The 72,089-nt window shown below is 43.0% G+C and overlaps 1 long non-coding RNA gene across 1 annotated transcript; it reads right to left on the bottom strand.

The window, feature by feature from the left end:
* Window positions 1-37,976: 37,976 nt before the first annotated feature.
* On the bottom strand, window positions 37,977-38,493 carry LOC123064605 (uncharacterized). Its single transcript, XR_006430742.1, has 2 exons — window positions 38,396-38,493; window positions 37,977-38,296 (listed from the first exon to the last, which is right to left on the bottom strand). It is a non-coding gene; the product is annotated as an uncharacterized lncRNA (long non-coding RNA).
* Between the last annotated feature and the right edge of the window lie 33,596 nt (window positions 38,494-72,089).

Consider the following 72,089-nt stretch of genomic DNA (forward strand, 5'->3'; position numbering starts at 1 on the left):
GCCTTGTCTTCTATTATGTCTCACAGGTCTGACGCGTTTCCCCGTGCCTTGGTATTTTTTGAGCGGCGCCGGGGTGCGGCTTGAATGGATGGCCGAGAGGCCTCTCTGTCACGACCACGAGGTGGTCGATCGGCTGCATCATACGCTGGTGATGTAGGTTTAGTTGCTTCCTCCTCTAGTTGTTGTAGCAGCCTGTGCTTTGGGTAGCTGTTGGAGGGGCGTTCGAGTTTGTACTCTTCGGACGCCAGGACTTCAGTCCATCTGTCGGCTAGAAAATCTTGGTCAGCTCTAAGTTGCTGCTGTTTTTTCTTGAGGCTGCTTGCCTTGGCCATAAGCCTGCGTTTGAAACGCTCTTGTTCGACGGGATCCTCAGGCACGACAAATTCGTCGTCGTCGAGGCTTGCCTCGTCTTCAGAGGGAGGCATATAATTTCCGTCCTCGACCTCTCTGTCTGCCGCTCTCTCATGAGGGCTGGCTTCTCCATCCTCCTGCGTTGAATCCTGCTGGAGGGGGTTGTCTTTGGCACTGTCCAGGGTGTTATTGTCTCCGGTGCCGGACTCGCCATTTTTGCTTTGGCGGGATTTAGAGCGGTGCCGCTGACGCCGGCGCTTAGGCTGTTTCTTGGAGGGGTCATCCTCATTGTTCCATCGCCATTCCCTTCCTTTGGGGTGTCCACCATGTATATGTCATATGACGAGGTGGCTTTCCAGTGCCCTATAGGCGCTGGTTCTTGGTCGTCTGCTTCATCGGCGTCCATACTGTCGATGTCTTCGGAGTCGAAGTCGAGCATGTCGGTTAAATCATCGACAGTGGCTACGAAGTGGGTGGTGGGTGGGTTTCGAATTTCTTCGTCGTCCGCATACCAACCTTGCTGACCATAGTCCGGCCAGGGCTCTCCTGATAAAGAGAGAGACTTTAGTGAATTCAGTATGTCGCCAAAGGGAGAGTGCTGAAAGATATCCGCGGCGGTGAACTCCATGATCGGAGCCCAACTGGGTTCAATCGGAAGGGGTGCGGAAGATTCGGAGTCCGGAAAGGAGTCCGACACCTTGGAGTCACGAGCTTCACGAAGGACAAGGCAGGTATTCGGCTCGACCGTCATAGAGATTGCAGCCCCCGAGGCGGTGTCCAACCATCCATCCCCGATTGGCGCAGTCGGCTCCAAGCTAAGGGTCGGAGCGGACACCTGAGCGGCCTTCTGGGCACTGTCCGGCGGTAGAGCTATATCATGCCCATCGTGATAGTGCGGCATGCTCGGCTGTGGCTCGAATCCGTCGAAGATCAAGTCTCCGCGGATGTCAGCCGTGTAGTTCAAACTTCCAAATCTGACCTGATGGCCAGGGGCGTAGCTTTCGATCTGCTCCAGATGGCCAAGCGAATTGGCCCGCAGTGCAAAGCCGCCGAATACGAAGATATGTCCAGGGAGAAAGGTCTCACCCTAGACCGCATCGTTGTTGATGATCGTAGAAGCCATCGGGCCTAAAGGTGTCGACACAGAGGAACTCTCAATGAAAGCACCAATGTCGGTTTCAAAACTGGTGGATCTCGGGTAGGGGGTCCCGAATAGTGCGTCTAGGCGGATGGTAACAGGGGACAAGGGACACGATGTTTTTACCCAGGTTCGGGCCCTCTCGATGGAGGTAAAACCCTACTCCTGCTTGATTAATATTAATGATATGGGTAGTACAAGAGTTGATCTACCACGAGATCAGAGAGGCTAAACCCTAGAAGCTAGCCTATGGTATGATTGTTGTTCGTCCTACCGACTAAACCTCTCCGGTTTATATAGACACCGAAGAGGGCTAGGGTTACACAGAGTCGGTTACAATGGCAGGAGATCTACATATCGTATTGCCAACCTTGCCTTCCACACCAAGGAAAGTCCTATCCGGACACGGGACGAAGTCTTCAATCTTGTATCTTCATAGTCCTGGAGTTCGGCCAAAGGTCATAGTCCGTCCATCCGGACACCCCCTAATCCGGGACTCCCTCAGTCATGATAATACACCCCATGATATGTCATTGTTATTATTTTTAGCAAACCTGCACTGATATTTGCTTAGCTAGTTAACATCACAGTCTCCTTTATTGGAGCCCTGGAGTAGTCTATGCACATTGTACACCTGCACAATTTGCCAACAATATGAGCCTCCAAATTGCATTCCTTGTTCTCAGGGCACGTAAGGATTCAGTGGCAATCTTCCTGACAACCACCAAACTTCTTTAGGTATTTAAACGTACACCTTTGGTTTGTATCCGCATGTGCAAAATATTACCAACAAGAAGAAATCCAAATCATGAAAAGAACAGTTTTGTTGATTGGGTTGATGCAACACACTTGGTGGAACCGATTAAACGTACTTGATGCTAGCACGAGAAAGGCGAGTGTCAGGAGTAGCGCCAAAGCTGCAATCTTCATCCTAACTTGTATGTGGCGTTGGTAGGAAAGTGACTGCTTGTGAGCCTTGAGGAAGAGAAAATGATATGGCAACCATTTTGATAGTAGGTTTTATATTAATGCTCATTATTGTAATACAAAAATAGCATTAAAAGAAAGATTGGATAAGGTATGTCGTATTAAAAGCAATTAACTGGACTTCAGGATAAGATATGTACAGACGCTTTGTAGCAGAGCAAGGAAGCGAAATTAAGAGATTGCACATTTGAGCGGACGTTTTCACATGAAAAAGATAGACAAAAGAAAAACATCTATCTATACAATTACTAAGCTCCCTTGAAATAAGGTCTCCTAGTGAATCCAGGGTGTGAAAAGTGCATGGGCCATGGGTGAGAGTGGGTGAGGCGTGTTGGTGGGCAGCTTGGTCCTTTGCGTGTCCAGTTTTCTTGTGTACATGCGCAGTTCGCTTGCTGGTCCCTTGCATGTTGGTTCATCTAGCAAAGAAAGAAAAAAGCCGTTACCACACCTAGCTAATAAAAGAATCTCAATGAGCAAAACTTATTAAACAAAGAAAATGTTAGGAATAAATTAGGATGTGTCTATTAATATTAATAACTAAAATATATTAATTAACGAATCATCATTCTTGTGACCAATCCAAAGTAGTGATGTCCCTTTTTCTTTTAACATTTATAACTGCCATCTTTTGGAGGCAGATTCTCCCGATGTATAGATACCTTTTCTATCAATGGAATTAGAGAGGGTAGCTCTCTCTCTCTCCCTCCCCTCACTATCTTACTTGCATTTTTCAGATATATGTTCTTTTACTTTTATTCAAATTTACCTCCATGGTCAAACTTCCTGAAAGGTCACCCATCCTCACACTACTCCAGCCCAAGCACGCTTAACTTCAGAGTTCAATCCAACCCCAGCACCAGCTCACATCACAGGCACTTGTTGATATATCTAGCATATCAGTCGTATTAAACCTTGTTGATGTTTAGGACTTTGTTCATGTTCATGAGTGTGAGGAAATTTTGAAAATTTATTTCAAACTTCCGCTCATATTACGTATCATATTTTGAAAAAATAATTCCCGAAAAAAATTCAAAACTAATATTTTTCTCTGTTACTAGTGGCGCACCTAGCAAACGGTGCACCACTAGTAAGTTTGAAATTTTTTGAATTTATTTGCCTCTAGATCTTGAAAGCCCTGTAACTTTTTTCGGTTAGGTTTTTGAGGATTTTGAAAAAAATTAACGGGGTTCCCCCCATTAAGAACGGATGTATTTTTAACGGGGTTCCCCCCGTTAAGATCGGATTGGTAATATATTCAAAAAGGAAGATGGTATTTTTAACGCCTCATATATATATCACTTAATAACACCATGTACAAAACTCAAGGTGTAACGTTGAATTATGTTCTATAAAGATTTATTGTGAATAGTCATGTTAATACACCCCACGATATGGCATTGTTATTATTTTTAGCAAACCTGCATTGATATTTGCTTAGCTAGTTAACATCACAGTTACTTTTATTGGAGCCTTGGAGTAGTCTATGCACATTGTACACCTGCACAATTTGCCAACAATATGAGTCTCCAAATTGCATTCCTTGTTCTCAGGGCACGTAAGGATTCAGTGGCAATCTTCCTGACAACCACCAAACTTCTTCATGTATTTAAACGTACACCTTCAGTTTGTATTCACATCTGCAAAATATTACCAACAAGAAGAAATCCAAATCATGAAAATAACAGTTTTGTTGATTGGGTTGATGCAACACTCTTGGAGGAACCGATTAAACGTACTTGATGCTAGCACGAGAAAGGTGAGTGTCAGGAGTAGCGTCAAAGCTGCAATCTTCATCCAAACTTGTATGTGGCGTTGGTAGGAAAGTGACTGCTTGTGAGCCTTGAGGATGAGAAAATGATATGGCATCCATTTTTTAGTAGGTTTGATATTAATGCTCATTATTGTAATACAAAAATAGCATGAAAATAAAGATTGGATAAGTTATGTCGTATTAAAAGCAATTAAGTGGACTTCAGGATAAGATATGTACAGACGCTTTGTAGCAGAGCAAGGAAACGAAATTAAGAGATTGCACATTTGAGCAGAAATTTTCACATGAAAAAGATAGATAAAAGAAAAACTTCTATCTATATAGTTACTAAGCTCCCTTGAAATAAGGTCTGCTAGTGAATCTAGGGTGTGAAAAGTGCATGGGCCCTGGGTGACAGTGGGTGAGGCGTGTTGGTGGGAAGCTCGGTCCCTTGCGTGTCCAGTTTTCTTGTGTACATGCGAAGTTCGCTTGCTGGTCCCTTGCATGTTGGTTCTTCTAGCAAAGAAAGAAAAAGGCCGTTACCACACCCAGCCAATAAAAGAATCTCAATGAGCAAAACTGATTGAACAAAGAAAATGTTAGGAACAAATTAGGATGTGTCAATTATATTAAGAACTAAAATGTATTAATTAACGAATCATCATTCTTGTGACCAATCCAAATTAGTGATGCCCCTTTTCTTTTAACATTTGTAACTGCCATCTCTTGGAGGCTACTTCTCCCTATGTATAGATACCTTTTCTATCAATGGAATTAGAGAGGGTAGCTCTCTCTCTCCCTCCCCTTGCTATTTTACTTGCGTTTTTCAGATATATGTTGTTTTACTTTTATTCAAATTTACCTCCGTGGTCAAACTTCCCGAAAGGTCACCCATCCTCACACTACTCCAGCCCAAGCACGCTTAACTTCAGAGTTCTATCCAACCCCAGCACCAGCTCACTTCACAGGCACTTGTTGATATATCTAGCATATCAATCCTATTAAACCTTGTTGATGTTTAGGACTTTGTTCATGTTCATGAGTGTGAGGAAATTTTGAAAATTTATTTCAAACTTCCGCTCATATTACGTATCATATTCTGAAAAAATAATTCCCGAAAAAATTCAAAACTAATATTTTTCTCTGTTACTAGTGGCGCACCTAGCAAACGGTGCACCACTAGTAAGTTTGAAATTTTTTGAATTTATTTGCCTCTAGATCTTGAAAGCCCTGTAACTTTTTTTCGGTTAGGTTTTTGAGGATTTTGAAAAAAATTAACGGGGTTCCCCCCATTAAGATCGGATGTATTTTTAACGGGGTTCCCCCCGTTAAGATCGGATTGGTAATATATTCAAAAAGGAAGATGGTATTTTTAACGCCTCATATATATATCACTTAATAACACCATGTACAAAACTCAAGGTGTAACGTTGAATTATGTTCTATAAAGATTTATTGTGAATAGTCATGTTAATACACCCCACGATATGGCATTGTTATTATTTTTAGCAAACCTGCACTGGTATTTGCTTAGCTAGTTAACATCACAGTTCCTTTTATTGGAGCCTTGGAGTAGTCTATGCACATTGTACACCTGCACAATTTGCCAACAATATGAGTCTCCAAATTGCATTCCTTGTTCTCAGGGCACGTAAGGATTCAGTGGCAATCTTCCTGACAACCACCAAACTTCTTCATGTATTTAAACGTACACCTTCAGTTTGTATTCGCATCTGCAAAATATTACCAACAAGAAGAAATCCAAATCATGAAAATAACAGTTTTGTTGATTGGGCTGATGCAACACTCTTGGAGGAACCGATTAAACGTACTTGATGCTAGCACGAGAAAGGTGAGTGTCAGGAGTAGCGTCAAAGCTGCAATCTTCATCCAAACTTGTATGTGGCGTTGGTAGGAAAGTGACTGCTTGTGAGCCTTGAGGAAGAGAAAATGATATGGCATCCATTTTTATAGTAGGTTTGATATTAATGCTCCTTATTGTAATACAAAAATAGCATGAAAATAAAGATTGGATAAGTTATGTCGTATTAAAAGCAATTAAGTGGACTTCAGGATAAGATATGTACAGACGCTTTGTAGCAGAGCAAGGAAACGAAATTAAGAGATTGCACATTTGAGCAGAAATTTTCACATGAAAAAGATAGATAAAAGAAAAACTTCTATCTATATAGTTACTAAGCTCCCTTGAAATAAGGTCTGCTAGTGAATCTAGGGTGTGAAAAGTGCATGGGCCCTGGGTGACAGTGGGTGAGGCGTGTTGGTGGGAAGCTCGGTCCCTTGCGTGTCCAGTTTTCTTGTGTACATGCGAAGTTCGCTTGCTGGTCCCTTGCATGTTGGTTCTTCTAGCAAAGAAAGAAAAAGGCCGTTACCACACCCAGCCAATAAAAGAATCTCAATGAGCAAAACTGATTGAACAAAGAAAATGTTAGGAACAAATTAGGATGTGTCAATTATATTAAGAACTAAAATGTATTAATTAACGAATCATCATTCTTGTGACCAATCCAAATTAGTGATGCCCCTTTTCTTTTAACATTTGTAACTGCCATCTCTTGGAGGCTACTTCTCCCTATGTATAGATACCTTTTCTATCAATGGAATTAGAGAGGGTAGCTCTCTCTCTCCCTCCCCTCACTATTTTACTTGCGTTTTTCAGATATATGTTGTTTTACTTTTATTCAAATTTACCTCCGTGTCAATTATATTAAGAACTAAAATGTATTAATTACGAATCATCATTCTTGTGACCAATCCAAATTAGTGATGCCCCTTTTCTTTTAACATTTGTAACTGCCATCTCTTGGAGGCTACTTCTCCCTATGTATAGATACCTTTTCTATCAATGGAATTAGAGATGGTAGCTCTCTCTCTCCCTCCCCTCACTATTTTACTTGCGTTTTTCAGATATATGTTGTTTTACTTTTATTCAAATTTACCTCCGTGGTCAAACTTCCCAAAAGGTCACCCATCCTCACACTACTCCAGCCCAAGCACGCTTAACTTCAGAGTTCTATCCAACCCCAGCACCAGCTCACTTCACAGGCACTTGTTGATATATCTAGCATATCAATCCTATTAAACCTTGTTGATGTTTAGGACTTTGTTCATGTTCATGAGTGTGAGGAAATTTTGAAAATTTATTTCAAACTTCCGCTCATATTACGTATCATATTTTGAAAAAATAATTCCCGAAAAAAATTCAAAACTAATATTTTTCTCTGTTACTAGTGGCGCACCTAGCAAACGGTGCACCACTAGTAAGTTTGAATTTTTTTGAATTTATTTTCCTCTAGATCTTGAAAGCCCTGTAACTTTTTTTCGGTTAGGTTTTTGAGGATTTTGAAAAAAATTAACGGGGTTCCCCCCATTAAGATCGGATGTATTTTTAACGGGGTTCCCCCCGTTAAGATCGGATTGGTAATATATTCAAAAAGGAAGATGGTATTTTTAACGCCTCATATATATATCACTTAATAACACCATGTACAAAACTCAAGGTGTAACGTTGAATTATGTTCTATAAAGATTTATTGTGAATAGTCATGTTAATACACCCCACGATATGGCATTGTTATTATTTTTAGCAAACCTGCACTGATATTTTCTTAGCTAGTTAACATCACAGTTCCTTTTATTGGAGCCTTGGAGTAGTCTATGCACATTGTACACCTGCACAATTTGCCAACAATATGAGTCTCCAAATTGCATTCCTTGTTCTCAGGGCACGTAAGGATTCAGTGGCAATCTTCCTGACAACCACCAAACTTCTTCATGTATTTAAACGTACACCTTCAGTTTGTATTCGCATATGCAAAATATTACCAACAAGAACAAATCCAAATCATGAAAATAACAGTTTTGTTGATTGGGTTGATGCAACACTCTTGGAGGAACCGATTAAACGTACTTGATGCTAGCACGAGAAAGGTGAGTGTCAGGAGTAGCGTCAAAGCTGCAATCTTCATCCAAACTTGTATGTGGCGTTGGTTGGAAAGTGACTGCTTGTGAGCCTTGAGGAAGAGAAAATGATATGGCATCCATTTTTATAGTAGGTTTGATATTAATGCTCATTATTGTAATACAAAAATAGCATGAAAATAAAGATTCGATAAGTTATGTCGTATTAAAAGCAATTAAGTGGACTTCAGGATAAGATATGTACAGACGCTTTGTAGCAGAGCAAGGAAACGAAATTAAGAGATTGCACATTTGAGCAGAAATTTTCACATGAAAAAGATAGATAAAAGAAAAACTTCTATCTATATAGTTACTAAGCTCCCTTGAAATAAGGTCTGCTAGTGAATCTAGGGTGTGAAAAGTGCATGGGCCCTGGGTGACAGTGGGTGAGGCGTGTTGGTGGGAAGCTCAGTCCCTTGCGTGTCCAGTTTTCTTGTGTACATACGAAGTTCGCTTGCTGGTCCCTTGCATGTTGGTTCTTCTAGCAAAGAAAGAAAAAGGCCGTTACCACACCCAGCTAATAAAAGAATCTCAATGAGCAAAACTGATTGAACAAAGAAAATGTTAGGAACAAATTAGGATGTGTCAATTATATTAAGAACTAAAATGTATTAATTAACGAATCATCATTCTTGTGACCAATCCAAATTAGTGATGCCCCTTTTCCTTTAACATTTGTAACTGCCATCTCTTGGAGGCTACTTCTCCCTATGTATAGATACCTTTTCTATCAATGGAATTAGAGAGGGTAGCTCTCTCTCTCCCTCCCCTCACTATTTTACTTGCGTTTTTCAGATATATGTTGTTTTACTTTTATTCAAATTTACCTCCGTGGTCAAACTTCCTGAAAGGTCACCCATCCTCACACTACTCCAGCCCAAGCACGCTTAACTTCAGAGTTCTATCCAACCCCAGCACCAGCTCACTTCACAGGCACTTGTTAATATATCTAGCATATCAATCCTATTAAACCTTGTTGATGTTTAGGACTTTGTTCATGTTCATGAGTGTGACGAAATTTTGAACAATTATTTCAAACTTCCGTTCATATTACGTATCATATTTAAAAAAAATCCCGAAAAAAATTCGAAACAATTTTTTTTCTGTTACTAGTGGCGCACCTAGCAAACGGTGCGCCACTAGTAAGTTTGAATTTTTTTGAATTTTTTTGCCTCTAGATCTTGAAAGCCCGGTAACATTTTTTTGTCACGACCAGTTTTCCGGGTATTAATTTCCCAGAAAATGGCCTTTGTGCTCACTAGCCCCAGGATTACTGTTAGCTGATGAGGCACCAACTTGTTACAGAAACTCCAAGCAAAAATACATAATATGTAGTACAAGACCATTCTGGCCTATGAGTACAACATAAGGTTGCTAGTGGTTGATGGCGGAAGCGGTTTGTGGATCATCAGCGTTATGGGACTCCATTTCACACAGGAACAGCTGACCAGGTTAACTCCTATCTTCGCGAGGCTGCTATCATCGTTGCTTAGGTTCCGGGGCTGTCATCGCAAAGCTCCTCTCTATGCAAGAAATCTGGCCAAGACAATAGCCAGGGCCAAGCTAGTGAGTACTTCGAATGTACTCGCAAACATTATGAACACTGGTATAATATAACAAATCATGCTCTAAAATATCCTATGATCACAACATCAGTCATAAAATGGAATCCCCGATGCATGCAAGCAGGTTATTTATATGAAACATTAATATGTAATAGCAAAGTAGTAATAAAATGCACCGGTCGGGTGTCTGAAGCGACGCCTCGAAAGGATAGTAAATAACGAGCGTGCCTCAGTCGGGCGTCTGAGCGACACCACATAAAGGGCTTATAAAGTAAATAAATAACATCATGCCACAGTCGGGCGTCTGAGCGACACCACATAAAGGGCTTATAAAGTAAATAAATAACAGCATGCCACAGTCGTGCGTCTGAGTGACACCACATAAAGGGCTTATAAAGTAAATAAATAACAGCATGCCACAGTCGGGCGTCTGAGCGACACCACATAAAGGGCTTATAAGAAAACAATCATAGTGAATATCCAGGAGGTAAAACCGTCCCAGGGATACTCAATACTGCAAATAATATAAAGGGGTTAGTCCATAATAATAATAATCATAATCATCATAAGTCACAAGTCACGATCCATGTTCTGGTTTAGCAGTTTTCTCCTCCGAAGCCCGACACTATGCCCGACACTTGACCCAACCCAGACTGTAGTTCTTAACCATGGACACGGCTATTCGAATAGATGTTAAATCTCTGCAGAGGGTTTACTCTTTACCCACGAGTAACGGATTCCTTTAGTCCATCGGGACTAATTCCATCTACGGTCTTTTAATTGAAAACACACCTGACTTGCACACACCAGCTTAACTTACAGGTGTCTGGAATCACCCACGACACCTGTCAAGAAAAACTCTAAGTGGGGAGGCTACAACCTCGCGTAGCATGGGATCAAATTTATATAGCGCGCTCTAAGTGGTGGCCTCCCCTCTCGGTCCCAACCGGAAACACCCATGCCCCCTGACCGGATGACTGGCTTTAATCCATGGCCATGGTACCTTCATCCCGGCCCCTCTGTACGGTGTGTGCTAGAAAGGGGTTGACAACTTACTGAACCGTACCCTGCCTGTGGCAGGGAAAAGTGGTAGTACGAAACAAGTGTGGGGGTTACCGGAACAAGACTTGATCTATGGTCGACTCAGGAGGTTTAAGTATTCCCTGCATGATTAGCATAACGAATATATTTCACCCAACAGACAGAATCACCACTCATTATACCCCATCATGCCATACCGAACACACTCGTCTCAACGAGGAACTAGGGACAAGCTCAGGTCTACCCAAGATAGAGACTTTCCCGGCTTCCTTCCGGCAGGCACGAAAAGCATACGAGGATGATTACTGTCACAAGCATGACCATTTCCAACAGCAAGGAAATCTCCAATATGCATGAGATCATTAATATGCACTCATGAGTTTGAACATATCATCACATAAAATAACGGACACTCCGTGTCGAGGTGGTATTGTAACCGCGTCAGACAACACACACAAAAATATGCCCGAGTTCAGAATGTCTGCCTTCAAGGGTATGCAAGAGGGGTGCATATATGAAAATTGCCTTCTTCTTAAAAGACCTTATTTTGAAATTATTCAAATTAACACATCGATTCAAAACAGTGCAAAAAAGTTGTCTGAATTTTTTTCAAATAAATCTTAAAATAAACTAGATTAAATTTGAGAGAGGTTAGAAAAAGAATCAACTCATTTGGAGTTTTATTTAAAAAGATATAGTCAGACAAAGTTTAGTCAAATTTGTGTTTTTTTAAATAAAACAGAAAAAAAAAGAAAACGTTTCGAGCGTGTACACGTCAAACATGTACTCTGTAAATACGCTTCCACTTACGCCTGCGTGGACCGGCACTGGGTCACTGACAGTGGGCCCTCCTGGCCCACTGGTCAGGTTTGACCAGTCCACGCGCGCGGAGCTCCGGCGAGGCTCGCAGGCGAACGAAGGCCTCCCTCGGGGATCTGAGGATATGGGTGTGCTCAGGAGGTCGAGGCGAACCCGTGGGTACCCGCCATGGTCGCCGACATGGACGGAGTCGCAGGCGACGAGCTCCGCGGCGGAGAAGGCTTCGGGTGGAATTGGGGTTCCGCGCTACGGTGGCTCTCCGTCGAGGCTGAAGGTCTGGGCGGCTCCGCAAGATCATGTTGAGTCTGGTGGTGGCGTTGGACGGACGGGAGGGGCTCTGGTCGCGGTGAACGGGGCTGGGACGTGGCGGCTCCCCCCCGATGATTGCTGATTGTGGGGGTGCCATGGGGGTGGCCTGAGGTCGTCTGAGTGCTCGGATGAGCTCGGGGGCCTCCTTTTATAGCGCGAGGAGGTCGGTTCTGCGGCGGTGGATAAGGATGCCGGCGACCGCTGTTGTGTAGCTTGCAGGGCACCGTGTCAGGGCTGGGGATGGCGGTGGGAGCTAGCGGATGAGCGGGGACTGCTTCAGGGGCGAGCTGGCGCACGGGAGTGGCTCGGGCGGCGCCGACCAGTGCAGAGGCTGTCGAGAGGTAGTGGCGGCTAGCTTCTGGCTTGCCGGAGACGTGGCGAGGGGCTGTGGTGCTCGTGAGGGGGTACGGGTTGAGGCTTGGCCCTACGCTGCGAGCGGCAGAGGGTTTGGATAAGCTCGGGGAACATGCCAGGGGCGCGGTGGCTCGGGCGCGGCACGTGCAAAACGCACGCTCTGGGCGCGCCCAGAGCACGCTCACCAGGTGCTCGGCGAAATGCCAGTGCATGCCACAGAGCTTGGGTGAGGCTGGAAAATAGCAGACCTAGGTTAGGAGTAGCTAGGAGCTTAGTGGACAAGGTTGCTGGGTCAGTGGATCAAGTTCATATTGCAAACTAAACTTCATGTCAAAACTGATCATGCCCATAAGGTGTTTGACAAAATGCCAAGGGCACTAAGGCATTTCTTGGGGTGGCCAGAATCTCCAGGTTGGGGTCTCTTTAGATGCAAAAGAGAGTGGTAAGGTCATTTGGGCAAAAGGAGAAACTTGCTAGTGCAAGTTTTGCAAATCTTCAGTTCTGGAATGAAGGAAAAAGGCATGATTGCATGCACTTAAAATCCTCCCATGGGTCTACTATCTTGGACTAAAGGGTTTTGTAAGGTGTACTACAAGCAGGAGAAAGCTCATGGTCACTAGAGCACAAATGATTAGGGATGCAGTAGAAAACACCCAACTGGGCCAGAATGAAAAGGAGGTTGTTTCACTCAATTTTTACAAAGAAAAATCATGGGTTTTTGCATAAAAATGAATTACAAGCACCTACTGACATCTCCAAATTTTTAAGCAATTTTTAAAGAAATATTTAAATAGGTTGTAGTGCAAAATTGCCCACTCGACCAGATTTTAAAACTTGATGTAGGGCTCAAAATATCCAAAGAATGAAATATATTTTTGCATAAAAGTGATCTAAAAACATCACATGATATCTCCAAATTTTTTTGGGATTTTTAAATAAATTTATCAAAGGGTTGTAGTGCAAATGAGGCCGTGAAACTTATAAAAATCATTTTTAATGAAAAAAGGCTCAGGGAAAAATAATTATTCAAATAATCCCACTGATAAAAGAAATGTTTTTCTTGAGAGGGCAAATAAGTCCAACCATGATTGAAAAGTTTTCACTTGGGGTAAAAACTCCATAATAATAAAGCAAAGAATGGTTCTGAAATCAAAAGGAAATCCAGAAAATAAAAGTTTAAGTTTCCTGGCAAAATTTTAGTTAATAAAACAAGATTAAATTTTTTGGGGTGTCACAAGACTTCCCCCCTTAAAAAAATCTCATCCTCGAGATTTGTTAAGAGTTTTTTTTTTGAAAATACCATTCCAGTTAGATGAAACCAAAAGGTTTATTCAGAGCACAAACTTGCGTCGTCGAGGTTGGTCTTTGGTAGCTACGCTTGGGATTAAAAATGCAACTGTACACTAATATACTCATGCAGGGCTACTATTAAAAACAGGGACGCACAATCAAATAATATTTAATAATGGCGGTACAGGATCACACAGTTACAAGACGAGGACATACTAAGACTCGGTACTACTCGAGCGACTCTAGTCTACCTCGTTAATATCTAATCAGGCTTGCCTCGTGGACGTCGAGGTTTCTCCATGGTTTTCACCGTTAGGATTAGTTGGAGGGCACTAGTAGAAAAGGGGGCAATGGTCCAGGCCAGGTCAGCCCATTAGTCCCGGTTCAAACAAGAACCGGGACCAATGGGGGCATTGGACCCGGTTCGTGAGCCCCGGGGGCCTGCCGGGCCACGTGGGCCATTGGTCCCGGTTCGTCTGGACCTTTTGGTCCCGGTTGGTTGGATGAACCGGGACCAACGCGCCTCGCTCCTAGCCCACCACCATTGGTCCCGGTTGGTGGCTTGAACCGGGACCAAAGGCTGACCTTTAGTCCCGGTTCAAGCCACCAACCGGGACTAAAGGGTTGGCCCTCGTTGCGGTCAGAGTTTAGTCCCACCTCGCCAACCGAAGGGGAATCAGACCGGTTTATAAGCCCCTCCTTCTCTCCCTTTGTTGAGCTCATCTCAAAATGAAAATAGATGCCCTTATACAGGAAATTTAATCTAAATTCATATGAATTTCTCTGAAATTAGTAGAAATTCATTATGAATTTAGGTTGAATTTTCTCTATAAGCGCATCTATGCTCATTTCTGAGCAGTTTTTTATATAGTTTTTTTTCTTTTCTGCTATATTTATTTTTTTTCTTTTTATTTCTGAGTTGTAATAAGTCATTAAAAATAAGCATCTATGCTCATTTTTTAGTTAAGTTAATCACAACTATTTTTTTTCTATTTATATCTGAATTGTAATAAGTCATTAAAAATAAGCATCTATGCTCAGTTTTTTAGTAAAGTTAATCACAACTATTTTTGCTTCTATTTATTTCTGAGTAGTTTTTTATATAGTTTTTTTTCTTTTCTGCTATATTTATTTTTTTCTTCTTATTTCTGAGTTGTAATAAGTCATTAAAAATAAGCATCTATGCTCATTTTTTAGTTAAGTTAATCACAACTATTTTTGATTGTATTTATTTCTGAGTAGTTTTTTATATAGTTTTTTCTTTTCTGCTATATTTATTTTTTCTTCTTATTTCTAAGTTGTAATAAGTCATTAAAAATAAGCATCTATGCTCATTTTTTAGTTAAGTTAATCACAACTATTTTTTTCTATTTATTTCTGAATTGTAATAAGTCATTAAAAATAAGCATCTATGCTCATTTTTTAAGTAAAGTTAATCACAACTATTTTTGCTTCTATTTATTTTTGAGTAGTTTTTTCTATTTTCTGCTATATTTATTTTTTCTTCTTATTTCTGAGTTGTAATAAGTCATTAAAAATAAGCATCTATGCTCATTTTTTAGTTAAGTTAATCACAACTATTAAAAATAAGTCATTAAAAATAAAAAAGAGGCGCAATGCTCGTTAATTTGCTTCAAGCCTTTCGGAATAGTGTCAACTGCACTGCACATAGCTCTGTGCAGTCTACCCCTATTCCTCAAGGCTTGAAGCTAACCAACGTGCAGGTGAGCATTGAGCCTCTTCTTCATCGTCTCTGCACTCAGGGCTTATAAACAGCTACGAGTGCCTCTCGCTGGGCGAGGTGGGACTAAAAAAATAGTTGCAGAAATAATCCACTAAAAAACAGTTGCAGAAAATAAAAAATTAGACCGGTACCACTAGTACCAGTTGGTGGAGCCAACCGTACGAATACCCCTCTTTGGTACCGGTTGGTGCCACCAACCGGTACCAATGCCCTCCTTTTGTCCCGGTTGGTGCCACCAACCGAGATTAAAGGTCCTCGTTTCCCGCCCTTTGCGGTGCCGAAAAGAGCCCTTTGGTCCCGGTTGGTGGCTCCAATCGGGACAAAAGGCGTACAATGGTACCGGTTTGCCGTACGAACCGGGAGCAAAGCCTTTGCTATATAAGTAGCACTGCCGCCCCGCCCCGAGTTCGATCTCTCCCGATGCCGCGCGCTGTCCCCTGCCGCCACCTCGCCGTCGCCGCCCCGCCCTGACACCGTCGCCGCCCCGCCCCGACGTCGTTGCCGCCCCGCCTCGCGATGGCCCCGCCCCGACACCGTCGCCGCCCCGCCCCGACGCCGTCCCCTGCCGCCCCAACGCGCGTTGTCGCCGCCCCGCCCACCCTGCCGCCCCGACGCCGTCGCCGCCCAGCCCCGATGTCGCCGCCCGCCCTGCTGCACCTCGCCGTCGCCGTCGCCGGCCATGAGCAACTTTCTTTTATTTTTGTTAGATTTTTTTTATATTTTTTTGTTAGTTCATAGATTTATTTGTTAGATAAGATTTGTTGTAATTTAGATATGTAGGTCATATTGTGTAATTTAGATTGTGTAATTAATTTGTTCATATTATGTTAGATTTTTTTGTTACTTCATAGATTTATTTGTTAGATTAGATGTGGTGTAATTTAGATTAGATGTGGTGTAATTAAGATATGTAATTAATTTGTTCATATTACGTTAGATTTTTTTTTTCTGTTAGTAGATTTTTTTGTTAGATTTTGTTAGATTTTTTATGATTTTTGTTAGATTTTGTTAGATTTTTTAGATTTTTTTGTAGTTCATAGATTTTTTGTTGGATGTGTAGTAATTTAGATGTGTAGTTCATCGATTTTTTATCATATATATGCAAAGATCGAATATGTCAAATTTTTATGATTTTTTTCTGTTCATAGAATCTTTATGATTTTTTTCTGTTGTAATTTTGTTTATAGAATTTTAATGATTTTTTTGTTCATAGTACATATTTAGAAAAATGAAAAAATAAGAAGTGAAAGTGTTTAATATAATTAGTTAGAAAAATACTAGTTTATTTTTAATAAGTACTAGCTTATTTTATTTATAGTAAGTGCTTCATATATAGTTAAACTAGCTAGTTGATTATATAAACTACTTTGTTTTACTGTATATAGAAGTAGTTTGTTTTTAGTAAGTACTACTTTATTTATTTATAGTAAGTGTTTAGTAGTTGAACTAGCTAGTTGATTTAATTAATAAAACTACTTTATTTAACTATATATAGAAGTAGTTCCCGCATCGACGTCGGCGATGCCTATCCCGCATCCTCGTCGTCGTCGACTCGGCAGTGGAGGCTTGCTAGATCAGGGCCATGTTCGGGACTGGGCTCCGCCGACTGGTATTGGGAGGTGCTACCTTCCGGGGGACATAGGTTGGTGAGGAGGCAGCCCATTGTTGACCCGATCCTTGTTTGGTGGCGGTCGCGTGGGCCAGTGACGGTGCCGAGGCTTCCGGACACCACGGACGAGCACGTCCATCGCTACATGGTTGCATTGGAGGGAAGGTTCGACAATACCTGGTAGGTTCTCTAGGGATCTCACTGGAGCTATGATCCTGTGATGGTTCCTTATCTTTGGGTGTCCACCGCCCGCGTCGATACCCGTCGGGCGCTACGGTTCTAGTTGTATTAGTGATGCTATATTAGTGATAATATTCGACGATGTACGGACACCAAGAGATGATGTACTTTTGCTTATAATTATTGAATGCATGCTAATTTGAATACTACTTTATTTTATGATTTGGTTTTGCTTATTTTATGATTTGGTTTTGCTTATTGAATGCTCATATTGGATAAGTTCTCCTTCATTCCCGTGTGCTAGACAATTTGATGTAATAATGCACTCGGGAATGAAAGGAGGAGCTACATACATCACCGATAGTCAATCCGTGATTAATAATCTAGTTTAATATTTGAATTATGAACATAGGCCGGAAATGTCGTACTCGGACAACAAAAACCGCCAGGGGGAGTGCGACTGGTGCCACGACGACCGAGGTATCTGTGACAGGTTCATTGAGCTGGAGGAAGATCGTTGCTTCAGCATTAAGCTCGAGGAGACCTTCGATGTTCATACGGTACGCAACTGACGACAATAGTTTTTTTTCGTAATTACTCATGACTTCAACTATTTTAATCATGACAATATTTTTCATCTTTTCCAATTCGACTAGCTTATCCCATGCTTTGCAAGACGCTATGTCTTGGAGAGGATGGGTTTTGAAGACCATGAAAGTTTCGAAACCAAAAAAATTATCCTAAGTACCCATCATGGTGTGGATTTTCAAGTAAAGTTGTACAATGCTCAGAGTGTAACCCATTTTGGTTGCAAAAATTGGGAAGCACTTTGCAAGATGTATGGTTTTGATGAGGGTATGCTTGTCACCATGGATCTTGGTGATCCTACAATCGAGCAAGAGAGACCTACGATTTTCGTCCTTGTGGATACACCTCCAATTCTTCCCCCATGTGAGCTTAACATAGTTATTAAGTAATTTATATTGTTTATTTCAAAATAGTTGAAAACTTATTCTCCATTGACATCTTATTTTCATTCTTCAAAGAATGTGTGGAAGATGGTAGACAGAACCTACTACACCGAAGGCTCCGAACTAACTTATCAGGAGAAAAATCATCTGTTCGCATTTTGTACTGATCTTGAGAATTACAATGTCTACAATCGAACTCCTCAACATTATGGTCAATACGTGCCACTAGTGCACGTGTTGAACTATGGTAACTACCATAGAGATACCCTGGTAAGATTTTTTACTATTACACCATCCGTGCATCATTTTGCACACATCTAAAACTAGTACATCATATCATTGCTAACTACGAAGTTATTACTATGTTTTTCAACAGATAATCCCGAATGATTGTGTGCCTCATCTGATGTATACACACGATAGCCTTCATGTTTTGAACATACAACCAGGTCTTCCTACGAATCTGAACTGTCCATACCGGGTTCTAAAAGAAGTGGAGACATGACAATCAAAGAATGGAAGAAATGTATGGACAGTCATAAGGAGCTTCTTGGAAGGGCAAAAATTGGAGACAGGATTATCGCCATTCTTCATAATGGAGAGTCAGGGTCTATATTGTTTTATGCTATTTTACCTTAAGGGTGTTTAGGTCCTACCTGATACTGATGATCATGTGCTAAGAACAATTATGTAGGGTTGGGTTCGATGACTATGAGGATGATGATCGTATGCCTTATTATTAATAACGAGTAGAAGTTGTATGATGATGCATGATTAGTAGGACGAGTACTTGTTATTATATATGCTGATGTATGCGAGCATGCATGAGTTATTATATCAGCGGGTAAAATGAACATATATAGCAGCAGCGTTGGTAAACCAAGGACGAAGATATAAGAGAGGACACTTCTCTCTATTAGCTAGCTAATATAACAACCTAATTAAAAATAACCCCCAAAACCCCTAAAGCAGCCACTTTCCAAAAAAACATGGACTTTTGGTCCCGGTTGGTGCCACCAACCGGGACCAAAGGCCCCCTGACTGGGCTCGGCGCACAGGGCCACGTGGAGGCACATTAGTCCCGGTTCTTGTTTGAACCGGGACTAATGGGTGGAGGTATTAGTAACGACCCATTAGTCCCGGTTCATGAACCGGGACTAAAGGCCCTCACGAACCGGGACTATTAGGTGTTTTTCTACTAGTGGGGTGTTGAGGGACTACAGGGTCGGGGTAGCGATGATGACCATCTCAGGGATTGTTGACCACAATCCCGCTGGAGTGTGTTCCCAAAAGCGATGAAGCACTTATGGCGATGAAGCACTTATTTTGGTCGATGACTGGAGTAGACCTCAAAGACTCGATCGGTTGTCCGAACAGCAGGACGGGGTTGTCGGTGTTGGGCTCATCTTCTCCTCTTGCCGAGACTCGGCGGATCAGCTCTCCATGAGCTGCAATCAGATCAAGAGTGATCTGATCGAACAGATCCTCTAGTGCACTTACATAGCGCACCAGATGCAACAACGCAGGATCCGTCTCGTGATCTCCGTTGGCAACCTGGGGTGGCCTACCATACCCGTCACGGCTGGGGTAGTAGTAGAACGAGCGGCAGTTAACTCTGGGCGACAAGTGCCGGAGTTGAACTACAGCCTCTCGAGCAGCTAGTTGGATGGCTTGTGGCTCAAAGGAAGTTGTCCTTCCGGTGAACCTGTAGGGGCGTTCTGGCGATAGACCCCTACCATAGACGTGCACGGTGGCCCAGAATTGACGGCTCTCACCACCCATGGGTCCTAGGTACACAATGCATTATGGGGGTTCTTCTAATGCAAAGGCACATCGGGTGAGGTTCGCAAGCACGGTCACAAAACCTCCAAGGTTGGTTCCTGTGGTCTCGTTGTGCACTACGGGGCCAGGCATTATGGCTTGGTTTGGAACGAGGCTGTGCTGTGTTGGGTTGAGGCTAGCGTATCCTTTTTATAGGAAAATGGGATGGAGTCTTCCTTGCCAGGTTAGGCTGATAGATTGGGCACCGACTGCCAAAAGTGTTGGGGTCACTATGTGGCTATCTTGCACGAGAAGCTTGGCCGGGTTTAGGTTATGGTCTGGTGGATTGGTTAACCTAGGTTTATTGACCTGGCTGAGATAGGATTAGCCAATGGTCAGCCTGGCTCTGATACCAAGTTTGTCACGACCGGTTTTCCGGGTATTAATTTCCCAGAAAATGGCCTTTATGCTCACCAGCCCTAGGATTACTGTTAGCTGATGAGGCACCAACTTGTTACAAAAACTCCAAGCAAAAATACATAATATGTAGTACAAGACCATTCTGGCCTATGAGTACAACATAAGGTTGCTAGTGGTTGATGGTGGAAGCAGTTTGTGGATCATCAGCGTTATGGGACTCCATTGCCCACAGGAACAGCTGACCAGGTTAACTCCTATCTTCGCGAGGCTGCTATCATCGTTGCTTAGGTTCCGGGGCTGTCATCACAATGCTCCTCTCTATGCAAGAAATCTGGCCAAGACAATAGCCAGGGACAAGCCAGTGAGTACTTTGAATGTACTCGCAAACATTATGAACACGGGTATAATATAACAAATCATGCTCTAATATATTCTATGATCACAACATCAGTCATAAAATGGAATCCCTAATGCATGCAAGTAGGTTATTTATATGCAACATGAATATGTAATAGCAGAGTAGTAATAAAATGCACAGGTCGGGTGTCTGAAGCGACGCCTCGAAAGGATAGTAAATAACGAGCGTGCCTCAGTCGGGCGTCTGAGCAACACCACATAAAGGGCTTATAAAGTAAATAAATAACAGCATGCAACTGTCGGGCGTCTGAGCGACACCACATAAAGGGCTTATAAAGTAAATAAATAACAGCATGCCACAGTCGGGCGTCTGAGCGACACCACATAAAGGGCTTATAAAGTAAATAAATAACAGCATGCCACAGTCGGGCGTCTGAGCGACACCACATAAAGGGCTTATAAGAAAACAATCATAGTGAATATCCAGGAGGTAAAACCGTCCCAGGGATACTCAATACTTCAAATAATATAAAGGGGTTAGTCCATAATAATAATAATCATAATCATCATAAGTCACAAGTCACGATCCATGTTCTGGTTTAGCAGTTTTCTCCTCCGAAGACCGACACTAAGACCGACACTTGACCCAACCCAGACTGTAGTCCTTAACCATGGACACGGCTATTTGAATAGATGTTAAATCCCTCCAGAGGGTGTACTCTTTACCCACGAGTAACGGATTCCTTTAGTCCATTGGGAATAATTCCGTCTACGGTATTTTAATTGAAAACACACCTGACTTGCACACACCAGCTTAACTTACAGTTGTCTAGAATCACCCACGACACCTGTCAAGCAAAACTCTAAGTGGGGAGGCTACAACCTCGCGTAGCATGGGATCAAATTTATATAGCACGCTCTAAGGGGTGGCCTCCCCTCTCGGTACCAACCGGAAACACCCATGCCCCTGACCGGATGACTGGCTTTAATCCATGTCCATGGTACCCTCATCCCGGCCCCTCTGTACGGTGTGTGCTAGAAAGGGGTTGACAACTTACTGAACCGTACCCTGCCTGTGGCAGGGACAAGTGGTAGTACAAAACAAGTGTGGGGGTTACCAGAAAAAGACTCGATCTATGGTCGACTCAGGAGGTTTAAGTATTCCCTGCATGATTAGCATAACGAATATATTTCACCCAACAGACAGAATCACCATTCATCATACCCCATCATGCCATACCGGGCACAATCGTCTCGACGAGGAACTAGGGACAAGCTCAGGTCTACCCAAGACAGAGACTTTCCCGGCTTCCTTCCGATGGGTAGGAAAAGCATCTGAGGATTATTACTGTCACAAGCATGACCATTTCCAACAGCAAGGAAATCTCCAATATGCATGAGATCATTAATATGCACTCATGAGTTTGAACATATCATCACATAAAATAACGGACACTCCGTGTCGAGGTGGTATTGTAACCGCGTCAGACAACACACACAAAATTATGCCCGAGTTCAGAATGTATGCAAGAGGGGTGCATATATGAAAATTGCCTTCTTCTTCAAAGACCTATTTTTGAAATTATTCAAATTGACACTTTGATTCAAAATAGTGCAAAAAATTTGTCTGAATTGTTTTCAAATAAATCTTAAAATAAACTAGATTAAATTTGAGAGAGGTGGGAAAAAGAATCAACTCATTTGGAGTTTTATTTAAAAAGATATAGTCAGTTAAAGTTTAGTCAAATTTCTTTTTTTAAATAAAACGGAAAAAAAAGAAAACGTTTCGAGCGTGTACATGTCGAACACGTACTCTGGAAATATGCTTCCACTTACGCCGCCGTGGACCGGCGCTGGGTCACTAACAGTGGGCCCACCTGGCCCACTTGTCAGGTTTGACTAGTCCACGCGCGTGTCGTCACCTCCGACCGAACAGAAGCGGAGCTCTGGCGAGGCTCGCCGGCAAACGGAGGCCTCCCTTGGGGATATGAGGATATGGGTGTGCTCAGGAGGTCGAGGCGAACCCGTGGGTACCCACCATGGTCGCCGACGTGGACGGAGTCGCCGGCGACGAGCTCCGCGGTGGAGAAGGCTTCGGGTGGAATTGGGGTTCCGCGCTATGGTGGCTCTCGGTCAAGGCTGAAGGTCTGGGCGGCTCCGCAAGATCATGTGGAGTCTGGTGGTGGCGTTGGACGGACGAGAGGGGCTCTGGTTGCGGTGAACGGGGCTGGGACGTGGCAGCGGCCGAACCGGCCGGAGTCGGGGAAGACGGCTTCCCCCCGACGATTGCTGACTGTGGGGGTGCCATGGGGGTGGCCTGAAGTCATTTGAGTGCTCAGATGAGCTCGGGGGCCTCCTTTTATAGCGCGAAGAGGTCGGTTCCGCGGCGGTGGATAAGGATGCCGGCGACCGCAGTTCTGTAGCTTGCAGGGCACCGTGTCGGGGTTAGGGATGGCGGTGGGAGCTAGCGGACAAGCGGGCACTGCTTCAGGGGCGAGCTGGCGAGCGGGAGTGGCTCGGGCGGTGCCGACCAGTGCAGAGGCTGTCGGGCGGTAGTGGCGGCTAGCTTCTGGCTTACCGGAGACGTGGCGAGGGGTTGTGGTGCTCGTGAGGGGGTACAGGTCGAGGCTTGGCCGTACGCTGCGAGCGGCAGAGGGTTTGGATAAGCTCGGGGAACAGGCCAGGGGCGCGGCGGCTCGGGCGCGGCACGTGCAAAACGCGCGCTCTGGGATGATTAGGGATGGAGTAGAAAACACCCAACTGGGCCAGAATGAAAAGGAGGTTCTTTCACTCAATTTTTACAAAGAACAATCATTGGTTTTTGCATAAAAATGAATTACAAGCACCTATGACATCTCCAAATTTTTATACAATTTTTAAAGAAATATTTAAATAGGTTGTAGTGCAAAATTGCCGACTGGACCAGATTTTAAAACTTGATGTAGGGCTCAAAATATCCAGAGAATGAAATATATTTTTGCATAAAAGTGATCTAAAAACATCACATGATATCTCCAAATTTTGGTGGGATTTTTAAATAAATTTATCAAAGGGTTGTAGTGCAAAAGAGGCCCTGAAACTTATAAAAATCATTTTTAATGAAAAAAAAGGCTCAGGGAAAAATAATTATGCAAATAATCCCACTGATAAAAGAAATTTTTTTCTTGAGAGGGAAAATAAGTCCAACTATGATTGAAAAGTTTTCACTTGGGGTAAAAACTCCATAATAATAAAGCAAAGAATGGTTCTGAAATCAAAAGGAAATCCAGAAAATAAAAGTTTATGTTTCCTGGCAAAATTTTAATTAATAAATCAAGATTAAATTTTTTGGGGTGTCACAGTTTTCTGTTAGATTTTTGAGGATTTTGAAAATGTTTAACGGGGTTCCCCCCGTTAAGATCGGATGTATTTTTAACGGGGTTCCCCCCGTTAAGATCGGATTGGTAATATATTCAAAAAGGAAGGTGGTATTTTTAACGCCTCATATATAGATCACTTAATAACACCATGTACAAAACTCAAGGTGTAATGTTGAATTATGTTCTATAGAGATTTATTGTGAATAGTCATGCTAATACACCCCATGATATGGCATTGTTATTATTTTTAGCAAATCTGCACTGATATTTGCTTAGCTAGTTAACATCACAGTTTCCTTTATTGGAGCCTTGGAGTAGTCTATGCACATTGGACACCTGCACAATTTGCCAACAATATGAGCCTCCAAATTGCATTCCTTGTTCTCAGGGCACATAAGGATTCGGTGGCAATCTTCCTGACAACCACCAAACTTCTTTAGGTATTTAAACGTCCACCTTCGGTTTGTATTCGCATCTGCGAAATACTACCAACAAGAAGAAATCCAAATCATGAAAAGAACAGTTTTGTTGATTGGGTTGATGCAACACTCTTGGAGGAACCGATTAAACGTACTTGATGCTAGCACGAGAAAGGCGAGTGTCAGGAGTAGCATCAAAGCTGCAATCTTCATCCTAACTTGTATGTGGCGTTGGTAGGAAAGTGACTGCTTGTGAGCCTTGAGGAAGAGAAAATGATATGGCAACCATTTTTATAGTAGGTTTGATATTAATGCTCATTATTGTAATACAAAAATAGCATGAAAAGAAAGATTGGATAAGTTATGTCGTATTAAGAGCAATTAAGTGGACTTCAGGATAAGATATGTACAGACGCTTTATAGTAGAGCAAGGAAACAAAATTAAGAGATTGCACATTTGAGCAGACGTTTTCACACGAAAAAGATAGATAAAAGAAAAACATCTATCTATGCAGTTACTAAACTCCCTTGAAATAAGGTGAATCCAGGGTGTGAAAAGTGCATGGGCCCTGGGTGAGGCGTGGTGGTGGGAAGCTAGGTCCCTTGCGTGTCCAGTTTGCTTGTGTACATGCGCAGTTTGTTTGCTGGTCCCTTGCATGTTGGTTCATCTAGTAAAGAAAGAAAAAGGCCGTTACCACACCCAGCTAATAAAAGAATCTCAATGAGCAAAACTCATTGAACAAAGAAAATGTTAGGAATAAATTAGGATGTGTATATTATATTAATAACTAAAATGTATTAATTAACGAATCATCATTCTTATGACCAATCCAAAGTAGTGATGTCCCTTTTTCTTTTAACATTTATAATTGCCATTTCTTGGAGGCAGCTTCTCCCTATGTATAGATACCTTTTCTATCAATGGAATTAGAGAGGGTAGCTCTCTCTCTCCCTCCCCTCACTATTTTACTTGCATTTTTCATATATATGTTCTTTTACTTTTATTCAAATTTACCTCCGTGGTCAAACTTCCCGAAAGGTCACCCATCCTCCCACTACTCCAGCGCAAGCACACTTAACTTCAGAGTTCTATCCAACCCCAGCACCAGCTCACTTCACAGGCACTTGTTGATATATCTAGCATATCAATCCTATTAAACCTTGTTGATGTTTAGGACTTTGTTCATTTTCATGAGTATGATGAAATTTTGAACAATTATTTCAAACTTCCGTTCATATTACGTATCATATTTTCAAAAATAAAACCCGAAAAAGAATTGAAACTAATTTTTTTTGGTTACTAGTGGCGCACCTAGCAAACGGTGCGCCACTAGTAAGTTAGAAATTTTTTGAAATTTTTTGCCTCTAGATCACTTAATAACACCATGTACAAAACACAAGGTGTAACGTTGAATTAGGTTCTATAAAGATTTATTGTGAATAGTCATGCTAATACACCCCATGATATGGCATTGTTATTATTTTTAGCAAATCCGCACTGATATTTGCTTAGCTAGTTAACATCACAGTTTCCTTTATTAGAGCCTTGGAGTAGTCTATGCACATTGTACACCTGCACAATTTGCCAAAAATATGAGCCTCCAAATTGCATTCCTTGTTCTCAGGGCACATAAGGATTCGGTGGCAATCTTCCTGACAACCACCAAACTTCTTTAGGTATTTAAACGTACACCTTCGGTTTGTATTCGCATCTTCAAAATATTAACAATAAGAAGAAATCCAAATAAAGAAAAGAACAGTTTTGTTGATTGGGTTGATTCAACACTCTTGGAGGAACCGATTAAACGTGCTTGATGCTAGCACGAGAAAGGCGAGTGTCAGGAGTAGCGTCAAAGCTGCAATCTTCATCCTAACTTGTATGTGCCGTTGGTAGGAAAGTGACTGCTTGTGAGCGTTGAGGAAAAGAAAATGATATGGCAACCATTTTTATAGTAGGTTTGATACTAATTCTCATTATTGTAATACAAAAATAGCATTAAAAGAAAGATTGGATAAGTTATGTCGTATTAAAAGCAATTAAGAGGACTTCAGGATAAGATATGTACAGACGCTTTGTAGCAGAGCAAAGAAACGAAATTAAGAGATTGCACATTTGAGCAGACATTTTCACATGAATAAGATAGATAAAAGAAAAACATCTATCTATACAGTTACTAAGCTCCCTTGAAATAAGGTCTCCTAGTGAATCCAGGGTTTGAAAAGTGCATGGGCCCTGGGTGATAGTGGGTGAGGCGCGTTGGTTGGAAGCTCGGCCCCTTGCGTGTCCAGTTTTCTTGTGTACATGCGCAGTTCGCTTGCTGGTCCCTTGCATGTTGGTTCATCTAGCAAAGAAAGAAAAAGGCCGTTACCACACCCAGCTAATAAAAGAATCTCAATGAGCAACAATGATTGAACAAAGAAAATGTCAGGAATAAATTAGGATGTGTCTATTATATTAATAACTAAAATGTATTAATTAATGAATCATCATTCTTGTGACCAATCCAAAGTAGTGATGTCCCTTTTTCTTTTAACATTTATAGCTGCCATCTCTTGGAGGCAGCTTCTCCCTATGTATAGATACCTTTTCTATCAATGGAATTAGAGAGGGTGGCTCTCTCTCTCTCCCTCCCCTCACTATTCTACTTGCATTTTTCAGATATATGATCTTTTACTTTTATTCAAATTTACCTCCGTGGTCAAACTTCCTGAAAGGTCACCCATCCTCACACTACTCCAGCCCAAGCACGCTTAACATCAGAGTTCTATCCAACCCCAGCACCAGCTCACTTCAGAGGCACTTGTTGATATATCTAGCATATCAATCCAATTAAACCTTGTTGATGTTTAGGATTTTGTTCAAGTTCATGAGTGTGATGAAATTTTGAAAAATTATTTCAAACTTCCGTTCATATTACGTATCATATTTCAAACGGTGCACCACTAGTAAGTTTGATATTTTTTGAATTTTTTTGCCTCTAGATCTTGAAAGCCCTGTAACTTTTTTTCTGTTAGGTTTTTGAGGATTTTGAAAATGTTTAACGGGGTTGCCCCCATTAAGATCGGATGTATTTTTAACGGGGTTCCCCCGTTAACATCGGATTGGTAATATATTCAAAAAGGAAGGTGGTATTTTTAACACCTCATATATAGATCACTTAATAACACCATGTACAAAACTCAAGGTGTAACGTTGAATTATGTTCTATAGAGATTTATTGTGAATAGTCATGCTAATACACCCCATGATATGGCATTGTTATTATTTTTACCAAATCTGCACTGATATTTGCTTAGCTAGTTAACATCACAGTTTCCTTTATTGGAGCCTTGGAGTAGTCTATGCACATTGTACACCTGCACAATTTGCCAACAATATGAGCCTCCCAATTGCATTCCTTGTTCTCAGGGCACATAAGGATTCGGTGGCAATCTTCCTGACAACCACCAAACTTCTTTAGGTATTTAAACGTACACCTTCGTTTTGTATTCGCATCTACAAAATATTACCAATAAGAAGCAATCCAAATCATGAAAAGAACAGTTTTGTTGATTGGGTTGATGCAACACTCTTGGAGGAACTGATTAAACGTACTTAATGCTAGCACGAGAAAGGCGAGTGTCAGGAGTAGCGTCAAAGCTGCAATCTCCATCCTAACTTGTATGTGCCGTTGGTAGGAAAGTGACTGCTTGTGAGCCTTGAGGAAGAGAAAATGATATGGCAACCATTTTTATAGTAGGTTTGATATTAATGCTCATTATTGTAATACGAAAATAGCATGAAAAGAAAGATTGGATAAGTTATGTCGTATTAAAAGCAATTAAGTGGACTTCAGGATAAGATATGTACAGACGCTTTGTAGCAGAGCAAAGAGACGAAATTAAGAGATTGCACATTTGAGCAGACGTTTTCACATGAAAAAGATAGACAAAAGAAAAACATCTATCTATACAGTTACTAAACTCCCTTGAAATAAGGTCTCCTAGTGAATCCAGGGTGTGAAAAGTGCATGTGCCCTGGGTGACAGTGGGTGAGGCGTGGTGGTGGGAAGCTCGGTCCCTTGCGTGTCCAGTTTTCTTGTGTACATGCGAAGTTCGCTTGCTGGTCCCTTGCATGTTGCTTCATCTAGCAAAGAAAGAAAAAGGTCGTTACCACACCCAGCTAATAAAAGAATCTCAAAGAGCAAAACTGATTGAACAAAGAAAATGTCAGGAATAAATTAGGATGTGTCTATTATATTCATAACTAAAATGTATTAATTAATGAATCATCATTCCTGTGACCAATCCAAAGTAGTGATGTCCCTTTTTCTTTTAACATTTATAACTGTCATCTCTTGGAGGCAGCTTCTCCCTATGTATAGATACCTTTTCTATCAATGGAATTAGAGAGGGTAGCTCTCTCTCTCTCCCTCCCCTGACTATTCTACTTGCATTTTTCAGATATATGATCTTTTACTTTTATTCAAATTTACCTCCATGGTCAAACTTCCCGAAAGGCCACCCATCCTCACACTACTCCAGCCCAAGCACGCTTAACATCAGAGTTCTATCCAACCCCAGCACCAGCTCACTTCAGAGGCACTTGTTGATATATCTAGCATATCAATCCAATTAAACCGTGTTGATGTTTAGGACTTTGTTCATGTTCATGAGTGTGATGAAATTTTGAAAAATTATTTCAAACTTCCGTTCATATTACGTATCATATTTCAAACAGTGCACCACTAGTAAGTTTGATATTTTTTGAATTTTTTTGCCTCTAGATCTTGAAAGCCCTGTAACTTTTTTTCTGTTAGGTTTTTCAGGATTTTGAAAATGTTTAACGGGGTTCCCCCCAGTAAGATCGGATGTATTTTTAACGGGGTTCCCCCGTTAAGATCGGATTGGTAATATATTCAAAAAGGAAGGTGGTATTTTTAACACCTCATATATAGATCACTTAATAACACCATGTACAAAACTCAAGGTGTAACGTTGAATTATGTTCTATAGAGATTTATTGTGAATAGTCATGCTAATACACCCCATGATATGGCATTGTTATTATTTTTAGCAAATCTGCACTGATATTTGCTTAGCTAGTTAACATCACAGTTTCCTTTATTGGAGCCTTGGAGTAGTCTATGCACATTGTACACCTGCACAATTTGCCAACAATATGAGCCTCCCAATTGCATTCCTTGTTCTCAGGGCACATAAGGATTCAGTGGCAATCTTCCTGACAACCACCAAACTTCTTTAGGTATTTAAACGTACACCTTCGGTTTGTATTCGCATCTGCAAAATATTACCAATAAGAAGAAATCCAAATCAAGAAAAGAACAGTTTTGTTGATTGGGTTGATGCAACACTCTTGGAGGAACCGATTAAACGTACTTGATGCTAGCACGAGAAAGGCGAGTGTCAGGAGTAGCGTCAAAGCTGCAATCTTCATCCTAACTTGTATGTGCCGTTGGTAGGAAAGTGACTGCTTGTGAGCCTTGAGGAAGAGAAAATGATATGGCAACCATTTTTATAGTAGGTTTGATACTAATTCTCATTATTGTAATACAAAAATAGCATTAAAAGAAAGATTGGATAAGTTATGTCATATTAAAAGCAATTAAGAGGACTTCAGGATAAGATATGTACAGACGCTTTGTAGCAGAGCAAGGAAACGAAATTAAGAGATTGCACATTTGAGCAGACATTTTCACATGATTAAGATAGATAAAAGAAAAACATCTATCTATACAGTTACTAAGCGCCCTTGAAATAAGGTCTCCTAGTGAATCCAGGGTTTGAAAAGTGCATGGGCCCTGGGTGATAGTGGGTGAGGCGTGTTGGTTGGAAGCTCGGCCCCTTGCGTGTCCAGTTTTCTTGTGTACATGCGCAGTTCACTTGCTGGTCCCTTGCATGTTGGTTCATCTAGCAAAGAAAGAAAAAGGCCGTTACCACACCCAGCTAATAAAAGAATCTCAATGAGCAAAACTGATTGGACAAAGAAAATGTCAGGAATAAATTAGGATGTGTCTATTATATTAATAACTAAAATGTATTAATTAATGAATCATCATTCTTGTGAATAATGCAAAGTAGTGATGTCCCTTTTTCTTTTAACATTTATAACTGCCATCTCTTGGAGGCAGCTTCTCCCTATGTATAGATACCTTTTCTATCAATGGAATTAGAGAGGGTAGCTCTCTCTCTCCCTCCCCTCACTATTCTACTTGCATTTTTCAGATATATGATCTTTTACTTTTATTCAAATTTACCTCCGTGGTCAAACTTCCTGAAAGGTCACCCATCCTCACACTACTCCAGCCCAAGCATGCTTAACATCAGAGTTCTATCCAACCCCAGCACCAGCTCACTTCAGAGGCACTTGTTGATATATCTAGCATATCAATCCAATTAAACCTTGTTGATGTTTAGGACTTTGTTCAAGTTCATGAGTGTGATGAAATTTTGAAAAATTATTTCAAACTTCCGTTCATATTACGTATCATATTTCAAACGGTGCACCACTAGTAAGTTTGATATTTTTTGAATTTTTTTGCCTCTAGATCTTGAAAGCAATGTAACTTTTTTTCTGTTAGGTTTTTGAGGATTTTGAAAATGTTTAACGGGGTTCCCCCCATTAAGATCGGATGTATTTTTAACGGGGTTCCCCCGTTAAGATCGGATTGGTAATATATTCAAAAAGGAAGGTGGTATTTTTAACACCTCATATATAGATCACTTAATAACACCATGTACAAAACTCAAGGTGTAACGTTGAATTATGTTCTATAGAGATTTATTGTGAATAGTCATGCTAATACACCCCATGATATGGCATTGTTATTATTTTTAGCAAATCTGCACTGATATTTGCTTAGCTAGTTAACATCACAGTTTCCTTTATTGGAGCCTTGGAGTAGTCTATGCACATTGTACACCTGCACAATTTTCCAACAATATGAGCCTCCAAATTGCATTCCTTGTTCTCAGGGCACATAAGGATTCGGTAGCAATCTTCCTGACAACCACCAAACTTCTTTAGGTATTTAAACGAACACCTTCGGTTTGTATTCGCATCTGCAAAATATTACCAATAAGAAGCAATCCAAATCATGAAAAGAACAGTTTTGTTGATTGGGTTGATGCAACACTCTTGGAGGAACCGATTAAACGTACTTGATGCTAGCACGAGAAAGGCGAGTGTCAGGAGTAGCGTCAAAGCTGCAATCTTCATCCTAACTTGTATGTGGTGTTGGTAGGAAAGTGACTGCTTGTGAGCCTTGAGGAAGAGAAAATGATATGGCAACCATTTTTATAGTAGGTTTGATATTAATGCTCATTATTGTAATACAAAAATAGCATGAAAAGAAAGATTGGATAAGTTATGTCGTATTAAAAGCAATTAAGTGGACTTCAGGATAAGATATGTACAGACGCTTTGTAGCAGAGCAAAGAGACGAAATTAAGAGATTGCACATTTGAGCAGACGTTTTCACATGAAAAAGATAGATAAAAGAAAAACATCTATCTATACAGTTACTAAACTCCCTTGAAATAAGGTCTCCTAGTGAATCCAGGGTGTGAAAAGTGCATGTGCCCTGGGTGACAGTGGGTGAGGCGTGGTGGTGGGAAGCTCGGTCCCTTGCGTGTCCAGTTTTCTTGTGTACATGCGAAGTTCGCTTGCTGGTCCCTTGCATGTTGCTTCATCTAGCAAAGAAAGAAAAAGGCCGTTACCACACCCAGCTAATAAAAGAATCTCAAAGAGCAAAACTGATTGAACAAAGAAAATGTTAGGAATAAATGAGGATGTGTCTATTATATTGATAACTAAAATGTATTAATTAACGAATCATCATTCTTGTGACCAATCCAAAGTAGTGATGTCCCTTTTTCTTTTAACATTTATAACTGCCATTTCTTGGAGGCAGCTTCTCCCTATGTATAGATACCTTTTCTATCAATGGAATTAGAGAGGGTAGCTCTCTCTCTCCCTCACCTCGCTATTTTATTTGCATTTTTCAGATATATGTTCTTTTACTTTTATTCAAATTTACCTCCGTGGTCAAACTTCCCGAAAGGTCACCCATCCTCACACTACTCCAGTGCAAGCACACTTAACTTTAGAGTTCTATCCAACCCCAGCACCAGCTCACTTCACAGGCACTTGCTGATATATCCAGCATATCAATCCTATTAAACCTTTTTGACGTTTAGGACTTTGTTCATGTTCATGAGTGTGATGAAATTTTGAAAAATTATTTCAAACTTTCGTTCATATTACGTATCATATTTCAAACGGTGCACCACTAGTAAGTTTGATATTTTTTGAATTTTTTTGCCTCTAGATCTTGAAAGCAATGTAACTTTTTTCTGTTAGATTTTTGAGGATTTTGAAAATGTTTAACGGGGTTCCCCCCATTAAGATCGGATGTATTTTTAACGGGGTTCCCCCGTTAAGATCGGATTGGTAATATATTCAAAAAGGAAGGTGGTATATTTAACACCTCATATATACATCACTTAATAACACCATGTACAAAACTCAAGGTGTAATGTTGAATTATGTTCTATAGAGATTTATTGTGAATAGTCATGCTAATACACCCCATGATATGGCATTGTTATTATTTTTAGCAAATCTGCACTGATATTTGCTTAGCTAGTTAACATCACAGTTTCCTTTATTGGAGCCTTGGAGTAGTCTATGCACATTGGACACCTGCACAATTTGCCAACAATATGAGCCTCCAAATTGCATTCCTTGTTCTCAGGGCACATAAGGATTCGGTGGCAATCTTCCTGACAACCACCAAACTTCTTTAGGTATTTAAACGTACACCTTCGATTTGTATTCGCATCTGCAAAATATTACCAATAAGAAGCAATCCAAATCATGAAAAGAACAGTTTTGTTGATTGGGTTGATGCAACACTCTTGGAGGAACCGATTAAACGTACTTGATGCTAGCACGAGAAAGGCGAGTGTCAGGAGTAGTGTCAAAGCTGCAATCTTCATCCTAACTTGTATGTGGCGTTGGTAGGAAAGTGACTGCTTGTGAGCCTTGAGGAAGAGAAAATGATATGGCAACCATTTTTATAGTAGGTTTGATATTAATGCTCATTATTATAATACAAAAATAGCATGAAAAGAAAGATTGGATAAGTTATGTCATATTAAAAGCAATTAAGTGGACTTCAGGATAAGATATGTACAGACGCTTTGTAGCAGAGAAAAGAGACGAAATTAAGAGATTGCACATTTGAGCAGACGTTTTCACATGAAAAAGATAGATAAAAGAAAAACATCTATCTATACAGTTACTAAACTCCCTTGAAATAAGGTCTCCTAGTGAATCCAGGGTGTGAAAAGTGCATGTGCCCTAGGTGACAGTGGGTGAGGCGTGGTGGTGGGAAGCTCGGTCCCTTGCGTGTCCAGTTTTCTTGTGTACATGCGAAGTTCGCTTGCTGGTCCCTTGCATGTTGCTTCATCTAGCAAAGAAAGAAAAAGGCCGTTACCACACCCAGCTAATAAAAGAATCTCAAAGAGCAAAACTGATTGAACAAAGAAAATGTTAGGAATAAATGAGGATGTGTCTATTATATTGATAACTAAAATGTATTAATTAACGAATCATCATTCTTGTGACCAATCCAAAGTAGTGATGTCCCTTTTTCTTTTAACATTTATAACTGCCATTTCTTGGAGGCAGCTTCTCCCTAAGTATAGATACCTTTTCTATCAATGGAATTAGAGAGGGTAGCTCTCTCTCTCCCTCCCCTCGCTATTTTACTTGTGTCTATTATATTGATAACTAAAATGTATTAATTAACGAATCATCATTCTTGTGACCAATCCAAAGTAGTGATGTCCCTTTTTCTTTTAACATTTATAACTGCCATTTCTTGGAGGCAGCTTCTCCCTAAGTATAGATACCTTTTCTATCAATGGAATTAGGCATTTTTCAGATATATGTTCTTTTACTTTTATTCAAATTTACCTCTGTGGTCAAACTTCCCGAAAGGTCACCCATCCTCACACTACTCCAGCGCAAGCACACTTAACTTTGGAGTTCTATACAACCCCAGCACCAGCTCACTTCACAGGCACTTGCTGATATATCCAGCATATCAATCCTATTAAACCTTTTTGACGTTTAGGACTTTCTTCATGTTCATGAGTGTGATGAAATTTTGAAAAATTATTTCAAACTTCCGTTCATATTACGTATCATATTTCAAACGGTGCACCACTAGTAAGTTTGAAATTTTTTGAATTTTTTTGCCTCTAGATCTTGAAAGCCCCGTAACTTTTTTCTGTTAGGTTTTTGAGGATTTTGAAAATGTTTAACGGGGTTCCCCCCGTTAAGATCGGATGTATTTTTAACGGGGTTCCCCCCGTTAAGATCGGATGTATTTTTAACGGGGTTCCCCCCGTTAAGATCGGATTGGTAATATATTCAAAAAGGAAGGTGGTATTTTTAACACCTCATATATAGATCACTTAATAACACCATGTACAAAACACAAGGTGTAACGATGAATTATGTTCTATAAAGATTTATTGTGAATAGTCATGCTAATACACCCCATGATATGGCATTGTTATTATTTTTAGCAAATCTGCACTGATATTTGCTTAGCTAGTTAACATCACAGTTTCCTTTATTGGAGCCTTGGAGTAGTCTATGCACATTGTACACCTGCACAATTTGCCAACAATATGAGCCTCCAAATTGCATTCCTTGTTCTCAGGGCACATAAGGATTCAGTGGCAATCTTCCTGACAACCACCAAACTTCTTCAGGTATTTAAACGTACACCTTCAGTTTGTATTCGCATCTGCAAAATATTACCAACAAGAAGAAATCCAAATAAAGAAAAGAACAATTTTGTTGATTGGGTTGATGCAACTCTCTTGGAGGAACCGATTAAACGTACTTGATGTGAGCACGGGAAAGGCGAGTGTCAGGAGTAGCGTCAAAGCTGCAATCTTCATCCTAACTTGTATGTGGTGTTGGTAGGAAAGTGACTGCTTGTGAGCCTTGAGGAAGAGAAAATGATATGGCAACCATTTTGATAGTAGGTTTGATATTAATGCTCATTATTGTAATACAAAATAGCATGAAAAGAAAGATTGGATAAGTTATGTCGTATTAAAAGCAATTAAGTGGACTTCAGGATAACATATGTACAGACGCTTTGTAGCAGAGCAAGGAAACGAAATTAAGAGATTGCACATTTGAGCAGACGTTTTCACATGAAAAAGATAGATAAAAGAAAAACATCTATCTATACAGTTACTAAGGTCCCTTGAAATAAGGTCTCCTAGTGAATCCAGCGTTTGAAAAGTGCATGGGCCTTGGGTGACAGTGGGTGAGGCATGTTGGTTGGAATCTCGGTCCCTTGTGTGTCCAGTTTTCTTGTGTACATGCGCAGTTCGCCTGCTGGACCCTTGCATGTTGGTTCATCTAGCAAAGAAAGAAAAAGACCGTTACCACACCTAGCTAATAAAAGAATCTCAATGAGCAAAACTGATTGAACAAAGAAAATGTTAGGAATAAATTAGGATGTGTCTATTATATTGATAACTAAAATGTATTAATTAACGAATCATCATTCTTGTGACCAATCCAAAGTAGTGATGTCCCTTTTTCTTTTAACATTTATAACTGCCATCTCTTGGAGGCAGCTTCTCCCTATGTATAGATACCTTTTCTATCAATGGAATTAGAGAGGGTAGCACTCTCTCCGTCCCCTCACTATTTTACTTGCATTTTTCAGATATATGTTGTTTTACTTTTATTCAAATTTACCTCTGTGGTCAAACTTCCCGAAAGGTCACCCATCCTCACAATATTCCAGCCCAAGCACACTTAACTTCAGAGTTCTATCCAACCCCAGCACCAGCTCACTTCAGAGGCACTTGTTGATATATCTAGCATATCAATCCTATTAAACCTTGTTGATGTTTAGCACTTTGTCCATGTTCATGAGTGTGATGAAATTTTGAAAAATTATTTCAAACTTACGTTCATATTACGTATCATATTTTGAAAAAAATTCTCGAAAAAAATTCGAAACTAATTTTTTTGCTGTTACTAGTGGCGCACCTAGCAAACGGTGCGCCACTAGTAAGTTTGAAAATTTTTGAATTTTTTTGCCTCTAGATCTTGAAAGCATTGTAACTTTTTTCTGTTAGGTTTTTGAGGATTTTGAAAATGTTTAACGGAGTTCCCCCTGTTAAGATCTGATGTATTTTTAACGGGGTTCCCCCCGTTAAGATCGGATGTATTTTTAACGGGGTTCCCCCCGTTAAGATCGGATTGGTAATATATTCAAAAAGCAAGGTGGTATTTTTAACGCCTCATATATGGATCACTTAATAACACCGTGTATAAAACTCAAGGTGTAATGTTGAATTATGTTCTATAGAGATTTATTGTGAATAGTCATGCTAATACACCCCATGATATGGCATTGTTATTATTTTGAGCAAACCTGCACTGATATTTTCTAGCTAGTTAACATCAGAGTTTCCTTTATTGGAGCCTTGGAGTAGTCTATGCACATTGTACACCTGCACAATTTGCCAACAATATGAGCCTCCAAATTGCATTCCTTGTTCTCAGGGCACATAAGGATTCGGTGGCAATCTTCCTGACAACCACCAAACTTCTTCAGGTATTTAAACGTACACCTTCGGTTTGTATTCGCATCTGCAAAATATTACCAACAAGAAGAAATCCAAATCATGAAAATAACAGTTTTGTTGATTGGGTTGATGCAACACTCTTGGAGGAACCGATTAAACATACTTGATCCTAGCATGAGAAAGGCGAGTGTCAGGAGTAGCGTCAAAGCTGCAATCATCATCCTAACTTGTATGTGGCGTATGTAGGAAAGTGACTGCTTGTGAGCCTTGAGGAAGAGAATATGATATGGCAACCATTTTTATAGTAGGTTTGATATTAATGCTCATTATTGTAATACAAAAATAGCATGAAAAGAAAGATTGGATAAGTTATGTCGTATTAAAAGCAATTAAGTGGACTTCAGGATAAGATATGTACAGACGCTTTGTAGCAGAGCAAGGAAACAAAATTAGGAGATTGCTCATTTGAGCAGACGTTTTCACATGAAAAAGATGGATAAAAGAAAAACATCTATCTATACAGTTACTAAGCTCCCTTGAAATAAGGTCTCCTAGTGAATCCAGGGTGTGAAAAGTGCATGGGCCCTGGGTGATAGTGGGTGAGGCGTGTTGGTGGGCAGCTCGGTCCCTTGCGTGTCCAGATTCCTTGTGTATATGCGCAGTTGACTTCTATTACTAGTAGCGCACCTAGCAAACGGTGCACCACTAGTAAGTTTGAAATTTTTTCATTTTTTTGCTTTTAGATCTTGAAAGCCCTGTAACTTTTTTTCTGTTAGGTTCTTGAGGATTTTGAAAATGTTTAACGAGGTTCCCCCCATTAAGATCGGATGTATTTTTAACGGGGTTCCCCCCGTTAAGATCGGATTGGTAATATATTCAAAAAGGAAGGTGGTATTTTTAACGCCTCATATATAGATCACTTAATAACACCATGTACAAAACTCAAGGTGTAATGTTGAATTATGTTCTATAAAGATTTATTCCGAATAGTCATGCTAATACAACCCATGATATGGCATTGTTATTATTTTTAGCAAACTTGCACTGATATTTGCTTAGCTAGTTAACATCATAGTTTCCTTTATTGGAGCCTTGGAGTAGTCTATGCACATTGTACACCTGCACAATTTGCCAACAATATGAGCCTCCAAATTGCATTCCTTGTTCTCAGGGCACATAAGGATTCGGTGGCAATCTTCCTGACAACCACAAAACTTCTTCAGGTATTTAAACGTACACCTTCGGTTTGTATCCGCATCTGCAAAATATTACCAAGAAGAAGAAATCCAAATCATGAAAAGAACAGTTTTGCTGATTGGGTTGATGAAACACTCTTGGAGGAACCGATTAAACGTACTTGATCCTAGCACGAGATAGGCGAGTGTCAGGAGTAGCATCAAAGCTGCAATCTTCATCCTAACTTGTTTGTGGCGTTGGTAGGAAAGTGACTGCTTGTGAGCCTTGAGGAAGGGAAAATGATATGGCAACCATTTTTATAGTAGGTTTGATATTAATGCTCATTATTGTAATACAAAAATAGCATGAAAAGAAAGATTGGATAAGTTATGTCGTATTAAAAGCAATTAAGTGGACTTCAGGATAAGATATGTACAGACGCTTTGTAGCAGAGCAAGGAAACAAAATTAAGAGATTGCACATTTGAGCAGACGTTTTCACATGAAAAAGATAGATAAAAGAAAAACATCTATCTATACAGTTACTAAGCTCCCTTGAAATAAGGTCTCCTAGTGAATCCAGGGTGTGAAAAGTGCATGGGCCCTGGGTGACAGTGGGTGAGGCGTGTTGGTGGGCAGCTCGGTCCCTTGCGTGTCCAGTTTTATTATGTACATGCGCAATTCACTACTGTTACTAGTGGCGCACCTAGCAAACGGTGCGCCACTAGTAAGTTTGAAATTTTTTGAATATATTGGCCTCTAGATCTTGAAATCACTGTAACTTTTTTTCTGTTAGGTTTTTGAGGATTTTGAAAAAAGTTAACGGGGTTCTCCCCATTAAGATCCGATGTATTTTTAACAGGATTCCCCTCGTTAAGATCGGATTGGTAATATATTAAAAAAGGAAGATGGTATTTTTAACGCCTCATATATAGATCACATAATAACACCATGTACAAAACTCAACGTGTAACATTGAATTATGTTCTATAAAGATTTATTGCGAATAGTCATGCTAATACACCCCATGATATGGCATTGCTATTATTTTTAACAAACCTGCACTGATATTTGCTTAGGTAGTTAACATCACAGTTTCCTTTATTGGAGCTTTTGACTAGTCTATGCACATTGTACACCTGCACAATTTGCCAACAATATGAGCCTCCAAATTGCATTCCTTGTTCTCAGGGCACGTAAGGATTCGGTGGAAATCTTCCTGACAACCACCAAACTTCTTCAGCTATTTAAACATACACCTTTGGTATGTATCCGCATCTGCAAAATATTACCAACAAGAAGAAATCCAAATCCTGAAGAGAACAGTTTTGTTGATTGGGTTGATGCAACACTCTTGGAGGAACCGATTAAACGTACTTGATGCTAGCACGAGAAAGGCGAGTGTCAGAAGTAGCGTCAAAGCTGCAAAATTCATCCTAACTTGTATGTGACGTTGGTAGGAAAGTGACTGCGTGTGAGCCTTGAGGAAGAGAAAATGATATGGCAGCAATTTTTGTAGTAGGTTTAATATTAATGCTCATTATTGTAATACAAAAATAGAACGAAAAGAAAGATTGGATAAGTTATGTCGTATTTAAAGCAATTAAGTGGACTTCTGGATAAGATATGTCCAGACGCTTTGTAGCAGAGCAAGGAAACGAAATTAAGAGATTGCACATTTGAGCAGACGTTTTACATGAAAAAGATAGATAAAAGAAAAACATCTATCTATACAGTTACTAAGCTCCCTTGAAATAAGGTCTCCTAGTGAATCCAGGGTGTGAAAAGTGCATGGGCCCTGGGTGACAGTGGGTGAGGCCTGTTGGTGGGCAGCTCGGTCCCTTGCGTGTCCAGTTTCCTTGTGTACATGCTCAGTTCACTTCTGTTACTAGTAGCGCACCTAGCAGACGGTGCGCCACTAGTAAGTTTGAAATTTTTTGATTTTTTTTGCCTCTAGATCTTGAAAGCCCTGTAACTTTTTTTCTCTTAGGTTTTTGAGGATTTTGAAATTGTTTAACGGGGTTCCCCCCGTTAAGATCGGATGTATTTTTAACGGGGTTCCCCCCGTTAAGATCGGATTGGTAATATATTCAAAAAGGAAGGTGGTATTTTTAACGCCTCATATATAGATCACTTAATAACACCATGTACAAAACTCAAGGGGTAATGTTGAATTATGTTCTATAAAGATTTATTCCGAATAAGCATGCTAATACACCCCATGATATGGCATTGTTATTATTTTTAGCAAACCTGCAATGATATTTGCTTAGCTAGTTAACATTAGAGTTTCCTTTATTGGAGCCTTGGAGTAGTCTATGCACATTGTACACCTGCACAATTTGCCAACAATATGAGCCTCCAAATTGCATTCCTTGTTCTCAGGGCACATAAGGATTCGGTGGCAATCTTCCTGACAACCACCAAACTTCTTCAGGTATTTAAACGTACACCTTCGGTTTGTATCCGCATCTACAAAATATTACCAACAAGAAGAAATCCAAATCATGAAAAGAACAGTTTTGTTGATTGGGTTGATGCAACACTCTTGGAGGAACCGATTAAACGTATTTGATGCTAGCACGAGAAAGGCGAGTGTCAGGAGTAGCGTCAAAGCTGCAAAATTCATCCTAACTTGTATGTGGCGTTGGTAGGAAAGTGACTGCTTGTGAGCCTTGGGGAAGAGAAAATGATATGGCAACAATTTTTGTAGCAGGTTTAATATTAATGCTCATTATTGTAATACAAAAATAGCATGAAAAGAAAGATTGGATAAGTTATGTCGTATTAAAAGCAATTAAGTGGACTTCAGGATAAGATATGTACAGACGCTTTGTAGCCGAGCAAGGAAACAAAATTAAGAGATTGCACATTTGCGCAGACGTTTTACATGAATAAGATAGATAAAAGAAAAACATCTATCTATACAGTTACTAAGCTCCCTTGAAATAAGGTCTCCTAGTGAATCTAGGGTGTGAAAAGTGCATGGGCCCTGGGTGACAGTGGGTGAGGCGTGTTGGTGGGCAGCTCGGTCCCTTGCGTGTCCAGTTTTCTTGTGTACATGCGCAATTCACTTCTGTTACTAGTAGCGCACCTAGCAAACGGTGCGCCACTAGTAAGTTTGAATTTTTTTTAATTTATTTGCCTCTAGATCTTGACAGCCCAGTAACTTTTTTTCGGTTAGGTTTTTGAGGATTTTGAAAAAATTTAATGGTGTTCCCCCCATTAAGATCGGATGTATTTTTAACGGGGTTACCCCCGTTAAGATCGGATTGGTAATATATTCAAAAAGGAAGATGGTATTTTTAACGCCTCATATATAGATCACTTAATAACACCATATGTACAAAACTCAAGGTGTAACGTTGAATTATGTTCTATAAAGATTTATTGTGAATATTCATGCTAATACACCCCATGATATGGCATTGTTATTATTTTTAGCAAACCTGCACTGATATTTGCTTAGCTAGTTAACATCACAGTTTCCTTTATTGGAGCTTTGGACTAGTCTATGCATATTGTACACCTGCACAATTTGCCAACAATATGAGCCTCCAAATTGCATTCCTTGTTCTGAGGGCACGTAAGGATTCGGTGGCAATCTTCCTGACAACCACCAAACTTCTTCAGGTATTTAAACTTACACCTTCGGTTTGTATCCGCATCTGCAAAATATTACCAACAAGAAGAAATCCAAATCATGAAAGGAACAGGTTTGTTGATTGGGTTGATGCAACACTCTTGGAGGAACCGATTAAACGTACTTGATGCTAGCACGAGAAAGGCGAGTGTCAGGAGTAGCGTCAAAGCTACAAAATTCATCCTAACTTGTATGTGGCGTTGGTAGGAAAGTGACTGCTTGTGAGCCTGGAGGAAGAGAAAATGATATGGCAACAATTTTTGTACTAGGTTTAATATTAATGCTCATTGTTGTAATACAAAAATAGCATGAAAAGAAAGATTGGATAAATTATGTCGTATTAAAAGCAATTAAGTGGACTTCAGGATAAGATATGTACAGACGCTTTGTAGCAGAGCAAGGAAACAAAATTAAGAGATTGCACATTTGAGCAGACGTTTTACATGAAAAAGAAAGATAAAAGAAAAACATATATCTATATAGTTACTAAGCTCCCTTGCAATAAGGTCTCCTAGTGAATCCAGGGTGTGAAAGGTGCATGGGCCCTGGGTGACAGTGGGTGAGGCGTGTTGGTGGGCAGCTCGGTCCCTTGCGTGTCCAGTTTTCTTGTGTACATGCGCATTTCATTTTTGTTAGTAGTGGCGCACCTAGCAAACGGTTCGCCACTAGTAAGTTTGAAAAAAATTGAATTTTTTTGCCTCTAGATCTTGAAAGCCCCGTAACTTTTTTTCTGTTAGGTTTTTGAGGATTTTGAAAATGTTTATCGGGGTTCCCCCCATTAAGATCGGATGTATTTTTAAAGGGGTTCCCCCCGTTAAGATCGGATTGGTAATATATTCAAAAAGGAAGATGGTATTTTTAATGCCTCATATATAGATCACTTAATAACACCATGTACAAAATTCAAGGTGTAACGTTGAATTATGTTAGTATGCAAAACTTATGCCCATTTACAAATTCCTGAGAGATTTTGCAAATAAAGTCGAAATTCATATTTGTAAATTTTCCCAACAACTAGACCACATATCACATGGAAAACTTATTTTCTTTTATTATTTTTTACATTTCCATCATTTTCTTTTATTTTTTTAAAACTGAAAAGGCGGTCCACAGGGGTGATGCATTCGAGGGAATTTTGGGTGAAAACTAGTAATGGCGCACCAGACTCACGGCGCGCCATTACTAACTTTGAAAAAAATAAAAAAAATAAAAAAAAATAAAAAAAAAGTAAAATAAATGTTACTAATGGCGCACCGTGGGTGTGGTGCGCTGTTACTAGTTTTAACTACTAATGGCGCACCAGACCCACGGTGCGCCATTACTAACTTTGAAAAAAAAAGTTTGATAAAAAATTAAAAAAAAATTACTAGTGGCGCATTGTGGATGTGGTGCGCCATTACTAGTTTAACTAGTAATGGCGCACTATCCCATGGTGCGCCATTACTAGTTTTGAAAAAAAATTGTTACTAATGGTGCACCGTGGATGTGGTGCGCCATTAGTATTTGGACACTAATAGCGCACCAACACACGGTGCGCCATTAGTATATACTAATGGCGCACCACATTGTTAGTGCGTCATTAGTGTCCATATCATCTATAGCCCTTTTCCTAGTAGTGGCTAGAGAGCCCAACAAGTAGCAGACATGTGGCGCTAGGAAGCGAGGAAGGCGGGCTGCAAGACCACGGCAGGGGCACGCTAGAAGGCCCATATCCAGGAGGAGGGCCATACTCAACTTTGGCAAGTCCATAAGAAAGTGTGTTGTCTCCAACAGCTCAGGAGAGGACACAACATTCACCTACATCAATACACATGTTGTGTATATTGGTTCTCTATTCAGAAGGAGCATTTCAATAACTCCGGTAAAGAGTAAACACTACTAAGAAAATGCTTATAGGTAGACATTTAGTAGTAGCGTTGGTTAGATATCCATCGCTACTGCTATTTAGCAGTAGCACCGGCCAGCACAAGCGCTACAAGTGCACGTTAGCAGTAGCGCTGTATTTCACGGCAAGCGCTACTGCTAATGGGCCACGCTCTTGGGCCCCCGTTGCAGCTTTAGCTATAGCGCTGGGCCACCTCCCCCGCGCTGCCACTAAGCCCACCTCTCTGCTTCCTCCCGCGCTGGCCCGCGCACCACGCCTTCCCTCACTCATACTCACACGCTCACACCAGATCGAATCCCTCAGTCGTCCCCTGATCCGGTGGCCGCCCCCGTGTCCTACTCTGGCCGCCCTCCCCCGCGCCGGCCCTCCTTCCCTGCCGGCCGCCCCCCCGCACCGGCCCTCCTCCCCTGCCGCCCCCCCCCCCCCACCGGCCCTCCTTCCCTGCCGGTCCCCCCCCCCTGCGCCGGCCCTCCTCCACCGAGAGGTACTCCTCCCTCCTTCCTCCTCCTCCCTCCCTTCCTAGTTGTAGTTATTAGAGAGTAGTTAATTTTTAGGTGTTTTAGTTAATTTTGTAGGTGTTTTAGTTAAATAATGTAGGTGTTTTAGTTGAATTTTTAGGTGTTTTAGTTAAATTTGTAGGTGTTTTAGTTAAAAAGGTAGGTTCTTAGAATAATGTAGGTGTTCTTAGAATAATGTTGAATTTGTTTTAAGTGTATTTAAAAGAGTTTTAGGTGTTTTAGTTGTTTTAGGTGTAGTTAACAGAATTTTAGGTGGTTTAGTTGTTTTAGGTGTGGTAAATAGAATTTTAGGTGTTTTAGTTGTTTTAGGTGTAGTTATCAGAATTCTAGGCATTTTTTTAGTTCAAGCAATTGTTGTTATTTTTTTAGTTAAAGCAATTTTTCCTGTTGTATGCAAATTTGCAGTGGACATGTCATATTTTCAACATGTCACATTTTGGACATGTCATATTTTTCCGAGTGGCCTATGTTTTGCCGGAAATGTCGATTCGTTTACGTTCTAGCAAATTTGAGGCGCTCGATTGGTCCTGTTTTTAGCAAAGGTCATGTCAAATTTTGCTAAGTGTTTATTAATTTTGTTTTCATAATTAAGCATTTTGTTCTCGACGTCGATGATGCCTATCCCGCATCCTCATCGTCGACTCGGCGGAGGACTCCTGCTTGAGCCAAGGGGCCATGTCTGGGACTGGGCTTCGCCGGGCTGGTACTGGGTTGTGCTACCTTCTGGTGAGCGCAGCTTAGTGACGAGCCAGCCCGTCGTTGCCCTGGAGCTTCTTTGGTAGCGGTCATGTGGGCCGGCATCGGTGGAGAGGCTTCAGTTCCCCGTGCAGGTGGTACAACACCGTGTCACGGATGAGAACGCGCACGTCCAGTGCTACTTGGTTGCGTTGGCGAACGGACGGTTCTCCAATACCTGGCAGATTCTATGGGGATCTCGCCGGAGCTATGATCCGGTGATGGTTCCTTCTCTTTGATTGTCCACCGCGGCCCACTGAACCTAGAGGAGCTATTATTCGAGATGTATTAGTGATATTATATGATGATCTTTGCTACAAACTACTATATATGTATTCGATGATGGATTATTAATTACCTATTAGTTATTTGCTTATTGAATGCAAAAAATGAGCGTGGTTTGTTCTACAAACTACTACGTATGTATTCATGATGGATTATTAATTACCTATTAGAAAATGTCTGACGATGAAAGGGAATTTGCTATGTGAAATTACTACGAAGATGAGCGCTGTCTGTGCGACAGGCCTCACCTGGTAGAAGGTCGGCGCTTCAGCATCAAGCTCCAAGAAACCATGGGTGTTGATACGGTACGCAATGATGACAAGTGTTTTTTATTATTTTTGCACGACTTCTCTGCTTCTTCAACGTGTAATTTCTGTCTTTTACTATTCGACTAGCTTATCCCATGCCATGCAAGATGCTATGTCTTAGAGAAGATGGGTTTTGAAGATCATGAAATCACGGAGACAAAGATAATTCAACTAAGGACCCATCATGGTTATGATTTTGCTGTAAAACTATACAATTCTGTGAACTCATCCAATTTTGGTTGCCCGAATTGGGAAGCCATTTTCAAGGCGTATGATTTTCATGAGGGCATGCTTGTCACCATCGATCTTGGTGATCCTGACATCGACAAAAATGATATGACCATTTGGGTCCTTGTTGACACGCTTCTAGTTCTACCGCTGTGTAGTTTCTTAAACATATTTATGAAGTAATTTATATTATTTATTTCAAAATATTTGACAGCTTATTTCCATTGACAGCTTATTTTCATTCTTCAAAAAATGTACGGAAGATGGTAGACAGAACCTACTAATACAATGATGAAACACAATTAACTTATAAGGAGAAAGATGGTCTTATCACATTTTTTAATAATCTTGAGAATTACAATAGCTATTATCGAATTCCTCAAATTATGGTCAATATGTGCCACTAGTGCACGCGGTGTGCTACGGTAACATCAATGGAGATAGCAAGGTAAGATTTTCTACTATTACAACATCCGTGCATCTTTTGCATAAATTTTTCCAAAACTAAACTACATTGCTAACTACAAATTTATTACTATGTTTTTGAACAGAAAATCCCGATGGATTGTGTGCCTCATCTGATGTTGCCAAGAGGTCGCGTTGATGTTATGAGCTTACGGCCACCACGGCCAGGTCAGGCACAGTATCCACATCACTCCTGTCCATACCGGATTTCTAAAAGCGAGGAAGCCATGATAATAAATGATTGGAAAAAATGTTTCAACCATCGTAGAGAGCTACTTGGAAGCAACATTGTGCGTAGGCCAAGACTTGGAGACACGATGATCTCCGTTCTTCATTATGGAGAGTTCAGTTTCCTTAATGAAGAGTCAATGCCTATCTTGTTTTATGATATTTTACCTAAGAGATGGTAGAGTAGGTCCTATGAGAGGAGTAGGTCCTTGGTAGAATGTGTTATTATGTCCTATAATGTGTTAGAGTTCATGAGGAGGATGAGGAGTTGTGATTATGATTAGTGACCAACTTGTTATATATATGATGTCTCATTGACGAACATTGTTTGGTGGTGATGTCTACTGGTAATGAATATGCTATTTAAACAGACTAGTTCATGATGAGTTGTTATTGTATAAAAGATATATCTGTTTAAACATGTACAACGCCAAAATATTAAAAAAACATAAATGTTAGCACTAGCGCTGGCCTAAAAACATGCTACTAGTACTTGAACTTACCAGTAGCGCTGGTCTAGAAACGCGCTACTGCTACAAAATAGCTGTAGCGCCGTAGCAGTAGCGCTGGCCCCCGCGCTACTGGTACCACAAAAACAAGCGCTACTGGAAAGCTTTTCTCTAGTAGTGAAAGGGCAGTGATGTTTGGCAGTTGAGGAACCAATTTTTTTTTAAACGCAAGTATGAAGGAGTTTTGGCGTCATGCTATCGACGAATAGATGGGAATGACCCGAGACAACAAAACATGAGAGCTCATGGATCTTCCAAACGGCCATAAAGTCATAGGGCTCAAGGAAGTGTACAAAGTCAAGAAAGTTGCTAATCAAGGAAAACTTGGTGAAGTATAAAGCAAGGCTTGTAGTTTAGGGATATGTGCAAGAGCCGGTGTGGATTTTGAAGAAGTGTTCGCTCCAGTTGCAAGGATGGAAATCGGTGTAGCTAGTTATAGCTCTCGTGGCTCAAGAATCTTGGAGGCTACATCACATGGATGTAGAATCCGCGTTCTTGAATCATGAGTGATAAGAAGATATGTTAAGCAACCAACGGGGTACTTCAAATAAGAACATGAACATAAGTTGTTAAAACTACATAAGGCACTATAGGAGCTTTGTCAAGCTTCGGGGCTGGAACACCAAGCTTGATCATACATTGATTTGTCTTGATTTTGAGAAAACTCCACTGGAGCACCTACAAGAAGGTGGTCGCATTATCATCCTGTAAACCAAAGTATATTGTGCAATCGCAGCATCTCAAGGGATGTGATTGTGTGTGTGTGTGTGTTTGTGTGTGTGTGTGTGTGTGTGTGTGTGTGTGTGTGTAGAAAGGCTACTCGATGACCTCACAAATAAGGAATACAAGAAGTGGTTGCCAATGTTGACAAAAAACTTACTATTTCCTATGTAAGAATCTAGTGCACCATGACAGGAGTAAACACATCAATACGAAGTATCACTACAGAATGGAGTACCTGGAAGAAAGAAAAAATGAAGTAAATTACATTTGCAGTAATGACCACCTTCTAGATATCCTAACCAAATCTTGAGATGCGAGGAAGGATCGACGTCCAAACTATGAAGTGAAGTCATCGTGTGATAGGAGGTGATTGTTGAAAATACGATGTGCATAAATACAAATTGTACACGCTTGGACTCGACCATCCCTATTTTGACGAGCTGGTCACTAATCTGGCGCAGGATCGAGGTCATGGTCGGCGAGGATCCAGTCTGGTGCGATATCTGAATTTGCGAAGGCAGCCCGTCATGCCGCATTGTGTCAGGCCCGGTGTGTCTGCTCGGCTGCCGCGTTTTCAGCAACTGTCATGCTATGCGAGGAGTGGAAGTCGTCGTTCCACACCTGAGATAGTGGAGGAGGTCGCTTCGCACACTGGCGAACAGGTCGCCTTCATGTTTTGGAGGGCACCACTAGCTCCCAGGCCGATGGTGCGACAACGAAGATACCGTCTCCTTTTCGCACCAGAGTCTATGCGGTGGGGATGCCGCTATAAGGACTGCTCGAGAGTGCTACGTGCAGGCGTCAGGGGCTCCTCCTTGACCTCCTCCTTCATGTGGCGTCCGATTTCGACGTCGTGGAAGCGCTACAACAGAGGCGAGGGTAGTCCCCCCTTCACCCAGAGGTTGTGCAACGACGAAGGTGGCGACGAACCATGCTCATGGTGACATCGCTCAATCAAGAGCGCCATCTGCGTCGTGAACTCCTCGTTCGTGTGCATAGCCTCGGATAGGAGGGCCAGACGCTACTGCGCACCTTATTTCAAGAAGAGCACCACCTCCTCCTTCAACGTGGCCGCCGAAGGTCTGCCTGACGCCGACGGGCCCGTGGAGCATCGGTGGCGGTACGACAACCTAGAAGACCAAGGATCTGTGGGCATCCAGAACCACCGGGAGTTACAATTGTACTTCACCTTCACCATCACTTGGAGTGGAATGCTCATGAGAAGAGAGGACGAGAAAAAAGGCAGCGTTACATGGACTAAGGATATAGGGTTTCTGGCGAGGTCACACTGCTTGAACAACTGGATTGACCGGTGCCACTTCAATGAGCGGCGGACAAAGTAGGCTTCTTGGTCTCTACGTTCACATGCAGCGAAGTAGCCTCGGCCAGCCATCCAGTCATGTCGCGTTGATCAGACTGACATTCATGCCGTCTAGTCGCATCCTCTCTAGAGAGACCGACATGAATTGCACGGAGACGTTTCTGAAGCGGGGCACGCGAGTAGGGAATGTGTGTGGGCCAAAAGCATCTCCAGCCGCGTCCCCAATACGGTCTTCCCAGACGATTATTTCGTGCCGGCGGCGAAAAAACGACCCAGTCGCGCTCTCAGGAGCCCGCTTTTCGCCGACTTGCGCCGAAAACAGCGCCGGCAGACCCCTGCCGAACCCGACGCGTCAGGGTGCGCACGGGGGCGCCGGGGCGAGGTTTTTGGCGCGAAACGGCCACGGGCCCGCCTAGTCAGCGAGACGGACGCTTCGTCGCCCTCATTGCCTCGATTCAGGCGGAAATCAATGCCAAGGCTGCCGCGCTGCCGTGCCGGTTAGCCTCCATTGATGCCTCACGAGCGGCGTCATGAAGACGCCGCCGACGCGCGTCCCGCCCGCTCGCGCCACGCGTCCTTCCGCATGCCGCCTCCCCACCGCCCGCCGCCCCGCTTCGGCTATAAAAGGTGCGCGCTCCCCACCGATGAGCGCCACAGCCTCTCCCCTCTTCCTCTCAGAAAACCCTTCGCCCCGCCGGCGAGCGCCACAGCCTCACCTCCCCCCCTCCCATCCCGCCGACGAGCAAAAGAATGGCCGAGAGGTTCCCAGGCGACGGCGCAGCGGCGAACGGCTTCGGCCGCCGACACCTCCAAGAGCTGGAGGCACACCTCCTTTACGAGGCCGAGTACCCGGCTCCCCCCAACATGCGTGTGCCGGGGGCGTGGAGACTGAGTGTCAGCGGCGTCCCAGTGCCGCCAGTGCTCGAAGGGGCGGCACGGCGAGCGAAGATCGCCCGCGTCCGCTCCTCCCATGCTGGAGGAGCAGCGCAACGAGCCGAGGTATGCACTCGACAGCGAAACATTGTGGACGATGTTCTTCCAGCGCCGCCGCGAGGAGCACCTCGCCTCCGTCAACGACATCATTCCACGCGGCCGCTTCAACAATGAAGGACGGCGCGAGTAGTGGGGCGTCCCCGGCCACAGCCACGACGCCGTTCTCTGACCACATCGAGACCGGCAACATGCCGCGGCTGGAGTACCCGGCGCAGTAGTCCTTCTCTCGCCGCCGCGGCAGTTCCTGGATGCCGCGGCAAATGGAGCCGGTGTCGTCCTCGTCGTCGGGCTCCGGCTCGCCGGCCCTCCACCCTGTCAGGCCCGAGCTGGAGGGGACCCGGCGTCGCGCTCGCAGCGGCGCCCTCGTCATCAATGAGCCCCTCACCGCCTGCGACGGCACCGGCGAGGCGCTCCCTGCGCCTGGTCTGGCCGAAGCCCAAGCCGGGCTTGCTCCCAGTGAAGTCGCAGCACGTTGACATGGTGGCCCCCGACGACGAGGTTGCCCTCAAATGGGCGAAGAAGGACTATGCCCGCGAGCAGGTGTGCCACCAGCGCAGGAGCTCCGGGCCCGCCGCCGCGCCGAGGAAGGCGATGTCATCGTCATCGACAGCGATGACGAGGGCGAGGCCGGACCGTCAAGCGCCCCGCAACATGTCGCCGACCCCGCCAGGGCTTGAGCAGGGACGTCGTAGGCGAGGCGCACGACGACAACGACGGCGGCGACTACACCCGCTTCTACAGGCTTCTCGGCATTTAGACGATGGCAGCGGCGGCGGCTAGCTAGGCTAGTTTGATTTTTAAGTTAGGCGTGTTTTTACGTTTTTTGTACAAATTTCGATGAAGTTTGGCCGAGTTCCTGCAAAAAAATCGCCGAGTTTTCAAAAAATGAAACGAACATCACTGAACGCGCGGCGACCGTGGTCCTATGATTGGGAGCGAACCGAACCCTAGGGGCCAATCTAGGGCCAGTTCATCCCCAGGCCGCTCTTTTTCGGCGCCCTGGGGGGGCGAACGGCTGAAGATGCTCTGAGAGCAACTCTAGCAGACCCCGCATCCCGCCGGCCCGTAAAACTCGTTTGCAGGTCGCGCAAAACCACTTTTGTGGGTCGGCGCGGGCTGGCACAGATGCAGAACCCCCAAACGGATCCGTAAAAAAGTATATTCGCGGAATATGCTTTTTTACGAGTCGGCTTCTGCGGGTTCTGCTCGGGCACCACCGCGAAGACCCGCAAACATAAAAACTGCAATTCTCGCATTTGACATAGATTTGGCAAACAAGTTCAAATTCAAACCAAATAAACAGTTTGCGTGCAAATAAAAGAAAAGTTCATAACGCAAAAGAGGGCATGAAAAAGGTTTGTGCCCATGTCCGGCATCATCTTGGGGGTCGATCTTCACTCCGCGCCATGGAATCCACCTCCACCGAATTGAAGTTCATCGGCGCCACCGAATCCACCTGTTGCAACTCCCGCACCGAAATCATCCACATTGCCACCATATGGAGCAGATAAAACATCACCGAAACTTGAACACGGACCGGCCGAAGCTATCATTCTTCTCTTCAAGATCTCTCTCCTTGCCATATCATGCCATGTTTTGGTGAGGTCGTCGATGTCATTGCGGTTCATTGACATGATCTTATTCTCTTCTGTGAGCAACAATGACATCGATTTGTCCTCGTAGGCGCGTGCTTTTCTCTCCTCAATGGCAGCTTTGCGGAGCCCCTCTTCCTTGAGCATTTGCCACTTTTCTTTCTTCCCTTTTGCCTTCCTCTCGGTGAACTCTTTCTTGATCTCCAATGACTTCAACAACATCAACTCGTTTGATTACACCATGGCATCAATCTTCTCCCTCAAGCTCGATGCTTCTTGCTCTCTCTTGATCTTCTCTCTCGTCTTCTTGTCGCCATCGGGCTTGTGCTCATTTCTTGGGCCATCATCATCTTTGTCTTCATCCATCTTTGCAAGTGAGCCTCTCTTTGGTGGGGATTCTCTATCGATCAACTTCCACTTATCACACTTTTGGAGTAACTCCCAACAATGCTCTAACTTGAAGAATCTGCCTTCCGAAGCTTCCATGGCCTTGTATCAATGTTGAGCAATCTTGTCCTACAAAATGTGAACAAAGTGATGCAATTATTTCCCATGATATATTATGATGATGCACAACATGAACAAAGGAAAAACAAACTCACATAATCGGATTCCACAGTGCCACTTAGAGGTGCACTGCGTACTTGCTCCAAGCAAGCTGCCCAACGGCTGCACATAGGCTTGATATTCTCCCAACGCCCTTGAAGCGACCGAAATGTGTGTGGATTCCTATTGGGATACTTTCTCATAATGCGGAAGTATTGATCTTCGATCCTTTGCCAATATCTCTTAGCGGTTTGAGAAACACCCGTGCACGGATCAAGAGACACCGCACTCATTACTTGGATCAAAGCTTGATCTTCCAAGATCGTGTGGTTCTTCGATCTTTGGCTCTTCCCACTCTTTGATTGTGATTCCTTAAATGTTTTCGCTTCGATCTCCTCCAATTCATCCGCACAACCATGATCATCCACGCCGCCGTCTGTTTCATTGTAGTCGAATGGTTCGAAAGGGGCTTGATCAATGTCAACCACGTTCGTGTCCAACAAGCTCACGAACTCGGTTGTTGCATTGTTCGAAGCACCGCTATAGCGAACGATAACAAGTCACGAGCTATCGACACTAATGGCAAAAATGAAAGGGAATCGCTAGACCGAAGAGGCATACCTTGCAGCCATTTCGTCCAACACCTCGCTCGCGGGGGGAGCGGCACCGTTGAACGGCATCATCGGAGCACCTCCTTGCGGGGGGATGGAGTGAGAGGTTGAAGAAGGTGGCTTCCTTTTAGCCGGAACCTTCCTCCGCTTTACGCCCGCGGTCTTGCCGGTGTTCTCCGACGCCGGCCGGGATCGCACTGCGGCGTTGGTGCCCGAAGCGCGGGCCGTCGCGGCGGGGGCAGCCGGATTCCCGCCCCGCACAACCACGTTGCCCTGCCACATGCGGGCCGGCGCGGCGTGTGCTTGGGCGACGGCGGCGGGGGCAACATGGCCGGCGACGAGATCCGTGCGAGGGGAAGGAGCATGCGCGACCTCGACGGTGATGGGGGACAGCACGGGAGAGTCCATGGCAGCAAGGAACGGCCGGGGAGGAGGAACCGGAGCTTGCGGAGGGGGGCAATGGTGGCGGAGGTGCGGGGAGCGGGAAAGGGCGCGCGGAAATGTCCCTCCCGCCAAATCTCGCGCCAGATGGGGTTTCAGCTGGGATCGGCCTCCCAACCCGTGAAGATGGAGGTTGGGGGAGAAGATTTGCCGCGCCCCGCAAAAAAATTTGTGGGCCGGGCCAGGATGCGGGGTCTGCTCGGGCTGCTTTTCTGGCCCCGACCCGCAATTTGGCGGTTATTTTGCGGGTCGGGCGGGATGCGGGGTCTGCTAAAGTTGCTCTAAGGCAGTCAGACACATTCGTGGCAGAGGTCCGGACGCCCACATATGTGCTACAAGTTTGTTTACGTTTTGTGGGAACTCGGTTGCCTGGACCCTTCTGCGAACGTTTGATACATTGTGTTGGAGGATTCAAAGTGTCTGAATCATGCAGTCTGGATGTTTAGTGACGGTTTGGGGGACCGGCGTTGGAGATGCCTTTACTATAAAATAAAATAAAATACTAGTACGGTTCATTAAGTTTGTTGGCATACCTAATCATACATATGTCAAAAATTCATTGATTAATAGTATCTTATTATTTTTCCATGTTAAAATATTATGTGACCTCCCGATGTTTTCACTGTGATTTTCTCGCATGACATTTAATGGCTCACAATAAAAAATACCATTATGTAAAGAATAGAATCATTTCTATATTCTCTCATGGCACGTTATTCTGCAACCTTTTTCTTTTTTTCAGCATCAGTATAGACACAAGCGCTTATATACACGCGCCCTTCTATTTCCATTTACATTGCGGCATTTAATGACGTCAATCACTTAATTAGGTTTACATAAATGCTCCATGTATGGTAGTAATGTTTTTGCAGTTATGATATTTCTAACACTTACCAAATATGAGCGGTGGATAACCTATTACCTGTCCTTGATGACATATTACCTCATTGGGGGTTAATAGGTAATCAAGTTCAATCTAAGCCCTTGGATACAGAATAATGAACGACCCATAATAGTCGGGACCATCTTAAAACTTCCCGCTTTATAATAAGTGCATCCACATATCCACTTCTGTTTAGTATTTTGAAGTGCTAGTGAAGTTCAATGTTAAGTGCTCGTACAAAAATTTAGTTTTTGCTTTTATAATTGGTTCAGTTATTTGGCTTGTAATTTTGACTCCTACTTCCTGTGAAAAATATGCAAATCGGACACTTTTAGAGCTTGCTACTGCTCTTCGTATCGCTGGATCGCTGAAAACTGCATAGTCTGGCTGTTTTTTTCTGTTTTTGTTTTTTTGTTTTTCTTTTGCTTCAAATGAGTTATGGCCATTGGATCTGGAATGGAGAACAGATGAGAAGGGGCAAGTGACAGAATGACTCGAAAGAGGCATGTCACTGATCTCAGTCTGTCGACGGGAGGAGAACTAGACCGGCCACTGGGATATTTTAAGAAAGGCGCATCTTTCTTCATAGGATCAAGGAAAAGAACAGAAAGACGAATTCACTATATTTCTTACCGGGACGTGGGCCTGCCACAAGAATATTTTTTATATCAGGACGATAACTCTGAAAGGATAAATTTCCTATCTTTTCTTTCAACTCGCTGCGCTGACGGTCGGCTGGAAATAAGTATGGGAAGAAACGGAAATACAGAGCTTCGTTTTTTTTGGCCGGAATATAGGGAGCTACGTTCGGCTCTTTTGATGGGAAATGGACGACGAGAGGTGGAAAGAATCTAGCTATGCCTAAAGATCGTCGGCGTTTACCAGCACGTCAAAACTGGTGCCCCTCGGAGCCGGGTTGGGTGAAAATAAACACTAATGCAGCTATTGATGTGGATGCCCAGAATGGGGTGGGGGGAGGTGTGGCCAGATCTCACCTCTCTTTCCAGGGGGCATGGTGCAAACCCTTCTCGGGTGGTCTGATCCTTTCATCGTCGAGGCTCTTGCGTTGCGAGATGGTGCTATCTTTGCTCAACTTCGGGGGTTTTCTCACGGGGTGATGGAAACAGACCGTCTGGAGGTCATACACCTCTGGACCTCAGGCCACAACTCAAGGACAGTTGTGGCGCCTATCTTTCATGAAATTAGGGAAATTTCTTTAGTTTTTGCCTCATTTGCTGTTCAGCATGTTTCGAGGGAGGCTAATATTCCAGCAGATATGTGTGCTAAATTGGCTACTTCTGTTAGTAGTTCGGAATGTTGGATAGAGGATAGCCCAGGTTTCCTTATTAGTAACCTCGTGGCTGATTGTAACCAAATTTCTGTTAAGCAATAAAGTTCCCATTTCTAGTAAAAAAAATACGTCGAGAGGTGGGAAGAATCTACTCGTTGGACTGCTGGGGAGCAAAATGTGAGTGGGGCCTGTTATTTCTGTTAGGTTTAATCTTAATTCATGTATCTGCATATTTAGTTTGCTTTTGTTATGCATGTTGCATAGGTTAGAGAGTAGCTAGTCCGGTGAAGTTTCAGCGGAGGCATGCGGAGACTGCGAGATGCCGGGCTGCCGATGACGGCGTGAAGGCGCGGTGCCGTGTGATACGGCGCAAGGCTTGATGCCGGGATGGTATAGCCGTGGGAAGCGGCGAGACGCGTGCAGGATGAAGCCAAACCGGCTGGCTGGATAGATCAAGTTGGAGCCAGGAGAATTGGTCAGGTTGCATGCAGTCGGTTAGTTGAACGGCTTGGCCGTGTAGTCTGGACGTGGGCGTGCATGTAGTGCATGTAGCTAGGGATTAGTTAGTGGTGCGTGTGTGGGTTAGTGGCCGGTGTGGCCGTGGCTGTGTGTGCGCGTGAGTCTCTATATAAGAGATGTAAAGCTTGTTGTTTGAGTTGAGGCCGAAAGGGCTGAGGGAAAAAAGATGTAGCATATGTGTGTCTCACCGGGAGAACAAAGCAAAGCTGGTTCCTCCACGGTGAGGTGTGTGTGTGTGAGTGTTCTTGTGGGAAGCCACCGAGGAGAAGAGTAGCTTGAGAGAGATGGAGAGTTGTGTGAGGCAGCTCAAGGTAGAAGAAGAAGCGGCGCTGCGAGAGGCGGCGCCAACAATTGGCATCAGAGCCTTGTTGATCCGTGGCGGCGACGACGGTGCCGGCGGCTATGGTGGCCGGCGTGGCACTGGGCGCGAGGTGATGGCTGGCAGCGGCGCGATGCCGCGGGCGGCCGGTTGCGGTGCGATGCCGCGAGATGAAGGTGGTGCGATGATCGGCGTCGCGAGGACGTCATCCACGACAAGATGGTCCGTGGTGACCGGCGCTGCGACGGCGTCGGTTGTGGCGCGACGGACTTCATGCGAGATGGAGGCCGACGGCGCAAGAAGGAGGATGGTGGCCATGCGGTGCCGCTATGTGAAGATGGCGGTGCGAAGCTGCCACAAGAAGAGTCGGCGTGATGCCGACGACGGTGGTGTGATCCCATCGTCATCATGGAAAGTTGGTGTGAAGCCAACAAAAGTTACGGTGCGATGCCGCTTGGCGAAGACGGCGTGGTGATCGGCGCTGCGACAGCGTCGTCCACGTCAAGAGGTGGCCGCTGCGTGCGGCAAGAGTACATGGTGATGGACGCGGGCGCTGCGATGGCGTCGGTCCAGGCAAGGTGTGCAGCGCCGCGATTGTGTCGTCAAGTGGCAGCGGGTGAACCGCGTGAAGATTGGAGAATCAAGATTAGGAGGGAAAATGTTAGGTTTAATCTTGATTCATGTATCTGCATATTTAGTTTGCTTTTGTTATGCATGTTGCATAGGTTAGAGAGTAGCTAGTCCGGTGAAGTTTCAGCGGAGGCATGCGGAGACTGCGAGATGCCGGGCTGCCGATGACGGCGTGAAGGCGCGGTGCCGTGTGATACGGCGCAAGGCTTGATGCCGGGATGGTATAGCCGTGGGAAGCGGCGAGACGCGTGCAGGATGAAGCCAAACCGGCTGGCTGGATAGATCAAGTTGGAGCCAGGAGAATTGGTCAGGTTGCATGCAGTCGGTTAGTTGAACGGCTTGGCCGTGTAGTCTGGACGTGGGCGTGCATGTAGTGCATGTAGCTAGGGATTAGTTAGTGGTGCGTGCGTGGGTTAGTGGCCGGTGTGGCCGTGGCTGTGTGTGCGCGTGAGTCTCTATATAAGAGATGTAAAGCTTGTTGTTTGAGTTGAGGCCGAAAGGGCTGAGGGAAAAAAGATGTAGCATATGTGTGTCTCACCGGGAGAACAAAGCAAAGCTGGTTCCTGCACCGTGAGGTGTGTGTGTGTGAGTGTTCTTGTGGGAAGCCACCGAGGAGAAGAGTAGCTTGAGAGAGATGAAGAGTTGTGTGAGGCAGCTCAAGGTAGAAGAAGAAGCGGCGCTGCGAGAGGCGGCGCCAACAATTTCTACTAAAACATGGGAAAATAGAAATGGACTGGGTTCCTCGCTAGGTCCCGACACAGCCCTACGTGAGTTTGTCCTTGATACTTCTTTTATTGCTGGGTTCAAGATTGCTAATCGGTCGTGCCGCCGCACTTTATTCTGATTACTTCATATAACTCAAGTTGAGTGTTAAAATTTTGTTCTACATAGCTTTTCCTGTGAAAGTCCTGCTGCCGCACTGTGTATTGGCATTGCAATTATTTTTGTCTAATGATCATACTTCCCTTTACTGGGACCTCAATTAACGAGGGAAGTACAACTAGTTGCACCAAGTACATCCGCACAACTTTCCAACACAACTGGCCTTCTGAAGACTACATTGATCGCCGCAGACGGACTGGCGCCTTGCGTCGCAGGACTGCTCGCAAATAGCGTTTGTACACTTATTTGGACGGTTAATAACTGATGTCGTACAATCTGCTTCCACATCTACAAAATATCATAACGAAAGAAGAAACACACATCATGTACATATATAATTTGTTGGTCTTGCCGATGGAGCAACATTGTGCATGAACAAGGTGAATGGTACCTGATGCTAGTAGGAGGACGGTAAGGGTCAGGAGAAACGCTAGAGCAATCCTCATATTAGCTTAGGTGTGGTGTTAACAAAAAGTCTCACTGAAGATTGATTGTTGTAGTAGTGAGTTGTGGGGAAAGAACAGGAGAGGGCAAGTCTTTTTATACTGGATGTGATATTAATGCTCATTACTTAATCTGTAAATATAACCAAAGAAGAAGACTGGATAAGCTTCGCCATATCTTCAGTAGAAATTAAGTGCATTAATTTGTGGATATATATAGCTGCATACGTCCTCCGTTTTTATTTACTTCGCATACGAGATTTGACCTAAGTCAAACTTTATAAAGTTTGATCAAGTTTATCGAAAGCAATCTAAGCTTTCACAATATAAAATATGTATGGTATGAAAATATATTGAATGATGATTCTAATGGTATTGACTTGGTATCATGTGGTGATGCTAAATTTTTAAGAACTTTGTCAAATTTAGAACTTTTAACCCCAGACAACGTTAATATGCGAAGTAAATAAAAATGCAGGGAGTACTTAGTAGCAAAGCAATGGAAAGACCAATCACGTCCTATGAAAAAAATCTCAGAACAAGTATACCAAGGGGTTATACTGATGAGAGCGTGCAACTTCGTGATCACTCATGTGCGATTAGGCCTATGAGAGTCTGCAAGTCCGCAACCGTGTGTGAGAACCTCCCGCAGCCTTGCGTGTGGGACTATGCAGACGAGAGTGTGCAACTCCGTGGACACGCATGTGGGACTATGCCGATGAGAGTCTGCAACACCATGGCGCTGCGTGAGCTTTTCCCGCACCCGTGTGTGTGTGACTATGCAGGTGAGATTGTTCAACTCCGTGGCCAGGCATGTGCAACTATGCCGACGAGAGTGTGCAACTCCGCAATCATGCATGTGTAACTATGCGACAATGCAAACGAGTGTGCAACTACGCGGCCACACATGTGTGAATATGCCGATGAGATGAGAGTGTGCAACACTGTGGTCACGCATGTGCGACTATGTCTGTGAGAGTGTGCAACTCCACGACTGTGCGTGATCACCTCGCGAAGCCGTGCATATGCGACTATGCGGGCGAGAGTAACTCCGCCACCACACATGTGCGACTATGCCGACAAGAGTCTGCAACTCCATGGCCGTGCTTGTGTGACTATGCGAACAAGAGTGTGCAACTCCATGGTCACACATGTACGATTATACCGTTGCAAACCAATGTTGTCGGCCGGCAGTTGTGCGTGCTCATCATGACAACAAGTACCACAAAAAAAATTCAGTGTGCCATACATAGCGCGGTGGCACAGTCCATTGCTTTCTCCCCCACCCCTCCCTTTCTCCCTGCCCGCCTAGTTGACAAGGAAATACACTCCCACTAACGTTGGCATTGCCCACCGGTCCGCCGCAATCTTCCTGAACCCTTGTATCACACCAAGTACTAATAAAGAAAGAAAATCAAGACAACTCGCATAGCCAACGAGAGTGGACACCTATGTCAACAAGAGTGTGCAACTATGCGGATGAGAGTGTGTCACCACGCTGCCACACGTGCGACTATGCCGACGAGAGTATGCAACTCTGCGGTAGTGCGTGTGCTACTGCACTGGTGAGAGTGTGCAACTCCATCGTCGTGCGTGTGAAACTTCGGCAACCGTGCGTGAGTTAATATGCCAAAAAGAGTGTGCATCTCCATGGCCGCGCATATGCGATGCGAGTGTGCAACTTTACGATCGTGCGTGTGTGACATGCTTCCACTTTGCTGACAGTAGTTGGTGAAGCTTACAACATCGCGGGTCTAGCTATATTAGCAATGCGAGCGTGATACATCATCTAACAATCTTAGTATTATCGTGTTATGCAACTTTCTAATTGCCGTATCTAATATCCAACTAAGAATTATTTTTTGTGTAACTACAACTACTACGGGTACCAACTAAAAATGTGAAGAACAATGTACATGAAAAAGAGACACATACATTCTGTAGAAACAGAGGACAAAAATATAAAAAACGAAACAGATAAAATTGTTTATCATCTATCCATTGTGTGGTTACGAATCAACCGATTCGTTGAGCACTGCTACACAGACGACACTAGTCCTGCTGAAACATGCATGACATGCCCATCACACCATCCATTTGCTAGTCTAGGCAGCAGCATGCGGTCGGATTAGCTGTCGTGCATGTGTCGTTCAGCGAAACGTCGTCCGCGAAGTACTTCCGGATTTGTTTGCCGCTTCTTCTGCTTCTATAGGGAGATACAACGGCTGTGAGGATCGAGCAACTGCTTTGCTTTGCTCGCTATCAAGCCGAAGGGCATCCTCGTCGTTCAACGGTCGTTGGCCGTTGTTGCTGCATCTTTTGCAGTCACACCGGCCGCGGGCGCGCGGCAGTTGTTGTTGGTTCCGCTGTTCTGCGAGGATGCAGGCTCAGAGCCGCGCGAGTTGCCGCCGGCGAGCACCTTCTCCCGAGTCCCGACACGACTAGCCCTTCTTCTTCTCGTGTCGCTGCTATTTGCCATCCAGCTCCTGTAGCCTGCACGCGCATGGCTCCTTTGAGCAAACCCCACGGAATTGGATCTCAGCCTCAAGGGAGCCGATCCAACTGGATGGGTATGTCGTGGTGGCCACCGACAACGCCGTCAAGCTCGAGAAGGGGGGTGGAATTGTAGTTGCCGTGTTGGCGGGACGATTGGGTGCACCGTGCATGTGGACGTGGACGCGGAGATTGTGCCACGGCGGAGCCATGCGGATGCGGGAAAGATAGCCCACAAATCCTGGCTAGGCTGGTATGAGAGGCGTCGGATGGCGGCAACCAAAGCATGGCTGGAATCGGGGAAGACCTGAAATTTTTATGCCTCGTACTTGCTGCAAAATTAGGCAATTTCATGATTAATTTCAGTAAATAATTCATGACTAGAACAGATACTAGCATGTAACAATCTAGCAAACTGAAGAACAACAAAACATGTAGAACAACAGCGCACACGAAACAACAGTTGTATAGACAGACATGAACAAATGATGTTAACGTACTGTTCGTTAGCTATTGCGGGTGTGACGGTGTTGATGACGATATTGACGACGATCTGCTGCTGACAGCCATGAATACGATGATGAGTAGCACCTCCCAATTTGGAAGGAAGACGACCCGTGATGACGAATTTGAGCAGTCGCGCAGAGCGGTTCCCAAAAACCTAATTCGTCCGCTCCTGGTACAGGATCGCAAGGACAAATGATTCCGAAAACATGCTCTCCCACGCGCCGATGCACGCGGGCGTTTGGGATGGTGTAGACTACGACGGCGGCGCAAGTTGCGAGATGAGGCAAAACCCTAGGTGTTTTCGGTGTGTCTTTGGCCGCAACTGATACTTGTATATATATTAGGACCAGAGGTGGTATTGTGTCACGATCACAATCCCAAATCAACTTGGTTTCTAATTCGTATACTTGCAGGACAAGAAATAATTAACTTGGCTGCCAAGACATGAAAAAAAGGAAGTTGCGTCCCTACAAGGCAACAAACCGAATTTTGACCGACCATTCACGCGCATGTCGCACGTACGCGCCGCCTCACCTTGCCTCGCCACGCCACGGCCGGCCAGGCAAGGTGAGGGGATCGAGCGCACGCGTGTGCTCTTCCCTTTCTTTTCTCAACACACCACTTAGATGGTGGAGAGAACCCACTATATAAAGAGGTCCAACTCTTTTTCAACTTCCGGGGTGAGACTAAACTTTAGCACCAGTACTTGCCACTTTACACATGGGCCACTATTTGAGATTTCAGAAATTGCTATGGGCCTAGCCCATTAATTCTAACAATCCCCCACCCGATCTCAAATACTCATTTAGAGATTTGCCTTCTCTCACCCCTTGTTTAATATACCAGTATTTCAGCAGAGACTGTTAAGTTGAACTTCTACCTAGAACTTTAAGATACATCCATTCACAACTTGATAATGGACTATGCCTTAAATTGCTAGTTTACATATTTCACTCAAAGTCTTAACCAGTACCTAGTTGTCAGTAGTCTACCCCGCAGTTGGGAGCTTATACGTCATACTTCCTGGTCTCTTCGTGAGCTTACTAGAGATCACCCAAATCTCATAGACTGGGATGTTTATAGTCGGAACTCATACAGGTGTGTTCTTTCAAGACTGCTTTGTAGGATAGCATCTTTGCTAATTATAGCCAATAGAACCACATTAAGGCATGTTGCCAACCTACCTTACAGCTCGCTTACAACTCTGAGAGTTTTGCATCTTCACTTAGAGACGGTCATTAGTTATTACTCTCCTCAGTTAACCAATAGCTTGTTCTTCCCAGATCCTAATTCACGGGATCTCCGATCACAAAGGTTGGGTTACTACTATGGTGTAACATCTATGGGTCTCATACCCATCTCCCTCGATGCAATATCTATCACATTTCGTGATAGTCCCTTTGTAAAGGGATCTACCAGGTTTTTGTCTGTTTGAATATAGGTAACGGTTATTGCTCCGGAGTCTCTCAACTTCCCGACAGACTTCAAATGTCTCTTCACGTGTCTTGATGACTTCACATTATCTTTAGAATTGTTCACTTTAGCGATAACCATTTGGTTGTCACAATTCAAAAGAATAGCCGGTACAGGTGTTTCCACCACAGGCAAGTCCAACAAGAGCTCACGCAGCCATTCTGCCTCAATAGTAGTTGTGTCTAAAGCAGTTAATTCTGCTTCCATAGTTGACCTCGTCAATATGGTTTGCTTGCAAGACCTCCATGACACTGCGCCACCTCCATGAGTATATACATACCCACTTGTTGCGTAGAGTACATCAGCATCGGAGATCCAGTTTGAATCAATATATCCTTCTAGCACAGCAGGATGCCCTGAATAAGTAATTCCGTAACTCATAGTACCTCTCGATAGTGCAAGACCCTTTCTAGTGCATGCCAATGATCATCACCCGGGTTGGACATGAACCTACTTAGTTTGGTCACAGCAAAAGAGATATCTCGCCTTGTAGCGCTAGCTAAGTACATGTGTGAACCGATAGTTTGAGAGTATTTTAATTGATCTCTCGTTTCTTTCTTGTTCTTTCTGAGTGTCACACTGGGATCATAAGGTGTTGGAGAAGGCTTGCTATCCATAAAGCCGAACCGGCTAAAGACCTTCTCAACATAGTGAGCTTGCGTTAGACTAATCTCACTCTCATCCTTAATAAGTTTGATGTTTAGAATTACATCGGCTTCTCCCGAATCTTTCTTGTCAAAACTTTTTGATAGAAAAGACATGACCTTATTGATCGCATTAATGTTTGTACCAAAGATCAGTATGTCATCCACATACAAACATGATATGACACTATTGCCCCCATCATGGCGATAGTAAACACACTTACCAACCTGGTTAATGACAAATCCTGCAGAATTCAGAGTTCTTTCAAACTTCTCATGCTATTGCTTAGGTGCCTATTTCAGGCCATACAAAGATTTTAACAGTAGATTGTGTGGAGAGCGAGCGCGCGCGTGTGCTCTTCCCCTTTTCTTCTCCATGCACCACTTAGAGTGGTGGAGAGAACCAACTATATAAAGAGGTCCAACTCTTCTTCAACTTCCGAGGTGGGACTAAAATTTAGCACCAGCACTTGCCATTTTATACATGGGCCACTATTTGAGATTTCAGACATTGCTATGGGCCTAGCCCATTAATTCTAGGGAAAATTTTGTTTTTGCTACTCTAGATTTTGCCAATTTTTCTTATGCCACTCTAGATTTTGACATTTCACTTTTGCCACTCATAGTTTTTGACAATTATCACAATTGCCATTTTGTGGCAAAAGTAAAATAGTTTTATTTTATTTTTGCCACTCATAGCTTTTGACAATTACCACAATTGCCACTCTGAAAATTTTGCTTTTGCCACGGGAATGGCAATTGTGATAATTGTCGAAAACTAAGAGTGGCAAAAGTGAAATGTTAAAACCTAGAGTGGCATAAGGAAAATTGGCAAAATCTAGAGTGGCAAAAACAAAATTTTCCCTTAATTCTAACAGTACTCTCCATGTCCTAGTCCTTAATTAGGACAAGCAAACAATTTGAATGTCTGGTGTGCGTGCGTGTCCCGCAGCTGGCCACCATATGGTCGATGCATCAACATCAGCCAGCCGGCTCGACTTGGTCTCGTCAACGTCGAGTGTACAATGTACACAGTTGTTGTGTATATGGCAAATTGGTAAGGACGGCCTTGGCGGCGCTCGTCGGCGACGGCAACCGCTAGGCATGGAATCAGACAAGGTTGCTGCTTGGTTCGGAATCAGGATCGACGACGGCGGCCGTGTGCTTGTCAGGAAGGCCATCGTCAGAGCGACGACACGAATGGTGGGCCTTCAAGACACGTGGATTGTGGGGCTATGTCGATGGTGTAGGAAATGCCGGAGGTGGGGAAGAGGGCTGATCGACGATTTCTTGGCTATTGGGTCAAATCGCAAATCACGTCGCCGAACATGCTCTGGATGACCCAATGGGCTGGGAGCCTCGGAGACAAGGTTTTGGTTAATGAATGGTGCATTTTTACAGAGGGGGGTGGGGGCAGTAAACGTGGTTACCACGGTTACCACAAAATTTTGAGCAATTTTTGAATGAATTTCAAACCAAATTTATAATTAAATTTTGTATTCAAATTCTTTCAAAATAGATATAGATAGCACTTAAACTTATATTTATCATAAAAGCGCTACTAGCTTAGTGGAACGTTGTCTACACGCGTGCGTGCTGTCAAGTGCTACCATACCTTACTATACATTGAGCGTTGGAATTAAAAAAATTCAAATATTCAATTTTTTGGTCGAAATGCCCATTTACCGAGGGGGGACTGAAATATAGGGTAAGTGATGGGGAACGTAGTAATTTCAAAAAAAAAATATCCTATGCACACGCAAGATCATGGTGATGCATAGCAATGAGAGGGGAGAGTTTATCTACGTACCCTCGTAGACTGAAAGCGGAAGCATTATGACAACGCGGTTGATGTAGTCGTACGTCTTCACGATCCGACCGATCCAAGCACCAAACGTATGGCGCCTCCGAGTTTAGCACACGTTCAGCTCGATGACGATCCCCGGACTCCAATCCAGCAGGGTGTCGGGGATGAGTTCCGTCAGCACGACGGCATGGTGACGATGATGCTATTCTACCGACGCAGGGCTTCGCCTAAGCACCGCAACGATACGACCGAGGTGGAATATGGTGGAGGGGGGCACCGCACACGGCTAAGGAACGATCACGATTATCAACTTGTGTGTCATGGAGTTCCCCCCTGCCCCCGTATATAAAGGAGCCAAGGGGGAGGGGGCGGCCGGCCAAGGAGGGCGCGCCAAGGAGGAGTCCTACTCCCACCGGGAGTAGGTTTCCCCCCTTCCAAGTAGTAGGAGTAGGAGTCAAGGAAAGGGGGAAGAGAAGACAAGGAAGGAGGGGGCGCAGCCCCTCCCCCTAGTCCAATTCTGACTAGGCCTTAGGGGGCGCCCAGCCACTCCTCTCTCTTTCCCCTAAAGCCCAATAAGGCCCATATACTCCCCGGTGAATTCCCGTAACTCTCCGGTACTCCGAAAAATACCCGAATCACTCGGAACCTTTCCGAACTCCGAATATAGTCGTCCAATATATCGATCTGTACGTCTCGACCATTTCGAGACTCCTCGTCATGTCCCCGATATCATCCAGGACTCCAAACTCCTTCGGTACATCAAAACTCATAAACTCATAATATAACTGTCATCGAAAACCTTAAGCGTGCGGACCCAACGGGTTCAACAACTATGTAGACATGACCGAGACACGTCTCCGGTCAATAACCAATAGCGGAACCTGGATGGTCATATTGGCTCTCACATATTCTACGAAGATCTTTATCGGTCAGACCGCATAACAACATACATTGTTCCCTTTGTCATCGGTATGTTACTTGCCCGAGATTCGATCGTTGGTATCCAATACCTAGTTCAATCTCGTTACCGGCAAGTCTCTTTACTCATTCCGTAATACATCATCCCGTAACTAACTCATTAGCTACATTGCTTGCAAGGCTTATAGTGATGTGCATTACCGAGAGGGCCCAGAGATACCTCTCCGACAATCGGAGTGACAAATCCTAATCTCGAAATACGCCAACCCAACATGTACCTTCGGAGACACCTGTAGAGCTCCTTATAATCACCCAGTTACGTTGTGACGTTTGGTAGCACACAAAGTGTTCCTCCGGTAAACGGGAGTTGCATAATCTCATAGTCATAGGAACATGTATAAGTCATGAGGAAAGCAATAGCAACATACCAAACGATCAAGTGCTAAGCTAACGGAATGGGTCAAGTCAATCACATCATTTTCCCAATGATGTGATCCCGTTAATCAAATGACAACTCTTTTCTCCATGGCTAGGAAACATAACCCTCTTTGATAAACGAGCCAGTCAAGTAGAGGCATACTAGTGACACACTTAGTTTGTCTATGTATTCACACATGTATCATGTTTCCGGTTAATACAATTCTAGCATGAATAATAAACATTTATCATGATATAAGGAAATAAATAATAACTTTATTATTGCCTCTAGGGCATATTTCCTTCAGTCTCCCACTTGCACTAGAGTCAATAATCTAGCTCACATCATCATGTGATTTAACACCAATATTCATATCTGTATATGATTAACACCCATAGTTCACATCGTCATGTGACCAACACCCAAAGGGTTTACTAGAGTCAACAATCTAATTCACATGGCTATGTGATTAACACCCAAAGAGTACTAAGGTATGATCATGTCTTGCTTGTGAGAGAAGTTTAGTCAACGGGTCTGTCACATACAGAGCCGTATGTATTTTGCAAATATTCTATGTCTACAATGCTCTGCACGGAGCTACTCTAGCTAATTGCTCCCACTTTCAATATGTATCCAGATTGCGACTTAGAGTCATCTGGATCAGTGTAAAAGTTTGCACCGATGTAAATTTTACGACGAACTCTTTTATCACCTCCATAATCGAGAAACATCTCCTTAGTCCTCACTAAGGATATTCTTGACCGTTGTCCAGTGATCTACTATTAGATCAAAATTGTATTCCTTTGCCTAAACTCAGAGCAAGGTATACAATAAGTCTGGTTCACAGCATAGCATACTTTATAGAACCTATGACTGAGGTATAGGGAATGACTTTTCATTCTCTTTCTATTTTCTGCCATGGTCGGGTCTTGAGTCTTATTCAACTTCACACCTTTGCATCACAGGCAGGAACTCCTTCTTTGACTGTTCCATTTTGAACTATTTCAAAAATTTATCAAGGTATGTACTCATTGAAAAATCTTATCAAGCGTCTTGATCTATCTATATAGATCTTGATGCTCAATGTGTAAGCAGCTTCACCGAGGTCTTTCTTTGAAAAACTCCTTTCAAACACTTCTTTATGCTTTCCAGAAAATTCTACATCATTTCCGATCAACAATATTTCATTCACATATACTTATCAGAAAGGCTGTAGTGCTCCCACTCACTTTCTTGTAAATACAGACCTTTCCAAAAGTCTTTATAAAACCATATGCTTTGATCAACTCATCAAAGCGTATATTCAAACTCCGAGATGCTTGCACCAGTCCATCGATGGATCGCTGGAGCTTGCACATTTTGTTAGCACATTTTGGATCGACAAAACCTTCTGGTTGCATCATATACAACTCTACTTCCAGAAATCCATTCAGGAACACAATTTTGATATCCATTTGCCAGATTTCATAAAATGTGGCAATTGCTAACATGATTCGGACAGACTTAAGCATCGTTACGAGTGAGAAAATCTCATCATATTCAACACTTTGAACTTGTTCAAAACCTTTCGCAACAAGTCGAGCTTAGTAAATAGTAACACTACTATCAGTGTCTGTCTTCCTCTTGAAGATCCATTTATTTTCTATGGCTTGCCGATCATCGGGCAACTCCACCAAAGTCCACACTTTGTTCTCATACATGGATCCCATCTCAGATTTCATGGCCTCAAGCGATTTCGCGGAATCTGGGCTCATCATCACTTCTTCATAGTTCATAGGTTCATCATGGTCGAGTAACATCACTTCCAGAACATGATTACCGTACCACTCTAGTGCGGATCTTTACTCTGGAAGACCTACGAGGTTTGGTAGCAACTTGATTTGAAGTTTCATGATCATCATCATTAACTTCCTCACTAATTGGTGTAGGAATTACTGGAACTGATTTCTGTGATGAACTACTTTCCAATAAGGGAGCAGGTACAGTTACCTCATCAAGTTCTACTTTCCTCCCACTCACTTCTTTCGAGAGAAACTCCTTCTCTAGAAAGGATCCATCTTAGCAACGAATAACTTGCCTTCGGATCTGTGATAGAAGGTGTACCCAACAGTTTCCTTTGGGTATTCTATGAAGACGCACTTCTCCGATTTAGGTTCGAGCTTATCAGGTTGAAACTTTTTCACATAAGCATCGCAGCCCCAAACTTTAAGAAATGACAACTTTGGTCTCTTGCCAAACCACGGTTCATAAGGCGTCGTCTCAACGGATTTTGATGGTGCCCTATTTAAAGTGAATGCAATTGTCTCTAATGCATAACCCCAAAACGATAGTGGTAAATCGGTAAGAGACATCATAGATTGCACTATATCCAATAAAGTACTATTATGACGTTCGGACACACCATTAAGCTTTGGTGTTCTAGGTGGCATGATTTTGTGAAACTATTCCACATTGTTTTAATTGAAGACCAAACTCTTAACTCAAATATTTGTCTCCGCGATCAAATTGCAGAAACTATATTTTCTTCTTACGATCATTCTCCACTTCACTCGGAAATTCTTTGAACTTTTCAAATGTTTCAGACTTGTGCTTCATTAAGTAGATATACTCATATCTGCTCGATTCATCTTGTGAAGGTCAGAAAATAACGATACCCGCCATGAGCACCAACACTCATTGGACCGTATACATCAGTATGTATTATTTCCAACAAGTCAGTATCTTGTTCCATTATTCTGAAGAACGGAGTTTTAGTCATCTTGCCCAAAAGGCACGGTTCGCAAGCATCAAATGATTCATAATGAAGTGATTCCAAAAACCCATCAGCATGGAGTTTCTTCATGCGCTTTAGACCGATATGACCAAAACGGCAGTGCCACAAATAAGTTGCACTATCATTATCAACTTTGCATCTTTTGGCATCAATATTATGATTATGTGTATCACTACGATCGAGATCCAACAAACTATTTTCATTGGGTATATGACCATTGAAGGTTTTATTCATGTAAACAGAACAACAATTATTCTCTGATTTTAAATGAATAACCATTTTGCAATAAACATGATCAAATCATATTCATGCTCAACGCAAATGCCAAATAACATTTATTCTGGTTCAACACTAATCCCGAAAGTATAGGGAGTGTGTGATGACGATCATATGAAACTTGGCACCACTTCCAACACACATAGTCACTTCACCCTCCACTAGTCTCTGTTTATTCTGTAACTCCTGTTTCAAGTTACTAATTTTTAGCAACCGAACAAGTATCAAATACTCAGGGGCTACTATAAACACTAGTAAGGTACACATCAATAACCTGTATATCAAATATACATTTGTTCACTTTGCCATCCTTCTTATCCACCAAATATTTAGGATATTTCCGTTTCCAGTGACCATTTCCTTTGCAGTGTAAGCACACAGTTTCAGGCTTTGGTTCAGCTTTGGGCTTCTTCGTGGGAGTGACAACTTGCTTGTCATTCTAGTTGAAGTTCCCTTTCTTTCCCTTTGTCCTTTTCTTGAAACTAGTGATCTTGTCAACCATCAACACTTGATGCTCTTTCTTGATTTCTACCTTCGTCGATTTCAACATCACGAAGAGCTTGGGAATCGTTTTCATCATCCCTTGCATAATATAGTTCATCACAAAGTTCTACTAACTTGGTGATGGTGACTAGAGAATTCTGTCAATCACTATCTTATCTGGAAGATTAACTCCCACTTGATTCAAGCGATTGTACTACCTAGACAATCTGAGCACATGCTCACTAGTTGAGCGATTCTCCTCCATCTTTTAGCCATAGAACTTGTTGGAGACTTCATATCTCTCAACTCGGGTATTTGCTTGAAATATTAACTTCAACTCCTGGAACATCTCATATGGTCCATGAAGTTCAAAACGTCTTTGAAGTCCTGATTCTAAGCCGTTAAGCATGGTGCACTAAACTATCAAGTATTCATCATATTGAGCTATCCAAACATTCATAACGTCTGCATCTGCTCCTGCAATAGGTCTGTCACCTAGCGGTGCATTAAGGACATATTTCTTCTGTGCAGCAATGAGGATAAACCTCAGATCACGGATCCAATCCGCATCATTGCTACTAACATCTTTGAACACAATTTTCTCTAGGAACATATCAAAATAAACATATGAAAGCAACAACGCAAGCTATTGATCTACAACATAATTTGCAAAATACTACCGGGACTAAGTTCATGATAAATTTAGGTCCAATTAATCATATTACTTAAGAACTCCCACTTAGACAGACATCTCTCTAGTCATCTAAGTGATCACGTGATCCAAATCAACTAAAACATGTCCGATCATCACGTGAGATGGAGTAGTTTTCAATGGTGAACATCACTATGTTGATCATATCTAATATATGATTCATGCTCGACCTTTCGGTCTTTGTGTTCCGAGGCCATATCTGTATATGCTAGGCTCATCAAGTTAAACCTGAGTATTTCGCGTGTGCAACTGTTTTGCACCCATTGTATTTGAACGTAGAGCCTATCATACCCGATCATCACGTGGTGTCTCAGCACGAAGAACTTTCACAATGGTGCATACTCAGGGAGAACACTTCTTGATAATTTAGTGAGAGATCATCTTAAAATGCTATGGTCAATCAAAGCAAGATAAGATCCATAAAGGATAAACATCACATGCAATCAATATAAGTGTTATGATATGGCCATCATCATCTTGTGCTTGTGATCTCCATCTCCAAAGCACCGTCGTGATCACCATCGTCACCGGCGCGACACCTTGATCTCCATCGTAGCATCATTGTCGTTACGCCATCTATTGCTTCTACGACTATCGCTACCGCTTAGTGATAAAGTAAAGCAATTACAGGGCGTTTGCATTTCATACAATAAGGCAACAACCATATGGCTCCTGCCAGTTGCCGATAACTTTGGTTATAAAACATGATCATCTCATACAATAAAATATAGCATCACGTCTTGACCATATCACATCACAACATGCCCTGCAAAAACAAGTTAGACGTCCTCTACTTTGTTGTTGCAAATTTTACGTAGCTGCTATGGGCTGAGCAAGAATCGTTCTTACCTACGCATCAAAACCACAACTATAGTTCGTCAAGTTAGTGTTGTTTTAACCTTTGCAAGGACCGGGCGTAGCCACACTCGGTTCAACTAAAGTTGGAGAAACAGACACCCGCTAGTCACCTCGGTGCGAAGCACGGCGGTAAAACCAGTCTCGCGTAAGCGTACGCGTAATGTCAGTCCGGGCCGCTTCATCCAACAATACCGCTGAACCAAAGTATGACATGCTGGTAAGCAGTATGACTTGTATCGCCCACAACTCACTTGTGTTCTACTCCTGCAAATAACATCAACGCATAAAACCTAGGCTCGGATGCCACTGATGGGGAATGTAGTAATGTCAAAAAAATTCCTACACACACGCAAGATCATGGTGATGCATAGCAACGAGAGGGGAGAGTGTATCTACGTACCCTCGTAGACCGAAAGCGGAAGCGTTATGACAACGCGGTTGATGTAGTCGTACGTCTTCACGATCCGACCGATCCAAGCACCGAACGTACGGCGCCTCCGAGTTTAGCATACGTTC

Source organism: Triticum aestivum, chromosome 3B (assembly GCF_018294505.1).
Source record: "Triticum aestivum cultivar Chinese Spring chromosome 3B, IWGSC CS RefSeq v2.1, whole genome shotgun sequence".
In the NCBI taxonomy this organism is placed as follows: Eukaryota; Viridiplantae; Streptophyta; class Magnoliopsida; order Poales; family Poaceae; genus Triticum; species Triticum aestivum.